Below are 52,103 nucleotides of genomic sequence, written 5' to 3'. Positions count from 1 at the left end.
GGTCCTTGGACTCCTCCACCGGCAGAACACAACTACACGACGGCTGGAGGAGGAGCGCCTCATCTTCCGCCTGGGAACCCTCCAACCACAAGGTATGAATTCAGATTTCTCCAGCTTCCTCATTTCCCCTCCCCCCACCTTGTCTCAGTCGGTTCCCTCAACTCAGCACCGCCCTCCTAACCTGCAATCCTCTTCCTGACCTCTCCGCCCCCACCCCACTCCGGCCTATCACCCTCACCTTGACCTCCTTCCACCTATCCCACCTCCATCGCCCCTCCCCCTAGTCCCTCCTCCCTACCTTTTATCTCAGCCTGCTTGGCTCTCTCTCTCTTATTCCTGATGAAGGGCTTATGCTCGAAACGTCGAATTCTCTATTCCTGAGATGCTGCCTGGCCTGCTGTGCTTTGACCAGCAACACATTTGCAGCTGTGATCTCCAGCATCTGCAGACCTCATTTTTTACTCTGTGGAGAGAGAGCAAGCTAATGTTTCGAGACAAGTTGCCTCTTCATCAGAGCTGGCATGAAGTGTGGAGGGGCCAGCATTTATGCAGTAGTGGTGGTGGGGAGTGGGGTGGTGTAGTGCTGGGAGAGAAAGGATGTTGATAGTGCAGATTAAGCCATCACATCAGCTCTGACGAAGAGTCATCTTGATTTGAAACGTTAGCGTGCTTTCTCTCTATGAATGCTGCCTGACTCGCTGTGATCTCCAGCACTTTTCGTTTTCACGACAGACCCAGCGTCTGCAGTAATTTGCTCTTCCTTGCAAAACGAGATCATTCGGAGGCAGGGATGTTTTCACTGTAACCGAAGGAGGAGGAGCTCGGTGGAGAGCCAGTTCGTCCCTCTTCATCTGGGAGCCTAATGTTCGAGTTATCCCACCTCAAACCAAACCCTCACCTGGGGCTTGGCTGAAACAGAATGAGATCACCTGTGGGGAACACAGACCCCCTGGTTTCCTCAATCTCTCCTTGTACTGACAGCCCTGCCATTGCAGGCATTAGCCTGGTGAACATCCATTGGACTGCGTTTGTGATGAGTAAGTCCCTCTGCCTATGAAGGGGACCCAAACTGCCCAGCTCGCTTCCTGTGCATACTCCCTGCTGTAACTCTAGTGGAGCATAAGGTCTAGTGATGTGAGAAGGAAAAGGTGTGGAACAAAGAAAAAATGTACAAAGTGTTTTCAGGGATGTTGAATAAAGTATTTGATATTTATTGTTAATAAAATATCCTAAACGCTTTGGATTGTGAACTAAAATTGTGAACAACTTAATAAATTGTTTATACATCTATCCCATCCAGTGGCAGCACCTCCATCTCCTGGGCTGGATCAAGGCAGTTGGATGTAGTGGAGGTGGACAGGAAGGACTCATATTCATCGTAACTCGTGTCTGCCTCTTTACTTTTGAAGCCCAAACTCAGTATAATTTTGTGGATGATCTCATCCAGAGCCTCTGCCGAGGGAACGTTTAGGTTTGAGCAGCTTGACATCCAGGCATCATGCTCCTCTGCGCTCTTCAGCAGCAGGTTGTTGGTCTCCGAGGAAACAAAGTCCTTCATGTCGATGCCCTTGACCAGCTCCTTGAAGTAGTGGGAGACTGAGATGCTGCCTTCCTTCGGGATCTGGGGCAGTGCCTCCTGCTGGGAGAACCTGGCCACCTCTCCCCGAAGCTGCTTGTCCTCCTTAAGGAAGTGCACGGGGTTCAAATGGGAGTCCAGTAACCGCTTCATCTGCAGGTAGAGCTGGGTCGGACCGTGGAGAGCAGCTAAGATCTCCTGCAGCTTCTCAATCTTCTGGACCCTCTCGCTCTCCACTTTCATCTTCAACATATTAATCTTAGACTTCAGTTCGGTCAGGAGACTCGCCCCGACAGCGTCGATCATTGTCTTTGTGTCTTTGCAGGCGGACACTATGTCAGTTATTAACTTCTCAATCTCCTGTTGGGACAGGGAAAGGAAATGATTGGAGAATAGACCCATACAGTGAAAGTGAGCAGCTAGAGACTGTGGATACACAGTGATTGGCTGGACTCTCAATTGCAAACTAATGACCATTTCCAGCAAGCAAGAATCAAACAATTGTCCCCTGAAATGGAATGGCCTTACCTTCGCTGAATCTCCCACTGGCAAATAACATGGGCGTTGCCATTGATCAGAAACTGAACTGGATAATCCAGCCACTACATCAGCAGGTCAGACGTCAGAAATCCACAAGAGGTAAGTGGCATGTAACTCTCTCCTCCGCTCCCCCCCACTCTCCCAAACCCTTTCCACCATCTACAAGGCAACAAGTCATGAGTATGATGGAATACTAGGCGAAAGTGGGGACTGCAGAGCCTGGAGATTAGAGTCGAGAGTGTGGTGCTGGAAAAGCACAGCAGGCCAGCTCTTCCTGATGAAGAGCTTTTGCCCGAAACGTCGATTCTCCTCAGATGCCGCCTGACCTGCTGTGCTTTTCCAGCACCACGCTCTCGTCTCTGATGGAATACTCTTCACTTGCCTGAATGAGTTCAGCTCCAACAACATTCAAAAAGCTTCGACACCATCCATGACAGAGCAGCCTGGAGAAAGTGAGGGCTGCAAATGCTGGAGATCAGAGTTGAGAGCGTGGTGCTGGGAAAGCACAGCAGGTCAGGCAGCATCCAATGAGCAGGAGAATCGACATTTCAGGTATAAAATCTGATTGAAGATTTGTAGCTCGGGTGTCCGTTGTTGTGGTTCTGCTCGCCGAGCTGGAAGTTTTTGCTGCAAACGTTTAGTTCCCTGACTAGGGAACATCATCAGTGCTGTTGGAGCCTCGTGTGGAGCGCTGCTTTGATGTTTCTTCCGGTATTTATATTGGTTTGTTCTTGCCGCTTCCGGGTGTCAGTTTCAGCTGCAGTTATTTGGATGTGGGGTCCAGGTCGATGTGTCTGTTGATGGATGTTCTTGCCGTTTCCGGGTGTCAGTTTCAGCTGTAGTGGTTTGTATATGGTGTCCAGGTCAATGTGTCTGTTGATGGAGTCTGGGGATGAATGCCATGCTTCTAGGAATTCTCTGGCTGTTCTCTGTCTGGCTTGTCCTATGATAGTGGTGTTTTCCCAGTCAAATTCATGTTGCTGGTTGTCTGAGTGTATGGCTACTACAGATAGCTGGTCGTGTCGTTTTGTGGCTAGCTGATGTTCATGGATGCGGATTGTTAGCTGTCTTCCTGTTTGTCCTATATAGTGTTTTGTGCAGTCCTTGCATGGTATTTTGTAAACTACGTTAGTTTGACTCATGCTGGGTATTGGGTATCTAGTATTCACTCACTAGAAAAAAGGACCCAATACCCAGCATGAGCCAAACTAACGTAGTTTACAAAATACCATGCAAGGACTGCACAAAACACTATATAGGACAAACAGGAAGACAGCTAACAATCCGCATCCATGAACATCAGCTAGCCACAAAACGACACGACCAGCTATCTGTAGTAGCCATACACTCAGACAACCAGCAACATGAATTTGACTGGGAAAACACCACTATCATAGGACAAGCCAGACAGAGAACAGCCAGAGAATTCCTAGAAGCATGGCATTCATCCCCAAACTCCATCAACAGACACATGGACCTGGACACCATATACAAACCACTACAGCTGAAACTGACACCCGGAAACGGCAAGAACATCCATCAACAGACACATCAACTTGGACCCCACATCCAAATAACTGCAGCTGAAACTGACACCCGGAAGCGGCAAGAACAAACCAATATAAATACCGGAAGAAACATCAAAGCAGCGCTTCACACGAGGCTCCAACAGCACTGATGATGTTCCCTAGCCAGGGAACGAAACGTTTGCAGCAAAAACTTCCAGCTCGTCGAGCAGAACCACAACAATTTCAGGTATAAGCCCTTCATAACAAAGCAGCCTGCTTGCTTAACACTACACCACCAACTTGACCATTTCCTTCACCACTGACCCTCAGTAGCAGCAGTGTGTACCATCTACAAGATTCACAGCAACAATTCACCCAGACTTCTTCAATACCTTCCAATGCCCCAATGTCAAAGATGCGTGGCAACAGCACCGTCTGCAAATTCCTTGCCAACTCACACACCGTCCCAATTCCTTTCATGGGATACAGGCATTGCTAGCTGGGCCAGCATTCATTACCCATCCCCCATTGCAATGGAGAAGGTGATGGTGAGCTACCTCTAGAGCTGCTGCAATATATATGCTGCAGGTACATGCACGGTGCCACTCAGGAGAGAATTCCAAGATCTTGACCCCATGGCAATGAAGGGACAGCAATAGATTTCCCAATCAGGATGGTGAGTAGGTCATTGGGAACTTGCAGCTGGTGGTGTGCCAGCATATCCAATGCTCTTGTCCTCCTGGATGGTAGTGGTCGTGGGTTTGGATGGTGCTGTTTCAGGGGCTATGGTGATTGGTAACCCCTGGGATTTTGATATTGAGGGAATTCTGTGATGATGATATCATTAAATGTCAAGGGGCAACTGTTAGATTCTCTCTTGTTGGAGATGGTCATTGCATGCACTTACTTACTTACCACTGCTGTGGAAGCATCACTGGTCTCAGAGGTCTGCTTTCTCCCACAGATGCTGCCAGGCCTGCTGAGTTTCTCCAGCAATTTCCGTTTTTGAGGGAAAAGCATAATTTAATTGTACAAAGGGCTTTATGATCGAAAATGGGAGCGATCCCTTGGGATTGTTCTTCCATTCAGTTAGATCATTGTTGAGTTTAATCTTAACTTCAGTTTCCCACCTCACTTATAGAATCTTTCACCCAGTAACAATTTATTAACCCCTGTTTGAAATTTTCAATTGGCCACCGGTATTTCAGGGTGGGAGCTCTGGATTTCCACTCCCCTTTGTGTGTAATCCTCATGTCCTTTAGGGAAGGAAACTGCCATCCTTACCCAGTTCAGGCTACACGTGACTCCAGACCCAAAGCAATGTGGTTGACTCTTAGTTGCCTTCTGGGCAATTAGGGATGGGCAATAAATGCTGATTTGGCCAGTGATGTCCTTATTTCCCATGAATGAACAATAATATAGTGTTTCCTGACATCAGCTGTGTGGAGTTTGCACATTCTCCCCGTGTTTGTGTGGGCTTCCTTCGGGTGCTCCGGTTTCCTCCCACAGTCCAAAAATGTGCAGGTTAGGTGAATTGGCCATGCTAAATTGCCCGTAGTGTTAGGTGAAGGGGTAAATATAGGGGAATGGGTCTGGGTGGGTTACTCTTCTGCCAGTCAGTGTGGGCTTGTTAGGCCGAAGGGCCTGTTTCCACACTGTAAATAATCTAATCTGATTTCTGAATGATGCTGCTTGCTTGTTAAAGAAGCGAGAATGGCAGAGGAGATTTAACGTGATGTGCAAATGAAACAGGGGTGATGTGAGAAAAGAAATGAAGGATTAGGGTGTGGAATGCACTGTTCTCGAGAGGTACTGGGGACAGGTTCAAACTGAAACATTCAACAGGGCATTGGACTGTCGGTTGAACAGTAATGGTCTGCGTGGAAATGCAGAAAAGGCAGGAGATTGGCACTCGATAATAGAGCTAGTGCAGGCACGATGGGCCCAATGGCCTTCTCCAGCATTGTAATGATGCTGTGAATTTTAAGGCCCTACCCCACCATCCCTGCACTCATCACAGGAGTTCACTTCTCGATGTTCGACTCCATCAAAGCCCTCCATCATCTTGAACCCTGCATTTAGATCGGCCTTTCATTGGCGCCACACTCCTTATTCGGATGGTGTTGGATGAGGGAGAGCTCCGTGTTCTTCACAAATCCTAGAGTTTTCAGCATCTGCCCAAGCGGACAGGCGTCTGATTTCTCTGTTTAGTAGCAACACAGAGGTGGTTTGATGCAGACTTTGGTATTTAGCTGTATTGGTGAGTTCACCAGCAACAGGAGCCCTGAGGACATTCCGTGGGTGGGTTTAGTCATGACTCATGAACCGTATCCCATGACAAAAGATTTCCCCCCTCAAGATGCTGGAAAGAGCACTGAAAGGTGAGTCAATGTTATTAAATGGTTGAGTATCTGAATGCCGTTCAACCGTGTCCTGTGATTACCCTGCAATTAAGCACATTGTGCGATTAATTGCTCTCCATTGAAATGAATGGGGCTGCTCTCCCACATCACTGACTTGTGTAATTTAAATCAGTATTGAGTGAGTCAGAGCTTCCCTCATGGCCTAGTGCCAAGCCACCTGTATGAGAGAGTGCATAGCTTAGCCCTGGGCAGGGACTGCACATCTCTTCCTCGTTCTGTTGTCATTGGGGCTGTGATGAAGCGGGTGTGACACTGTGATGTTCACTTGGACTGCCATTCCAGGTGATCCTGTACAAGGGAGTGTGGTCCCCACCATCTGGGATCTTGTATGACCAGGTCAGCACTGCAGGACTGGGAGAATCCGAGAGGATTTCACCGTAATATCAACAGTCAGTTTGATGATTCTGTTTGATTTCTACGTGGTACATTTTAGCTTGAAGTATTTTATTTGTTCTTCCTTTAAAATTCAAGAGCGACGCAGACGCTTAGTGTGCAGGTTCATAATGGGGTGTCTGTGCAAGGGTCTCACTGTGGTGTCTCAGTGTGTGGTCTCACTGTCGTGCCTCAGTGTGGAGTCTCACTAGTGTGCCTCAGTGTGGGGTCTCACTGTGGTCCCTCAGTGTCGGGTCTCACTGTCGTGCCTCAGTGTGGGGTCTCACTGTGGTCCCTCAGTATGGGGTCTCACTGTGGTCCCTCAGTTTGGCGTCTCACTGTGGTCCCTCAGTGTGGTGTCTCACTGTGGAGCCGCAGTGTAACGTGTCAGTGTGGTGCCTCAGTGTGGGGTCTCGGTGTGGTTCCCTCAGTGTGGGGTCTCGGAGTGGTGCCTCAGTGTGGGGTCTCACTGTGGTCCCTCAGAGTGTGGTCTCACTGTGGTTCCTCAGTGTGTGGTCTCATTGTGATGCCTCAGTGTGGGAACTCACTGTGATGCCTCAATGTGGGGACTCACTGTGTTGCCTCAGTGAGGGGTCTCACTGCGGTGCCTCAGTGTGGGGTCTCACTGCGGTGCCTCAGTGTGGGGTCTCACTGCAGTACCTCAGTGTGGGGTCTCACTCTGGTGCCTCAGTGTGAGTTCTCACTGTGGAACCTCAGTGTGGGGTCTCACTGGAGTCCCTCAGTGTAGGGTCTCAGTGTGGGCCCTCAGTGTGGGGTCTCACTGTGGTGCCTCAGTGTAGGGTCTCACTCTGGTGCCTCAGTGTGAAGTCTCACTGTGGAACCTCAGTGTGGGGTCTCACTCTGGTGCCTCAGTGTGAGGTCTCACTGTGGAACCTCAGTGTGTGGTCTCACTGTGATGCCTCAGTGTGGGGTCTCACTGCGGTGCCTCAGTGTGGGGTCTCACTGCGGTGCCTCAGTGTGGGGTCTCACTGCAGTGCCTCAGTGTGAGGTCTCACTGTGGAACCTCAGTGTGGGGGTCTCACTGGAGTCCCTCAGTGTGGGGTCTCACTGCGGTGCCTCAGTGTGGGGTCTCACTGCAGTGCCTCAGTGTGAGGTCTCACTGTGGAACCTCAGTGTGGGGGTCTCACTGGAGTCCCTCAGTGTAGGGCCTCAGTGTGGGCCCTCAGTGTGGGGTTTCACTGTGGTCCCTCAGGGTGGGGTGTCACTGTGGTGCCTCTGTGTGGGGTCAAAATGTGGTGCTTCAGTGTGGGGTCTCACTGCGGTGCCTCTGTGTGGGGTCTCACTGCAGTGCCTCTGTGTGGGGTCACAATGTGGTGTCTGTGTGTGGGGTCTCACTGTCGTGCCTCAGTGTGGGATCTCACTGTGGTGCCTCAGTGTGGGGTCTCAGTGTAGGGTCTCACTGTGGTGCCTCAGTGTGGGGTCTCAGTGTAGGGTCTCACTGCAGTGCCTCAGTGTGGGATCTCACTGTGGTGTCTCAGTGTAGGGTCTCATTGTCGTGCCTCAGTGTGGGATCTCACTGTCGTGCCTCAGTGTGGGGTCCCACTGTGGTCCATCAGTGTCGGGTGTCGGTGTGGTGCCTCAGTGTGGAGTCTCACTGTGGTGTCTCAGTGTAGGGTCTTATTGTGATGCGTCAGTGTGGGGTCTCACTGTGGTGCCTCAGTGTGGGGTCTCACTGTGGTGCCTCAGTGTGGGGACTCACTGCGGTGCCTCCGTTTGGGGTGTCACTATGGTCCCAAAGTGTGGGGTCTCACTCTGGACCCTCAGTGTGGGCTCTCACTGTGGGCCCTCAGTGTGGGGTCTCACTGTGGTCCCTGAGTGTGGGGACTCACTGCAGTGCCTCAGTGTGAAGTCTCACTGTGGTGCCTCAGTGTGGGGTCTCACTGCGGTGCCTCAGTGTGGGGTCTCACTGTGGTCCCTCAGTGTGGGGTCTCACTGTGGTCCTTCTGTGTGGGATATCACTGTGGTGCCTCAGTGTGGGGTCTCACTGTGGTGCCTCAGTGTGGGGTCTCACAGTGGGTCCTCAGTGTGGGGTCTCAGTATGGGGTCTCACTGTGGTGCCTCAGTTTGGGGTCTCACTGTGGGCCCTCAGTGTGGGGTCTCACTGTGGTCCCTCAGTGTCGGGTGTCAGTGTGTTGCCACAGTGTGGGGTCTCACTGTGGTGCCTCAGTGTGGGGTCTGATTGTGATGCCACTGAGACCACATATTTAGACACCATAGTGAGACCCTACAATGAGGGACCACAGTGAGACCCCACACTGAGACACTGCAGTGAGACCCCACACTGAGGCACCACAGTGAGACCTCACACTGAGTAATCACAGTGAGATCACACAGTGAAACCCAACACTGAGGCACCACAGAGAGACCCCACACTGAGTCATAACAGTGAGAACCCACACTGAGGCACCACAGTGAGACCCCACACTGAGGCACCACAGTGAGACCCCACACTGAGGCACCACAGAGAGACCCCACACTGAGTCATAACAGTGAGAACCCAAACTGAGGCACCACTGTGAGACTCCACACTGAGGGCCAAAGTGCGATCCCACACTGTGGCACCACACTGACACCCGACACTGAGGGACCACAGTGAGACCCTACACTAAGTCACGACAGTGAGACCTCACAGTGAAGGACCACACTGAAGCACAACACAGAGACCCCATACTGAGGCACCACACCGAGACTTTACCCTGACGCACCACAGTGAGAACTCACACTGTGGGACTAAAGTGAAACCCCACACGGAGGGACCGCAGTAAGTCCCCACAATGAGGAACCACAGTGAGACCCCACATTGAGGGACCACAGTGAGACCCCACAGTGTGAGACCACAGTGAGACCCCACACTGAGGCACGACAGTGAGACCCCACACTGAGGGACCACAGTGAGACCCCACATTGAGGCACCACAGTGAGACCTCACACTGAGGGACCACAGTGAGACCTCACACTGAGACACCACAATGAGACCCCACACAGAGTGACGACAGTGAGACCTCACACTGAGACACGACAGTGAGACACCACACTGAGCGACCACAGTGAGACCCCACACGGTGGGATCACCGTGAGCCCCCACACTGAGGGACCACAGTGAGACCCCACACTGAGAGACCACAGTGAGACCCCACACTGAGACACCATAGTGTAACCCCACACTGAGGCACAATAGTGAGACCACACATTGTGGCACCATAGTGAGACCCCACACTGAGGCACGACAGTGAGACCCCACACTGAGTGACCACATTGAGACCTCACATTGAGGCACCACACCGAGACATTACACTGAGGCTCTACAGTGAGACCCCACACTGCGGGACCACAGTTAAACGCAACACTGATGCACCACAGTGAGACACAGCACTGATGCACCAAAGTGAGACCCCACACTGTTGCACCACAGTGAGACCCCACATAATGTGGGACCACAGTGAGACTCCAACTGAGGGATCACAGCAAGACCCCACACTGAGGGACCACAGTGAGACCTCACACGGAGGGATCACAGTGAGCCCCCACACTGAGGGACCACAGTGAGACCTCACACTGAGGCATGACAGTGAGACCCCACACTGAGCCACCACAGTGAGACTTCACACTGAGTCATCACAGTGAGACCCCACACTGAGGGACCACAGTGAGACTCCACACTGAGGGACCACATTGGGACACATCACTGAGGGACCATAATGAGACCACACACTGAGGCACCACAGTGAGACCACACACTGAAGCACCACACTGAGGGACCACAGTGAGATCACACACTTCGGCACCACACTGACACCCACACTGAGGGACCACAGTGAGACCTCACACTGAGACACCGCAGTGAGAACACACAGTGAGACCCCACACTGAGGCACCACAGTGAGACCCCACACTGAGGCACCATAGTGAGACCCCACACTGAGGCAACACAGTGAGACCCCACACCGAGGCAACACAGTGAGACCCCACACTGAGGCACCACAATGAGACCCCACACTGAGGCACCAGAGTGAGACCCCACACTGAGGCACCACAGTGAGTCTCCACACTGAGGGACCACATTGCGACCCCACACTGAGGCACCATAGTGAGACCCCACACTGAGGCAACACAGTGAGACCCCACACCGAGGGGCCACAGTGAGACCCAACACTGAGGCAACACAGTGAAAACCCACACTGAGGCACCACAGTGAGACCCCACACTGAGGCACCACAGTGAGACCCCACACTGAGGCACCACAGTGAGTCTCCACACTGAGGGACCACATTGCGACCCCACACTGAGGCACCAGAGTGAGACCCCACACTGAGGCACCATAGTGAGACCCCACACTGAGGCAACACAGTGAGACCCCACACCAAGGGGCCACAGTGAGACCCCACACTGAGGCAACACAGTGAAAACCCACACTGAGGCACCACAGAGAGACCCCACACTGAGGCACCACAGTGAGTCTCCAAACTGAGGGACCACATTGCGACCCCACACTGAGGCACCACAGTGACACCCCACACTGAGGCACCACAGTGAAACCCCACACTGAGACACCACACTGAGACACCACAGTGAGACTCCACATTGAGGCATCACAGTGAGACTCCACACTGAGACACCACAGTGAGACCCCTACTGAGGGACCACAGTGAGACACGACACTGAGGCACCACACAGACACCCGACACAGAGGGACCACAGTGAGACCACACGCTGAGACACCAAAGTGTGACCCCACACTGAGAGACCATAGTGAGACCGCACACTGAGGGACCACATTGAGACACAACACTGAGGGACCACAGTGAGACCATGCACTGAGGGACCACAGCGAGACCCTACACTGGAGCACCACAGTGAGACCACACACGGAGGCACCACTCCGAGACTCCACAGTGAGCCCCCACACCAAGACGTTACACTGAGGCTCCACAGTGAGCCCCCACACTGAGGCATCACAGTGAGACCCATCACTGGGGAGCCACAGTGAGACCCAACACTGAGGCACGACAGTGAGGGACCATAATGAGACAACACACTGAGACACCACAGTGAGACCCCACACTGAGGTACCACAGTGAGACTCTACACTGAGGGTCCACAGTGCGACACCACAGTGAGACCCCACACTGAGGCACCGCAGTGAGACCCCACACTGAGGCACCGCAGTGAGAACACACAGTGAGACCCCGCACTGAGGGACCACAGTGAGACCTCACACTGAGACACCGCAGTGAGAACACACAGTGAGACCCCACACTGAGGCACCACAGTGAGACCCCACACTGAGGCACCATAGTGAGACCCCACACTGAGGCAACACAGTGAGACCCCACACCGAGGGGCCACAGTGAGACCCCACACTGAGGCACCACAATGAGACCCCACACTGAGGCACTACAGTGAGTCTCCACACTGAGGGACCACATTGCGACCCCACACTGAGGCACCATAGTGAGACCCCACACTGAGGCAACACAGTGTGAGCCCACACCGAGGCACCACAGTGAGACCCCACACTGAGGCACCACAGTGAGACCCCACACTGAGACACCATAGTGAGACTCCACATTGAGGCATCACAGTGAGACTCCACACTGAGACACCACAGTGAGACTCCTACTGAGGGACCACAGTGAGACACGACACTGAGGCACCACACAGACACCCGACACAGAGGGACCACAGTGAGACCACACGCTGAGACACCAAAGTGTGACCCCACACTGAGAGACCATAGTGAGACCGCACACTGAGGGACCACATTGAGACACAACACTGAGGGACCACAGTGAGACCATGCACTGAGGGACCACAGCGAGACCCTACACTGGAGCACCACAGTGAGACCACACACGGAGGCACCACTCCGAGACTCCACACTGAGGCACCACACCAAGACGTTACACTGAGGCTCCACAGTGAGCCCCCACACTGAGGCACCACAGTGAGACCCATCACTGGGTAGCCACAGTGAGACCCAACACTGAGGCACGACAGTGAGGGACCATAATGAGACAACACACTGAGACACCACAGTGAGACCCCGCACTGAGGGACCACAGTGAGACCTCACACTGAGACACCGCAGTGAGAACACACAGTGAGACCCCACACTGAGGCACCACAGTGAGACCCCACACTGAGGCACCATAGTGAGACCCCACACTGAGGCAACACAGTGAGACCCCACACCGAGGGGCCACAGTGAGACCCCACACTGAGGCACCACAATGAGACCCCACACTGAGGCACTACAGTGAGTCTCCACACTGAGGGACCACATTGCGACCCCACACTGAGGCACCATAGTGAGACCCCACACTGAGGCAACACAGTGTGAGCCCACACCGAGGCACCACAGTGAGACCCCACACCGAGGCACCACAGTGAGACCCCACACTGAGGCACCACAGTGAGACCCCACACTGAGGCACCACAGTGAAAACCCACACTGAGGCACCACAGTGACACCCCACACTGAGGCACCACAGTGAAACCCCACACTGAGACACCATAGTGAGACTCCACATTGAGGCATCACAGTGAGACTCCACACTGAGACACCACAGTGAGACTCCTACTGAGGGACCACAGTGAGACACGACACTGAGGCACCACACAGACACCCGACACAGAGGGACCACAGTGAGACCACACGCTGAGACACCAAAGTGTGACCCCACACTGAGAGACCATAGTGAGACCGCACACTGAGGGACCACATTGAGACACAACACTGAGGGACCACAGTGAGACCATGCACTGAGGGACCACAGCGAGACCCTACACTGGAGCACCACAGTGAGACCACACACGGAGGCACCACTCCGAGACTCCACACTGAGGCACCACACCAAGACGTTACACTGAGGCTCCACAGTGAGCCCCCACACTGAGGCATCACAGTGAGACCCATCACTGGGGAGCCACAGTGAGACCCAACACTGAGGCACGACAGTGAGGGACCATAATGAGACAACACACTGAGACACCACAGTGAGACCCCACACTGAGGTACCACAGTGAGACTCTACACTGAGGGTCCACAGTGCGATACCACAGTGAGACCCCGCACTGAGGCACCGCAGTGAGACCCCACACTGAGGCACCGCAGTGACACCCCACACTGAGTCAACACAGTGCAACACCACAGTGAGACCCCGCAATGAGACACCACAGTGAGATCCAACACTGAGGCACCGCAGTGAGACCCCACACTGAGTCAACACAGCAAGACCACACATTGAGGCACACAGTGAGACCTCACACTGAGGGACCACAGTGAGACCCCACACTGAGGGACCACATTGGGACACATCACTGAGGGACCACAATGAGACCACACACTGTAGCACCACAGTGAGACCACACACTGAAGCACCACAGTGAGACATTACACTGAGGCTCCACAGTGAGACCCCACACTGAGATGTTACACTGAGGCTCCACAGTGTGACCCCACACTGAGGGGCTACAGTGAAACCCCACTCTGAGGGATCACAGTGAGACCCCACACTGAGGCACTTCAGTGAGTCTCCACACTGAAGGACCACAGAGAGATACAACACTGAGGGACCACAGTGAAACCCCACACTGTGGCACCACAGTGAGACTCCACACTGAGGCACCACAGTGAGACCCCACACTGAGGGACCACAGCGAGACCCCACACTGAGGCACCACAGCGAGACCCTACACTGAGCGACCACTGTCGTGCCTCAGTGTGGGGTCGCACTGTTGTCCCTCAGTGTGGAGCCTTACTGTGGTCCCTCAGTGTGGGGTCTCACTGTGGCGTCTCAGAGTGGGGTCACACTGTGGTGCCTCAGTGTGGGGTATTACTATGGTGCCACTATGTGTGGTCTCACTGTCGTGGCTCAGTGTGTGGTCTCACTGTGGTGCCTCAGCGTGGGGTCTCACTGTGGTCCCTCAGTGTGGGGTCTCACTGTCGTGGCCTCAGTGTGGGGTCTCACTGTGGTGTTTCAGTGAGTGGTCTCACTGTCGTGCCACAGTGTGGGGTCTCACTGTGGTGCCTCAGTGTGGGGTATCATTATGTTGCCATAATTGTGGTCTCACTGTGGTGTCTCAGTGTGGGGTCTCACTGTGTTCCATAAGTGTTGAGTCTCCCTGTGGCTTCTCAGTGTGGGGTAACACTGTGGCCGACTGTGTGGGGTTTCACTGTGGTTCCTCAGTGTGGGGTCTCACTATGGTGTCTCAGTGTGTGGTCTCACTGTGGTTCCTCAGTGCGGGATCTCATTGTGGTCCCACCATTTAGGCTCTCGCTGTGGTCGCTCAGTGTGAGGTCTCACTGTGGTCCCTCTGTCTGGGATCTCACTATGGTGCTTCAGTGCGTAGTCTCACTGTGGTTGCTCAGTGTGGACCCTCACTGTGGTACTTCATTGTGGTGTCTCACTGTGGTCCCTCAGTGTGTGGTCTCACTGTGGACCCTGAGTGTGTGGTCTCACTGTGATGGCTCAGTGTGAGGTCTCACTGTGGTGTCTCAGTGTGGGGTCTCACTGTGTTCCATAAGTGTGGGGACTCCCTGTGACGTCTCAGTGTGGGGTAACACTGGCTGTCAGTGTGGGGTTACACTGTGGTCCCTCAGTGCAGGGTCTCATTGTGGTCCCGCCATTTGGGCTATCACTGTGGCCCCTCTGTGTGGGGTCTCACTGTGGGGCCTCATTGTGGGATCTCACTGTTGTCCATCAGTGTTGGGTCTCACTGTGGTGCCTTAGTTTGGGGTCTCACTGTGGTCCCTCAGTTGACGTCTCAGTGTGGTCCCTTAGTGTTGTGTCTCACTGTGGTCCCTCACTGTCGGGTTTCACTGTCGTGTCTCAGTGTGGGGTCTCACTGTGTTCCCTCAGTGTGGTGTTTCAATGTGATGTCGCAGTGTGGAGTCTCATTGTGGTCCCTCACTGTCGGGTTTCACTGTCGTGCCTCAGTGTGGGGTCTCACTGTGTTCCCTCAGTGTCGGGTGCAGTCTGGTACCTCAATGTTGGGTGTCACTGTGGTCCCTCAGTGTGGAGTCTCACTGTGGTGCCTCAGTGAGGGGTATCACTGCAGTGTCTCAATGTGGAGTCTGACTGTGGTGCCTCTGTGTGGGGTCTCACTGTGGTGTCCCAGTGTGGGGTCTCACTGTGGTCCCTCACTGTCGGGTTTCATTGTCGTGCCTCAATGTGGGGTCTCACTGTGGTGCCTCAGTGAGGGGACTCACTGCGGTGCCTCAATGTGGGGTCTCACTGTGGTGCCTCAATGTGGGGTCTCACTGTGGTGCCTCAATGTGGGGTCTCACTGTGGTCCCTCAGTTGGCATCTCAGTGTGGTCCCTTAGTGTTGTGTCTCACTTTGGTGTCTCAGTGTTGGGTCTCACTGTGGTGCCTCAGTGTGGTGTCTCAATGTGATGTCTCAGTGTGGAGTCTCACTGTGGTCCCTCACTGTCGGGTTTCGTTGTCGTGCCTCAGTGTGGGGTCTCACTGTGATGCCTCAGTGAGGGGACTCACTGCGGTGCCTCAATGTGGGGTCTCACTGTGGTGCCTCAATGTGGGGTCTCACTGTGGTGCCTCTGTGTGGGGTCTCACTGTGGTCCCTCAGTGTGAGGTCTCACTGTGGTCCCTCAGTGCGGGGTCTCACTGTGGTCCCTCAGTGTGGGGTCTCACTGTGGACCCTCAGTGTGGGGTCTCACTGTGGACCCTCAGTGTGGGATCTCACTGTGGTCCCTCAGTTGGCATCTCAGTGTGGTCCCTTAGTGTTGTGTCTCACTTTGGTGTCTCAGTGTTGGGTCTCACTGTGGTGCCTCAGTGTGGTGTCTCAATGTGATGTCTCAGTGTGGTGTCTCACTGTGGTCCCTCACTGTCAGGTTTCGTTGTCGTGCCTCAGTGTGGGGTCTCACTGTGGTGCCTCAGTGAGGGGACTCACTGCGGTGCCTCAATGTGGGGTCTCACTGTGGTGCCTCTGTGTGGGGTCTCACTGTGGTCCCTCAGTGTGAGGTCTCACTGTGGTCCCTCAGTGCGGGGTCTCACTGTGGTCCCTCAGTGTGAGGTCTCACTGTGGTCCCTCAGTGTGGGGTCTCACTGTGGACCCTCAGTGTGGGATCTCACTGTGGACCCTCAGTGTGGGGTCTCACTGTGGACCCTCAGTGTGGGATCTCACTGTGGTCCCTCAGTTGGCATCTCAGTGTGGTCCCTTAGTGTTGTGTCTCACTTTGGTGTCTCAGTGTTGGGTCTCACTGTGGTGCCTCAGTGTGGTGTCTCAATGTGGTGCCTCAGTGTGGTGTCTCACTGTGGTCCCTCACTGTCAGGTTTCGTTGTCGTGCCTCAGTGTGGGGTCTCACTGTGGTGCCTCAGTGAGGGGACTCACTGCGGTGCCTCAATGTAGGGTCTCACTGTGGTGCCTCTGTGTGGGGTCTCACTGTGGTCCCTCAGTGTGAGGTTTCACTGTGAGGTTTCACTGTGGTCCCTCAGTGTGGGATCTCACTGTGTTCCCTCAGTGTGGGGTCTCACTGTGGACCCTCAGTGTGGTGTCTCACTGTGGACCCTCAGTGTGGGATTTCACTGTGGTCCCTCAGAGTCGGGTCTCACTGTGGTCCGCCACTTTTGGTCTCACTGTGGTCCCTCAGTGTGGGGTCTCACTGCGGTCTCTCAGTGTGGGGTCGCACTGTTGTCCCTCAGTGTGGGGTCTCACTGTGGACCCTCAGTGTGGGGTCTCACTGTGGTGTCACTGTGTGTGGTCTCACTGTGGACCCTCAGTGTGGGGTCTCACTGTGGTGCCACAATGTGGAGTCTCACTGTGGCCCCTCAATGTGAGCTCTCACTGTGGCCCCTCTGTATGAGGTCTCACTGTGGACCCACAGTATGGGGACTCACTGTGGTGCGTCAGTATGGGGTCTCACTGTGGTCCCGTTGTGTGCGGACTCACTGTGGTGCCTCAGTGTAGGATCTCACTGTGGGCCTCAGTGTGAGGCCTCACTGTGGACCCGTTGTGTGGGGTCTCACTGTGGTGTCTCATAATGAGGTCTCACTGTGGTCCCGCTGTGTGGGGTCTCACTGTGGTCCCTCATTGTGGGGTCTCATTGTCGTGCCTCAGTGTGGGGTCTCACTGTTGTCCGTCAGTGCCAGGTGTTGGTGTGGTGCCTCAGCGTTGGGTCTCGCTGTGGTGCCTCCATATGGAGTCTCATTGTGGTGCTTCAGTGTGGGATCTCACTGTGGTCCCTCAGAGTCGGGTCTCACTGTGGTCCGTCACTGTGGGGTCTCAATGTGGTTCCTCAGTGTGGGGTCTCACTGCGGTCCCTCAGTGTGGGGTCGTACTGTTGTCCCTCAGTGTGGGGTCTCAATGTGGTTCCTCAGTGTGGGGTCTCACTGTGGTCCCTCAGTGTGTGGTCTCACTGTGGTGCCTCTGTGTGGGTCTCACTGTGGACCCTCAGTGTGGGGTGTCATTGTTGTCACTCAGTGGGGGCCCTACTGTGGTCCCTCAGTGTGGGGTCTCACTGTGGTGTCTCAGTGTGGGGTCTCACTGTGGCGTCTCAGAGTGGGATCACACTGTGGCCCCTCAGTGTGGAGTCTCACTGTGGTTCCTCCGTGTGGGGTCTCACTGTGGTCCCTCAGTGTGAGGACTCACTGTAGTCCCTCTATTCGGGGTCTCACTATGGTGCCTCAGTGTGGGGCCTCACTGTAGTACGTCATTGTGGTGTCTCACTGTGGTCCCTCAGTTTCGGGTGTTGGTATGGTGCCTCAGTGTGGGGTCTCACTTTGGTGACTCAGTGTGGGGTCTCACTGTGGTCCCTCAGTGTGTGGTCTGACTGTGTACCCTGACTGTGGGGTCTCAATGTGGTCCCTCAGTGTGGGGTCTCACTGTGGTGTCTCAGTGTGGGGGCTCACTGTGGTGCCTCAGTGTGAGTCTCACTGTGGACCATCAGTGTGGGGTCTCATTGTTGTCACTCAATGTGGGGTCTTACTGTGGTCCATCAGTGTGGGTGCTCACTGTGGTTCCTCAGTGTGAGTCTCACTGTGGTGCCTCAGTGTGAGTCTCACTGGACCCTTAGTGTGGGGTCTCATTGTTGTCACTCAATGAGGCATCTTACAGTGGTACCTCAGTGTGGGATCTCACTGTGGTCCCTCAGTTGGCATCTCAGTGTGGTCCCTTAGTGTTGTGTCTCACTTTGGTGTCTCAGTGTTGGGTCTCACTGTGGTGCCTCAGTGTGGTGTCTCAATGTGGTGCCTCAGTGTGGTGTCTCACTGTGGTCCCTCACTGTCAGGTTTCGTTGTCGTGCCTCAGTGTGGGGTCTCACTGTGGTGCCTCAGTGAGGGGACTCACTGCGGTGCCTCAATGTAGGGTCTCACTGTGGTGCCTCTGTGTGGGGTCTCACTGTGGTCCCTCAGTGTGAGGTTTCACTGTGAGGTTTCACTGTGGTCCCTCAGTGTGGGATCTCACTGTGTTCCCTCAGTGTGGGGTCTCACTGTGGACCCTCAGTGTGGTGTCTCACTGTGGACCCTCAGTGTGGGATTTCACTGTGGTCCCTCAGAGTCGGGTCTCACTGTGGTCCGCCACTTTTGGTCTCACTGTGGTCCCTCAGTGTGGGGTCTCACTGCGGTCTCTCAGTGTGGGGTCGCACTGTTGTCCCTCAGTGTGGGGTCTCACTGTGGACCCTCAGTGTGGGGTCTCACTGTGGTGTCACTGTGTGTGGTCTCACTGTGGACCCTCAGTGTGGGGTCTCACTGTGGTGCCACAATGTGGAGTCTCACTGTGGCCCCTCAATGTGAGCTCTCACTGTGGCCCCTCTGTATGAGGTCTCACTGTGGACCCACAGTATGGGGACTCACTGTGGTGCGTCAGTATGGGGTCTCACTGTGGTCCCGTTGTGTGCGGACTCACTGTGGTGCCTCAGTGTAGGATCTCACTTGGGCCTCAGTGTGAGGCCTCACTGTGGACCCGTTGTGTGGGGTCTCACTGTGGTGTCTCATTATGAGGTCTCACTGTGGTCCCGCTGTGTGGGGTCTCACTGTGGTCCCTCATTGTGGGGTCTCATTGTCGTGCCTCAGTGTGGGGTCTCACTGTTGTCCGTCAGTGCCAGGTGTTGGTGTGGTGCCTCAGCGTTGGGTCTCGCTGTGGTGCCTCCATATGGAGTCTCATTGTGGTGCTTCAGTGTGGGATCTCACTGTGGTCCCTCAGAGTCGGGTCTCACTGTGGTCCGTCACTGTGGGGTCTCAATGTGGTTCCTCAGTGTGGGGTCTCACTGCGGTCCCTCAGTGTGGGGTCGTACTGTTGTCCCTCAGTGTGGGGTCTCAATGTGGTTCCTCAGTGTGGGGTCTCACTGTGGTCCCTCAGTGTGTGGTCTCACTGTGGTGCCTCTGTGTGGGTCTCACTGTGGACCCTCAGTGTGGGGTGTCATTGTTGTCACTCAGTGGGGGCCCTACTGTGGTCCCTCAGTGTGGGGTCTCACTGTGGTGTCTCAGTGTGGGGTCTCACTGTGGCGTCTCAGAGTGGGATCACACTGTGGCCCCTCAGTGTGGGGTCTCACTGTGGTTCCTCCGTGTGGGGTCTCACTGTGGTCCCTCAGTGTGAGGACTCACTGTAGTCCCTCTATTCGGGGTCTCACTATGGTGCCTCAGTGTGGGGCCTCACTGTAGTACGTCATTGTGGTGTCTCACTGTGGTCCCTCAGTTTCGGGTGTTGGTATGGTGCCTCAGTGTGGGGTCTCACTTTGGTGACTCAGTGTGGGGTCTCACTGTGGTCCCTCAGTGTGTGGTCTGACTGTGTACCCTGACTGTGGGGTCTCAATGTGGTCCCTCAGTGTGGGGTCTCACTGTGGTGTCTCAGTGTGGGGGCTCACTGTGGTGCCTCAGTGTGAGTCTCACTGTGGACCATCAGTGTGGGGTCTCATTGTTGTCACTCAATGTGGGGTCTTACTGTGGTCCATCAGTGTGGGTGCTCACTGTGGTTCCTCAGTGTGAGTCTCACTGTGGTGCCTCAGTGTGAGTCTCACTGGACCCTTAGTGTGGGGTCTCATTGTTGTCACTCAATGAGGCATCTTACAGTGGTACCTCAGTGTGGGATCTCACTGTGGACCCCCAGTGTGGGGTCTCACTGTGGTGACAGAGTGTGTGGTCTCACTGTGGACCCTCAATGTGGGTTCTCACTGTGGCCCCTCTGTGTGAGGTCTCACGTGGCCACTCTGTGTGAGGTCTCACTGTGGACCCTCAGTGCGTGGTCTCACTGTGATCCCTCAGTGCGGGGTCTCACTTTGGTCCCTCAGTGCGGGGTCTCACTGTGGTCCCTCAGTGTGGGGTCTCACTGTGGTGTCTCAGTATGAGGTCTCACTGTGGTCCCGCTGTGTGGGGTTTCACTGTGGTGCATCAGTGTGGGGACTCACTGTGGAGCCTCAGTGTAATGTCTCGGTGTGGTGCCTTAGTGTGGTGTCTGTGTAGTCGCTCATTGTTGGGTGTCAGTGTGATCCCTCAGTATGGGGTCTCGGAGTGGTCCCTCCCTGTGTGGTCTCACTGTGGTCCCTCAGTGTGAGGTCTCACTGTGGTGCCACAGTGTGGGGCCTCACTGTAGACCCTCAGTGTGAGGTCTCACTGTGGTCCCGTTGTGTGTGGCCTCACTGTGGTGTCTCAGTGTGAGGTCTCAATGTGGTCCCTCAGAGTGGGATCTCAGTGTGGTGCCTCAGTGTGAGGTCTCACTGCCGTGCCACAGTGTGGAGTCTCACAGTGGTGTCTCAGTGTGGGGTCTCACTGTGGTCCCTCATTGTGGGATCTTACTGTCTGCTTCAGTGTGGGGTCTCACTGTGGTCCCTGAGTGTCTGGTGTCGTTGTGGTCCCTCAGTGTGGTGTCTCACTGTGGTCCCTCAGCGGGTGGTCTCACTGTGGTGCCTCAGTGTGGGATTCACTGTGGTGCCTCAGTGTGGGGGTCTCATGTGGTGCCTCAGTGTGGGGTTTCACTGTGGTGCCTCGGTGTGGAGTCTCACTGTGGACCCTCAGTGTGGGGTCTCACTGTGGTGCCACAGTGTGGGGTCTCACTGTGGCCCGTCAGTGTGAGGTCTCACTGTGGACCCTCAGTGTGGGGTCTCATTGTCGTGCCTCAGTGTGGGGTCTCACTGTTGTCCCTCAGTGTCAGGTGTCAGTGTGGTGCCTCAGTGTTGGATCTCGCTGTGGTGCCTCCATATGGAGTCCCACTGTGGTGCTTCAGTGTGGGGTCTCACTGTGGTCCCTCAGAGTCGGGTCTCACTGTGGTCCGTCACTGTGGAGTCTCAATGTGGAGTCTCAATGTGGTCCCTCAGTGTGGGGTCTCACTGTGGTCCCTCAGCATTGGGGTCTCACTGCAGTCCCTCAGTGTGGGGTCTCACTGTTGTCCGTCAGTGTGGGGCCTCACTGTGGCCCCTCAGTGTGTGGTCTCACTGTGGTCCCTCTGTGTGTGAGGGACCAGAGTGAGACCACACACGGAGGGACCACAGTGCGACCCCACACTGAGGCACCAAAATGAGACCCTGCACTGTAGACCGTCAGTGTGGGGTCTCATTGTTGTCACTCAGTATGGGGCCTTACTATGGTCCCTCAGTGTGGGGTCTCACTGTTGTGTCTCAGTGTGGGGTCTCTCTGTGGCGTCTCAGAGTGAGGTCACACTGTGGCCCCTCAGTGTGGGGTCTCACTCTGTTGTCTCAGTGTGTGGTCTCACTATCGTCCCTCAGTGTGGGGTCTCACTGTGGTCTCTCCGTGTGGGCTCTCACTGTGGTCCCTCAGTGTGAGGTCTCACTGTGGTCCCTCTATTCGGGGTCTCAATATGGTGCCTCTGTGTGGGGTCTCACTGTGGCCTCTCAGTTTCGGGTGTTGAGGTGTGGTGCCTCAGTGTGGGGTCTCACTTTGGTGACTCAGTGTGGGGTCTCAGTGTGGTCCCTCAGGGTTGGGTCTCACTATGGTCCGTCACTGTGGGGACTCAATGTAGTCCCTCAGTATGGGGTCTCACTGTGGTGTCTCAGTGTGGGGGCTCACTGTTGTGTCTCAGTGTGGGGTCTCACAGCGGTGCCTCAGTGTGAGTCTCACTGTGGACCCACAGTGTGGGGTCTCAATGTTGTCACTCAATGAGGGGTCTTACAGTGGTCCCTCAGTGTGGGGTCTCACTGTGGTGTCTCAGTGTGTGGTCTCACTGTGGTCCCTCAGTGTGGGGTCTAACTGTCGTGCCTCAGCGTGGGTTCTCACTGTGGTCCCTCAGTGTCGAGTGTCGGTGTGGTGCCTCAGTGTGGAGTCTCACTGTGGTCCCTCAGAATCGGGTCTCACTGTGGTCCCTCACTGTTGTCCCTCAGTGTGGGGTCTCACTATGGTGACTCAGTGTGGGGTCTCACTGTGGTGACTCAGTGTGGAATCTCACTGCGGTCCCTCAGTGTGGGGTCTCACTGTGGACCCTCAGTGTGGGGTCTTATTGTTGTCGCTCAGTGTGTGTTCTTACTGTGGTCCCTCAGTGTCGAGTGTCGGTGTGGTGCCTCAGTGTGGAGTCTCACTGTGGTCCCTCAGAATCGGGTCTCACTGTGGTCCCTCACTGTTGTCCCTCAGTGTGGGGTCTCACTATGGTGACTCAGTGTGGGGTCTCACAGTGGTGTCACAGTGTGGGGTCTCACTGTGGTCCCTCAGTGTGGGGTGTCACTGTGGTCCCTCAGTGTGAAGTCTCACTGTGGTGCCTCAGCGTGAGGTCTCACTGTGGTGCCTCAATATGTGGTCTCATTGTGGTCTCTCAGTGTGGGGTGTCACTGTGGACCCTCAGTGTGCGGTCTCATTGTGATGCCTCATTATGGGGTCTTACTGTTGTGCCCTAGTGTGGGGTCTCACTGTGGCGTCTCAGTGTGAGGTCTCACTGTGTTCCCACTGTGTGGGATCTCATTGTGGTGCCTCAGTGTGAGGTCTCACTGTGTTTCTGCTATGTGGGGTCTCACTGTGGTGTCTCAGTGTGAGGTCTCACGGTGGTCCCATAGTGTGGGGTCTCACTGTGTTGTCTCAGTGTGAGGTCTCACTGTGGTCCCTCAGTCGGTCTCTCATTGTGGTGTCTTAGTGTGGTGTCTCACTGTGGGGTTTCACTGTTGTGCCTCAGTGTATGGTCTCACTGTGTTCCCTCAGTGTCGGGTGTCAGTGTAGTGCGTCAGTGTTGGGTCTCACTGTGATGCCTCAGTGTGGGGTCTCACTGTGGTCCCTCAGTGCGAGGTCTCAATGTGGTGCCTCAGTGTGGGGTCTCAATGTGGTGTCTCAGTGTGGGGTCTCACTGTGGTCCCTCAGTGTCGGGTGGCGGTGTGGTGCCTCAATGTAGGGTTTCACTTTTGTGCCTCAGTGTCGGGTGTTGGTGTGGTGCCTCAGTACGGGGTCTAGCTGTGGTGTCTCACTGTGAACCCTCAGTGTGTGGTCTCACTGTGGTCCCTCAGAGTGGGGTCTCACTGTTGTCCCTCAGAGTCGGGTCTCAGTGTGGTGTCTCAGTGTGGGGCCTCACTGTGATGTCTAATTGTGGGGTCTCACTGTGGTCCCTCAGTGTGGGGTCTCATTGTTGTCGCTCAGTGTGGGGTCTCATTGTGGCCCCTCAGTGTGGGGTCTCACTGTGTCGTCACAGTGTAGGGTCTCATTTTGGTGCCTCAGTGTGTGGTCTCACTGTGGTCCCTCAGTGTGAGGTCTCACTGTGGTCCCTCAGTGTGGGGTCTCACTGTGGTCCCGCAGTCCGGGGTCTTACTGTGGTCCCTCAGTGTGGGGTCTCACTGTGGTATCTCTGTGTGATGTCTCGCTGTGGTGACTCAGTGTGGGGTCTCACTGTGGTGCCTCAGGGTGGGATCTCACTGTGGTCCATCAGTGTGGGGTCTCACAGTGGTCCCTCAGTGCGGGGTCTCACTGTGGTCCCTCAGTGTGGGGTCTCACTGTGGTCCCTCAGTGCGATGTCTCACTGTGGTCCCTCAGTGTGGGGTCTCACTGTGGTGCCACAATGTGGAGTCTCACTGTGGTGCCTCAGAATGGGGTCTTACTGTGGTCCCTCAGTGTCAGACCTCACTGAAGTCCCTCAGTGTGTTTTCCCACTGTGGAGCCTCAGTGTGACGTCACGGTGTGGTGCCTCAGTTTGATGTCTCCCTGTGATGCCTCAGAGTGGGGTCTCACTGGGGTACCTCAGTGTATGGTCTCACTGCAGTGTCTCAGTATGGGGTCTCACTGTGGTCCCTCATTGTGGGGTCTCACTGTGGTGTCTCAGTGTGAGATCTCACTGTGGTGCCCCAGTGTGGGGTCACAGTGTGGGGTCTCACTGTGGTGTCTCAGTGTGAGATCTGACTGTGGTGCCCCAGTGTGGGGTCACAGTGTGGGGTCTCACTGTGGTGTCTCAGTGTGAGATCTCACTGTCGTGCCTCAGTGTGGGGTCTCACTGTGGTGCCTCAGTGTGGGGTCTCACTGTTGAGGCTCAGTGTCGGGCCTCACTGTGGTGTCTCAGTGTGAGATCTCACTGTGGTGCCTCAGTGTGGGGTCTCACTGTGGTGCCTGAGTGTGAGGTCTCACTGTGGTCCTGTTATGTGGGGTCTCACTGTGGTCCCGTTGTGAGGGGTCTCACTGTGGTGTCTCAGTGTGAGTTCTCACTGTGGTCCTTCAGTGCGGCATCTCACTCTCGTGCCTCAGTGTAACGTCTCGGTGTGGTGCCTCAGTGTGGTGTCTCACTGTGGTCCCTCATTTTGGGGTCTCACTGTCATGCCTCAATGTGGCGTCTCACTGTGGTGTCACAGTGTGAGGGCTCACTGTGGTCCCACTGTGTGGGGTTTCACTGTGCTGCCTCAGTGTGAGGTCTCACTGTGGTGTCTCATTGTGGGACTCACTGTGGTGCCTCAGTGTGGGGTCTCACTGTGGTCCCCAGTGTGGGGTCTCACTATGGTGCCACAATATGTGGTTTCACTGTCGTGCCTCAGTGTGGGGTCTCACTTTGGTCCGTCAGTTTGGAGTCTCACTGTGGTGACTCAGTGTGGGGTCTCACCATGGTGCCTCAGTGTGGGGTCTCACCACAGTCCCTCATTATGGGGTCTCACTGTGGTGCCACAGTGCGGGGTCTCACTGTGGTGCCTCAGTGTGGGGTCTCACTGACTTGCCTCAGTGTGGGATCTCACTGTGGTGCCACAGTGCGGGGTCTCACTGTGGTGCCTCAGTGTGGGGTCTCACTGTTGTCCCTCAGTGTGGGGTCTGTCTGTGGACCATCAGTGTGTGGTCTCATTGAGGTGCCTCATTATGGGTTCTTACTGTGGTCCCTCAGTGTCGGGTCTCACTGTGGTGCCTCAGTGTGGAGTCTCACTGTGGTGCCTCAGTGTGGGGTCTCACTGTGGTGTCTCAGTTGGTGTCTCATTGTGGTCCCTCAGTGTGGGGTCTCACCTGGCCCCTCAGTGCGGGGTCTCAATGTGGCGCCTCAGTGTGGGGTCTCACTGTAGTCTGTCAGTGTGGGGTCTCACTGTTCTGCCTCAGTGTGGGATCTCACTGTGGTCCCTCAGTGTCGGGTGTCGGTGTGGTGCCTCAATGTGGGGTCTCACTTCGGTGCCTCAGTGTGGAGTCTAGCTGTGGTGTCTCACTGTGATCCCTCAGTGTGTAGTCTCTCTGTATTCCCTGAGAGTGGGGTCTCACTGTGGTTCCTCACTATTGTCCCTCAGTGTGGGATCTCACTATGGTCCCTCAGTGTGGGGTCTCACTATGGTCCCTCAGTGTGAGATCTCTCTGTGATCCTTCAGTGTGTAGACTCATTGTGGCGCCTCAGTGTGGGGTCTCATGATGGTGCCTTATTGTGGGGTATCACTGTGGTCCCTCAATGTGGTTTCTCAATGTGGTGCCTCTGTGTGAGGTCTCACTGTGGTCCATCAGTGTGGGGTCTCACAGTCGTCCCTCAGTGTGGGATCTCACTTTGGTCCATCAGTGTGTGGTCTCATTGTGGTGTCTCAGTGTGAGGTGTCAATGTGGCGTCTCAGTGTGGTCTCTCATTGTGGGGTGTCTCTAGGAACCCTCATAGTGGGTCTAACTGAGGTGGTCATTGTGGGGTCACACTGTGGTGACTCCTTGTGGGGTCTCACTGCGGTCCCTCAATGTGGGGTCGCACTGTGGTCCCTCAGTGTGAGTTCTGACTGTGGTGCCTCAGTGTGGGGTCTTCCTGTGGTCCCACATTGTGCGGTCTCTCTGTAGTCCCTCAGTGTGGGGTCTCACTGTACTCCCTCTGTGTTGGGTGTACCTGTGGTCCCTCAGTGTAAGATCTCACTGTGGTCCCTCAGTATGGTTTCTTACTTTGGTGCCTCAGTGTGGGGTCTCACTGTGGCGTGTCAGTGTGGGGTCTCACTGTGGTGCCTAAGTGTGGGGTCTCTCTGTGGTCCCTCTGTGTGGGTTCTGACTTTGGTGCCTCAGTGTGGGATCTCACTGTTGTCCCTCATTGTGCGATCTCTCTGTGGTCCCTCAGTGTGGGGTCTCACTGTGGTCCCTCAGTGTGGTGTCTCACTGTGTTGCCTCAGTGTGGGCTCTCGGTGAGTGGTTTGGGTCAGGGGTCTTGTTGCAGCGTTTGTAAAAACAATGACTGCAGATGCTGGAAACCAGATTCTGCATTAATGGTGCTGGAAGAGCACAGCAGTTCAGGCAGCATTCAAAGTGTAGCGAAATCGACGTTTCGGGCTAAAGCCCTTCATCAGGAATAAAGGCAGTGTCCCTGAAGTGTGAAGAGATATGAGGAGGGTCCATTTTAACAGTTTCCTCACTTCCCCTTCCCCCACCTCACCCTTGTTCCAAACTACCAGCTCAGCACTGTCCCCATGACTTGTCCGGACTTGTCCGGACTTTTCCTACCTGCCTATCTTCATTTCCACCTATCCATTCCACCCTCTCCTCCCTGACCTATCACCTTCATCCCCTCCCCCACTCACCTATTGTACTCTATGCTACTTTGTCCCCACCCCCACCCTCCTCTAGCTTATCACTCCACGCTTCAGGCTCACTGCCTTTATTCCTGATGAAGGGCTTTTGCCCGAAACATCGATTTCGCTGCATTTTGGATGTTTGGTGCAGCGTTTCATTAGGGGAACTGGTGTGGGGTCTTGATGTGGGATATGAGTGAGGGGTCTGTTCTGTATCTTAGCATGGATTTCTATGTGGCGTCTTGGTACAGTGCTCAGTGCTTGCTTAGTGGGGTGTCAGTCCGAGGTCTATGTACTAACATTGGAATGTGGTGAAGGTACTGTTATGGTTGTACTTTTCCGTTAAAGATGTAGGTACAGGGATGGACTGTTGTGACTCATATGGACTATGAGTACTGGTTGTGTGCTGTCGGTACAGTTATGTAGTGTAGATATAGGAGTAGGAATTGTGTCTTCCATTGGCATATGCACAGAATTTCTTCATAATGTATGTTTAAATAGCATTGGAGTGGGGTGGGGTGAATTACTTTTGACCTCAGTCTTCGGTTTGTGTGGACCTCAGTATTGGGTCAGAATGGACCTCAGTATTGGGTCTGTATGGGGGGTCAGTATAGGATCATTTTGGAAATCACTATGGGCATCAATATAGCTTCGTACAGGATCAGAACTAAGTTCAGTATAGGATCAGTATGGACATTAGAATAGGGGTCAGTGTGGGATGTGTTTATGGTCCATGTTTTGCTTAGTCTTGGGCCAGTATTGACCGTTCCAACAGTCTCCATACCTCTCACTGGATCTAATTCATATCAGGAAAACTTTCCTCTCCTGAGTAACCACTGATCATTGGGAATACCTGGAGATGGATGAGTGAGGGATTGTCAAACTGTGGGCCTTCAGAGCTGAGTCTGTCCTGTCTTCCTCACCTGGCACGTGTGGTTTTCAGCAGTTCAGCAGCAGTCAGTGATGTTCTCGGAGCCCTGAGACACTATACAGGAACCTGAGAACCTTCCAAATACTGAAGTTCCTACTCTCATATGGGACATGTTCTGACTGAGCTACCCCCCTCGACCTGCTAAGCTGCCTGCTCATTGTTAGGTGTCTCTGATAGCCAATGGGAGTGGGGAAGTGATTCAGACCTGATCAGCAAGGGGCCACATCCCTGTCTTTGGCTCAGTCAGATTTGAGATAGAGTAGTAAACACTAGATATTTCTGCAGATGAGAATGGTTGATCAGATTGGGGCAGGTACCTGGATGGTTCCTGATGCGTTCTCACTCCTCATGTGGAGAGACTTCATATCTTCAGTGAAACATTTCTTCCTTTGTTGATAAACATCGGAGAGCTTAGCGACATTGTGAGACTTGTGGTCTCCAAACAGCTTGCAGATGCTGCATATGGGCATATCATCGTGTAAGCACATCTGTGAAAACAGCACAACTTGGGATAGTGAAGGAACATTGTCAGACGCTGTGTGGTGCATCTCACCTTCTGGTTCACCAACACAACCCTGAGACTCACTTAGACTCTTACATTAGAGAAGAAATTGCACATTGTGATGTCAGGAACATGATTCATGAGACCTCTGATTCATTTGCAGTGTCTGAGTATATCTGATTAGATTAGATTCCCTACAGTGTGGGAACAGGCCCTTCGGCCCAACAAGTCCACACCGACCCTCCAAAGAGTAACCCATCCGGACCCATTTCCCATTTTTACCCCTGATTAACGTGCCTAACACTGTGGGCAATTTAGCATGGCTATGCTAAATTCAGCAATGGAGGACAACGGGATTAATTAAGAAAGGGAAAACAGAGCACATGTGTAAGTTTCTGAGGAACACACAACTTTTACAGTCAGATTTTTATAGGTTTGTGAGGAGAAAGGTGTTGCTGAAGATGAATGTAGCTCTCTTACAGACAGAAATGGGAGACTTGATACTTGGGAACAAAGAAATGGCTGATCAGCTACATTCACGCTTTGATTCGGTGTTCACAAAGGAGGGCACAAATACAGGAAATGTTGGGAGCACAGCATTTAGTGAGAGGGAGGAAGTGAAGGAAATCAGTATTAGTTGGGAAATGGAGTTGAGGAAATCTGTGGGACTGAAGGCTGATAAATCCCCAAGGCCTGACAAGCTACATCTCAGGAAGAGGCCCTAGAAATAGTGGGACGTGTCGATGGTCAACTCCCAAGATTCCATAGAACAACAGTTGCTACAGATTGGAGGATAGCAAATGCTCGCTTTTAAATAGGGGAGGCAGAGAAAATCAGAAATTATAGACCAGTTCACCTGAAGTTGGTATTCTCAGTTGTATTTTGTGTCTCCTAGATTATCCAGTTGTGGAGGGACTGTTGTTGGGAATCAGAGGAGGCAGGAAGTTTCTGGTGTGAAACCTTCATTGCTTGTGTGTGAGGGTGATGGGTTCCCATTCTCTCCTCACCTTCGTTTATGTTTGTTTAGCCTCAGCACGGGCAAGAAGTGGAAAGTTTGTGGAATTTGCCTGCAAAGCCTCTGGTCACTTTAAGGGTTGGGGAGACAGGAGGAAATGTTGCTCCTCTAAAAAATGGCATGGACCCGGGGGGGGGTATATTGGGGTGGGGTGGTTTCTCGTCAGTGTCGCCCCCTTTTCAGCTGGTGCTTGAAGTCTGCGTCCTCACCGAAACAAATTATCCAAGTAAAAAAATTTGGAGCCAACTGAAGTAACCATGAGGGAAATGGACTTAGGGGAAAAAGAAAATGTGTGTAGATTAGATTAGATTAGATTAGATTTACAGTGTGGAAACAGGCCCTTCGGCCCAACAAGTCCACACCGACCCGCCGAAGCGAATCCCACCCATACATTTACCCCTTAACTAACACTACGGGCAATTTAGCATGGCCAATTCACCTGACCCACACATCTTTGGTCTGTGGGAGGAAACCGGAGCACCCGGAGGAAACCCACGCTGACACAGGGAGAACGTGCAAACTCCACACAGTCAGTCGCCTGAGTCGGGAATTGAACCCGGGTCTCAGGCGCTGTGAGGCAGCAGTGCTAACCACTGTGCCACCGTGCCGCCCACAGCTTCTTTAAAATGGAACTGCAACACTCACCAGATTCATGAGTTCCTCTTCATGCTTGTCACACATTTGAGTTTTCTGGCTCAGTTCCTTGTTGCAGATAATCTCCAACTCCTGCTTAAACTTGTCCAGCACATTTTCTGCAAAAATGTTTCGTTTTAAAATCCCGATCCCTTTTCCACGCAGGTAGGTGAGCTGAGAAGGGATGTTAATTAAGCAAACAACAAATGCATTAGAGCAATTGTCCTCATGTTTATGTGAGTTTCAAGCTTGTCCTGGCTAAATTCAAGCCATATCACTTCGGTAAGTTACCCGTTCATTAGCATGTTATTGTTTGTGGGAGCTTGCTCTGTGCAAATTGGTTGCCATGCTACCAAAATTTGAAATGAGGCGGTGCGTCGAAAGTATTTAGAGTTATGGAGATGTACAGACCCTTCAGTCCAACTCATCCACGCCGACCAGATATCCCAACCCAATTTAGTCCCATTTGTCAGCACTTGGCCCATATCTCTCTAAACCCTTCCCAATTCATATACCCATCCAGATGCCTTTTAAATGCTGTAATTGTACCAGCCTCCACCACTTCCTCTGACAGCTCATTCCATACACGCACCACCCTTTGAATGAAAAGGTTGTCCCTTAGGTCTCTTTTATATCTTACCCCTCTCACCCTAAACCCATGCCCTTTAGATCTGGACTCCTCAGTGCTTGGGAGCCTCCTGTGAAGCGCTTCTATGATCTTTCCTCTGACATTTGTAGTGGTTTGAATCTGGAGGAAATGCTGGAGGAAAGATCATAGAAGTGCTTCACAGGAGGCTCCCAAGCACTGAGGATGTCATCTAGACAGGGGACGAAACATCTACAACACAAATTCCCAGCTCGGCAAACAGAACCACAACAACAAGCACCCAAGCTACAAATCTTCGTACAAACTTTGAACTAGATCTGGACTCCCCTACCCCAGGGAAAATACTTTGCCTATTTACCCTATCCATGCCCCTTATGATTTTAAGAACCATTATAATGTCATCCCTCAGCCTCCGACGCTTTACAGACAACAGCCCCAGCCTATTTAGCCTCTCCCTGTAGTCAAATACTCTAACTCTGGCAACCACATCCTTCCGATAGGAAGGAGACCAGAATTGCACGCAATATTCCAACAGTGGCCTAACCAATATCCTGTACAGCTGCAACATGACCTCCCAACTCCTGTACTCAATACTCTGACCAATAAAGGAAAGCATACCAAACGCCTTCTTCACTATCCTATCTACCTGTGATTCCACTTTCAAGGAGCTATGAACCTTCAGTCCAAGGTCTCGTTGTTCAACAACACTCCCTAGGACCTTACCATTAAGGTATAATTCCTACCCTGATTTGGCTTTCTAAAATACAGCATCTCATATTTATCTAAATTAAAATCCATCTGCCACTCTTTGGCCCATTTACCCATCTGATCAAGATTCCATTGTACTCTGAGGTAACCTTCTTCACTGTCCACTACATCGCTAATTTTGGTGTCATCTACAAACTTACAAACTATACCTCCTATGTTTACATTCAAATTATTTGTATAAATGATGAAAAGCAGTGGACCCAGCACCGATCCTTGTGGTACACCACTGGTCACAGGCATCCAGTCTGAAAAGCATCACCACCCTCAATCTTCTACCTTTGAGCCAGTTCTGTATCCACATGGCTAGTTCTCCCTGTATTCCGTGAGATCTAACCTTGCTAACTTCTACCATGAGGAACCTTGTCGAACACCTTCCTGAAGTCCATATAGATCATGTCTACCGCTCTGCCTCATCAGTCCTCTTCATCACTTCTTCAAAACATTCAGTCAAGTTTGTGAGACATGATTTCCTATGTACAAAGCCATGTTGACTATCCCGAATCAGTCCTTGCCTATTCAAATACATATAAATCCTGTCCCTCATTTTCCCTCCAACAACTTGCCCACCACTGATGTCAGGCTCACCTGTCTTTAGCTCCCTGCCTTTTCCTTACCACCTTCCTTAAACAATGGCACTACCTCCAGTCTTCCGGCACCTTACCTGTGACTATCGATGATACAAATATTTTAGCAGGGGCCCAGCAATCACTTCCCTAGCTTCCTGATCAGGTCCTCGGGATTTATTCACCTTTTTGCATTTTAAGACATCCAGCACCACGTCCTCTGTAATCTGGACATTTTTCAAGATGTCACCATCTGTTTCCTCACATTCTATATCCTCCATGTCCTTCTTACAATAACATTGATGCAAAATACTCATTTAGTATCTGCCTCATCTCCTGCAGCTCCACACAAACGCTGCCTTGCTGATCTTTGAGGGTGTCCTATTCTCTCCGTAGTTGCCCTTTTGTCCTTAATGTATTCTAAAATCCATTTGGATTCTCCTTAACCGTACTTGCCAAAGATATCTCATGTCCCTTTTCTGCCCTCCTGATTTCTCACTTAAGTATACACCCTTGTGTTGCTTTAAAGCATTTTGGATCATTATGTTGTTGTTAACAGCATTATATAAATACAACTGTTCTCACCATTTGAAATCCTTCTCATGAGTGACTGGTGTATGTCTGTTGGTTTTGTTCAGAGCAAGCTACATTACATAAGGCTTTGCATTATGTTATTGCGGTGAGCTGTGTTCTAAGGTTGAACTAGTCAGTTCACAAGTCAAGCGTGTGGTGCTGGAAAAGCAGAGCAGGTCAGGCAGCATCCGGGGAGCAGGAGAATCGATGTTTTGGGCAAACACCCTTCATCAGGAATGGGGCTCAGGACAGATGAGACTTGAACATGGGTCTCCTGGCCTAGAGACACTACTTATCCCTGCTGTGATCACGGTAAGTTGACTCATTCTGAGGTCAATTACAGGCTAATTCAGCAACCCTCTCTTGTTCCATATGCAATGCTTTCTCTGTTGAACTGGCAATTAGTTGCATTTCTTGTTTTCTGCTTAACCTCAGAAAAGCCTCTTTTCAAAACAATATTCTTTTCAATCTGTAACAAGTTTTGATAGATTTATCAGCTCCAGGTTTACTCCAAAGGCAGGTCCAGGTCCAAATGAGCTCCACTGTGGGTGGGGCAAGGAGACAGATTCCAAATCCATCTCGGCCAGAATGGGGATCAATCTGATCCACGCTGGTCATCCAACCAATTGACATGCACCACCCCCACCCAACTCCAACTCCTACTCCCCCACTAAGGATCCCCCAGTGGTTAGCACTGCTGCCTCACAGCGCAAAGGCCCCAAGTTCGATTCCAGGTGATTGTCCATGTGGATTTTGCACGTTCTCTGTGTGAGTTTCCTTCTGGTGCTCACGAGTTCGAAGGGCCGAATGGCTTCCTCCTGTGCCTATTTTCTATGTTAATGGTTCCTCCCATTCCACAGTTCAAAGATGTGCAGGTTAGGTGGATTAGCCATGCTGAATTGTCCATAATGTCTAGGGATGTGAAGGCTAGGTGGTTTAGTCATATTATGGGGATAGAGTAGGGGTCTGGGTTTGGGTGGGATTCTCGTCAGAGGGTTAGTGCAGACTTAATAGGCTGAATGGCACTGTAGGGACTCTATGAAATGCATTTATGAGCGCACAGTGACTTGATCTTTCCAAGTGCTTTCAGTTTAATAAGACAAAGCATTAAAGCTTACATGTGAACCACAGTGTCAGAACTGAGCAGGTGAAATAATGTGGATTTTGAAAGCTGGAGGAAAGCTAGGGTAAGAAACAGTATGGACTATTTGGAATTGTATCTACAACTTTGTATTACTGGGTGAGTCAGAGTGGCTTTGAAGTTTCCAATCCCTGCCACAATGGCGATGGAAAATGAGACAAGATAGAATTGGGATGACTACTAGTCTTAATGACAAAATTGTGAAATAAATACAGAGTTGAACAGAATACCAGAACAAACAAGGTTAGCAATTCTGTCAATGCTAGGGAAATGTGCTGCAAACTTTATTGTACTGTAGTTCTCATTGAGAAGCAGGAAATCTAAATTGGAGAAATATTAAAAGCCAATTTTACTTGTAAATGATATGTGTTTAACATCACAGATCAGGAAGAAAGGGAAAATGTTGATCAATACATGACTGCACTGTGACATCAAGCTGAATCTGAATTCCGACCAACCCTGAAATATCAGAAATTGGATTGTTTTTGGAAAAGAGATCCTGCCATTTACTGAGGGAAAGCTATCCCTGTGCAGAAGCTCTGAGGATATTAGTCATCAAATAGAGAATATTAAAGGCTTCGTCCGGAGGCTCATTGAAGATGTTATTTAGTATGGTGACGAAACGTCTGAAAGTGAACCTTCCAGCTCAGCGAGCAAACTTACATTCAATATTAATGCAAGGACAGTCAATACCTTATACTGAGAGTAAACAAGCCCAACAGAATGGGAAAAGTAAAGCAATTCCATATGAGGCAGAATAAAGATCAAGGCTGGATGACAGGATTTAAATGTTGTGGAGGATGCCTTGTGAATAGAAAGGAAAGATATCCAGCGTAGGGAAAGCAGTGCTTTAACTGGAAGAAGCTAAATCACTTTGTTTTCAAGGAAGAGAAGCAAGTCTTTAAAAACGGCTGCTGGAAAGATAACAGATGATGCTGATGAATCACTCTATACCATACAGCAAGGTGGTATTGTTAGATCTGGATTGTGACTGTTATGGGTGATGACTGCAGAAGGAGAGTATGATGTGTCAGATAGAGACTGGTGATTCCTGTAACAGCGTGAGCATCCCAGACCTTACAACGTGGTGCAAAATGGTGACCCAGGAATGGAAACATGGAAGATAAGGTTGAGGTTTATCTGATGGAATAATAGTCACCCCAGGCGGACAAGTGAAACTGAGAGCCCAGTGCACTGGGAAGAATGAAGACCTCAGTTCCAGACAGTAGACGTTAAACAACATCCACTCACCTCAACTGAAGAAAGTTAAAGCTTGAACTAATAACCGCAAATGTCCCAGCATTTTGCAGGGCACCAAATAATTTATTATTGGACAAATCATAGAAGATAACAGAAATGTTTTTGCAGGTCTCGGATGCCTAGCTGATGAATATAGTATACAATCCAGCACAAGAATAGGACCCACTGGCCAGCAAACCTGTGCTGATTGTAATCTTTATTTAGACCGCTTATTGCCCTTACACTGTTCCTGTTCACCTCCCACTAACGTGTCTACCATGATACCCCTTAAATGTTGCTAACATGCCTGCTTCAAGCACCTCCATTGGCAGTGCATTCCAGATGCTGACTACCCTCTGGGTGAAAGATTTTCCCCATACTACCCCCTCTCACTTTGAACCTGTGCCTACCCTGGGAAAAAAAGCCTGTGACTGTCCACCCTACCTATGTCTCTCCGAATTTTGTAGAGTTCTGACAGATCGTCCCCTCACCCCCTGTCTTTTCAGTGAAAACAATTTGGCGTTTGTCCAACCTCCCTTCATAGCTAAAACCTCCTCCAGACCAAATAACATCCTGGTAAAACTTCTCTGGAATCTCTGCAAAGCATCTTTCTGGTCGTGAGGCGACCAGAATATTCCAAATTTGGCCTCACTAAAGTTTCATACAGCTATAACATAACTCGCCAACTGTTACATTCGGCCAATGAAGGGAAGGGTGCAGTATGACCACCTTATCCACCTGTGTTGCCCCTTTCAGGGATCTATGGACCTCTATGCCCAGATCCGTCTATAATCAATGCTCTTTAAGTCTTCTGCCATTTATTATAGTGGTTGAGTGCGAGAGCAATTCAATAATTGCCAAGGAGAGTCCCTCCTGCCCTCCAGTCCAATCTGAAGATGAAGACATCGGAGCTAGAAAAGAAGGGAGTAATTGCAAAAGTGACAACTCTTGCAGAATGGATTCGAACCATAGTAATGGACCGCAGTAAAGCTTTGAAGAGATCTCAACATGCTGTGCCAACTATTGAAAGAAATTTTGCTAAGCACGCCAAGGCAAAGGCCATTATTACTGGGGATGTGAAGGCTGGTCACTGTTGAGTGAAGTTGGATGGAAGGAACAGCTTTCTAACGACATACTGAATGCCAATCAGGTAATCGTGCAAGCTGCTCGGCATTTCTACTGCTCCAGAAGGGGATCAATGCAGAGCATGAGACAGTCAGCGATTTTGCTGGAGTGGACACTATCATGGCTGATCTCCTGACTAAATGGATGTGGAGATAAACTTGAGGAAACCATCACAGACCACAGACAGAATCTAATATAACTGCTGGAGAGAGCTTGATAAACCTGAGGCTGAACAAGAAAAAGATCCAACTGAAAAGATGCAAATAAGCAAACAATAACATCACAAGAAATTCAGAAGTTGATTGGTTAGTAGCTGCTATTAGCGAGTGTGTGTAAAGTGCTGAAATTTGGAAAAACTAATGTAAAATTTTTTGAACAATCTTAAATATCTACTGTTATAAAAGAAACTAATATTCCATCGTTCATTTATTCTTAAATGGTGTGTTTTATTGGATATTTAAGGTTTACTTATCCCATAAGTGGTAGTGAGATGAAATAGTAATTTAATTATAATGAATTAACTAATTAGTTAAGGCACAGTAAAAAAGGCATGGCAGATGGTGTGAATGTAGAAGTTCTTGGATGGTGATGTAATTCAGGGCAAATCCGTCCGGTGTAATGAAATAACTCCAAGGTCAGTATCCCATCACTAAGTCACCCTTGATTTACATTTGGAGAGCCTTTGACATTGATCCCGCTCCCTCAGAGTGAACAGGACCTCTGACACTCCTGTTTACATCTGTCAGCCAGGGCTCCCTGATTGGACCAGGTTAACAGCCCCAATCAGGGAACTCCTATTCTATGTGGTCCATCTGGCTGCCCTTGTTGCAATCGCTACAGTAAGAGTCTGTGACTCCTGGAACTTTGGTTCAGGATTTGAGTTGGAGATCAAGCTGCAGACACTGCAACACTTCAAGGAGCGGTGAACATTACCTGAACACTTTGCCTCAGGAGGCAGTCACACCTTTTAGGTCATCTGATTTGGTCAGTGGTCCGGTTCAGGAAGGTGTGATTGTGAGTGAGGAAAGTGTGGAGGCACATCAGGGAGAAGGAGGAGGAACTCAGCATTTGCAATTGTAAGGCAGAAGTGGGTACTGCAGATGCTGGAGATTAGAGTAGATTACTTACAGTGTGGAAACAGGCCCTTCAGCCCAACAAGTCCACACTGACCCTCTGAAGAGCAACCCACCCAGACTCATTCCCCTACACTTACCCCTTCACCTAACCCTACGGGCAATTTAGCATGGCCAATTCACCTAACCTGAACATTTTTGGACTGTGGGAGGAAACCGGAGCACCCGGAAGAAACCCACGCAGGCATGGGGAATATGTGCAAACTCCTCACAGACAGTTGCCTGAGGCGGGAATTGAACCCATGTCTCTGGTGCTGTGAGGCAGTAGTGCTAACCACTGTGCCACCGTGCCGGCCGAATAGTCAAGATTGGAGTAGTGCTGGAAAAGCACAGCAGATCAGGCAACATCTGAGGAGCAGGAAAATCGACGTTTCAGGCAAAAGTCCTTCATCAGAAATTATTTTCCTGCTCCTCGGATGCTGCCTGATCTGCTGTGCTTTTCCAGCACCACCCTAATCTTGATTTGCAATTGTAAAACTGGTTCAAGGCTGTGGATGAAAGGAGTGGTTGAGGGATGGATTACAAACTGACCACAGCACCATAGCACAGGAAGTTATTCAAGTGGTGCATTAATAGGAACATGGTGCTGTTAGGGAACAGTATAGTCAGGGAGATCAACACAGTTGTCTGCAGCTGAGAGCAAGAGTTGTCAGTACAGTGTCATTGGTTGGAACATCTACTTTGGGCTGGAGAGGAATTTGCAGTGGGAGGGGACTGTGGCCCATGGAGACTAATGACATAAATACAACTAGGAAAGAGGATTTGCTAAGTAAGAAAGAGCAGCTTGGGCTAAATTGAAAGGCAGAGGCCCAAAGATAATATGCTTGGATTACTCCATGAGCCGCATGCGAATTGAAATTGGTAAACTAGATTAATAAACTGACTGAGGGTTTCAAAGATTGGTGGGCAATAAAGCGATTTCAATTCATGGGACACTTGTACCAATACTGGGAAAAGTGGGAACTGTATTATTGGGACAGCATTGATCCGAACCACACTGGGATTATTACTCTGGTGAGTTGGAAAGCCAGTGTCATGCTGGTAAAGCCAAAGTGGGACAAAGAGCTTTAAGCTAAATGCTGGCGACGTGAGATCAAACTTGCAATGAATAAAGAAAACGAAGGAAAATAACTAAGTAGAAAAATGATGATCAGAGTGTGGTAGGACATGACAGAGCATTCAACCTAAGAGTGCATGAGTATTTAAGGGTACATAACATTTTAGATGTTAGCAGCAAGGAAAATATGGAGGAGTAGCTCTGTTAATCAACGATGACATTGGTAGTATAAAATTGATTCATTTATTTCTGACACTGAGCTATCGAATCAGTTTGGGTGGAGACAAGAAATAGTAAAGGTAAGAATTCACTCGTCATGTGGTTTGTATACCCTTTAACAATGATCTCGCTGTATAATGAGGTATAATAGAAGAAATAATGGAGGCTTATGAGAAAGGTACAGTGATGATTTTAGGTGATTTTAAACTATGATGGGTGAATGAATAATCTTGGCAAAGGTGACATGGGCAATGAGTTTTAGTATTTTCAGAATAGTTTCTTAATGCCTCATATTCTAGATCCAAACAGTGGGCAGGCTGTACTAGATTTGGCAACGTGCAATTAAAATTGTTGATCTCATTGTGAAAGTGCCCCAAGGAAACAGTGATCATAATTGAACTTAATATCGCATTTTACTTTGAGGAAGAGAAGAATGAATTGAAAACTAATATTTCAAACTTAAATACGGGCAATTATGAGGACATGGCAACAGACTGAAGTGCACCTGGAAAATTAACTTACAGGATAGGTCAGCGGAAATACAGTGGTAGATATTTAAGGAGATATTTCAGAATACTCAGAATAATGAGAAATACCACTACTGGCAAATGAATGAGGTTAAAGTTAGTATTAAATTGAGAGAAAAGATGTACAATTCCACAAGATGGTCGAAGATCAGAAGATCGGACAGAATAGTTTTGTATGTTAGCTCGCTGAGCTGGAAGGTTTGCTTTCAGACCTTTCGTCACTGATGTTACCTCATCAACCTGAGCTCCAAATCTTCTCAAAGATTTGACAGAATATCGAGGTCAGTAAAAATGACTTAAGATTAATAAGGAAAGCTAACTAGAAATGTGAAAACACATGTCAAGAGTTTCTTCAGGTATTTAGAAGCAAAAAGTAAGTAAATGAGTGTCTTCTGGAGAAAATGTGTTGGGGAATTAAATAGGAAAATAGGAAAAACCAGTGGATGAATTTTTGAGTCTGTCTTTACTGTAGAGAATAGAAATGGTACCTGAGAAACAATTATGAAGAAGGAGGTGAAAAGGAGGGAGGAGCTTCAAGCGATTACAATCACCAGGGTAAGGGCACTGCAAATATTATTAGGACTGAAAATTGACTAGTCCACAGGACTTGATTGACATCATTCTGGGTTGGTGAAATAAGTAGCTGCTGAAATTATAGTTTTTAATTATCATTGGTTCTAATTTTCCAAAAATTCCTGAGGTTCTGAAAAACTCCAGTAAGATTGGAAAACAGCAGATGTAATGTCTCTGATCAAGAAAGAGGTCAGACAAGAAGCAAGCAACTACATCCTGTTAGCTTCCCATCCATCATGAAGAAAAGACTGGAATTTATTATTAAGGTGGTTAGAGCAGGAGACTTAGAAAATCTCCGCGCCATCAGGCAGTGTTGATATGGTTTTGGGGAAGGGAAACAGTATTTTATTAACTTATTGGAGCCCTTTGAAACAGCAACGAGCAGTACAGATAAAGGGGAAAGTGAGGGCTACAGATGCTGGAGATCAGAGTCAGGAGTGTGTTGCTGGAAAAGTTTTTGCCCAAAACGGTCGATTCTCCTGCTCCTCGGATGCTGCCTGACCTGTTGTGCTTTTCCAGTGCCACTCTCTCGACAGATTAAGGACAGCCTGTTGTGCTGTATGTCAGATTTCCAAAAGGCTTTCGATGATATACCTTATTAAATGTTACTACACAAAAATACAGCTTGTAGCGCGAGGAGGCAAGAAAAGGAGACCAAAATTACATCACACTCTCGATATGGTCTCACCAATTAACCTGCACAACTGTAGCAACACATTCCAGTTTTTATATTCTATTCGCCTTGCACCAAATGCCATCATTCCCTCTGAGTGACTTATGAACTGCTGTACCTGCATGTTGTGGGCTTTATGTACCCGGACAGAGTTCCCATCATAGCATGTTCTGAAGGAATTGCCAAGGAAATTGAACTCTCCTCGCAGTTCCTAGAGAAAGAACATTATCCCTTCATTGAGCAAATTCCAGACGAATAGCCAACAACATGCACATGGTTCCTTCGAAGATCCAATCACTTTAAAGTGATCCGATTGGGCACTCAGTGGCTCCATGGTTAGTTCTGCTTCGGGGACCTGAGTTTGATTCCAGCCTTGGGAGACAATCGGTGCTGAGCATGCACGTTCTCCCCATGTCCGTGTGGGTTTCCTCCCATAGTCCAAAGATGTCCAGGTTAGGTGGATTGGCCATGCTGAATTGGCCAGGGATGTGCGGGCTGAGTAGATAAGCCTGTGGGCAACACAGGATTATGGGGATAGAGTATGGGAGTGGGTCCGCGTGGGATATTCTTTGGAGGGTCAGTGTGGACTCAATGGGATAAATGGCCTACTTCCATACTGTCGGGATTCTATGATTATGTATGCAATGTGCATGTAGAGACTGAAAAACGTAGAAAGACTGATGTCATGAATGATAATTTTCTTTGTCAACACTGGCTTTTACCTGCAAATGACAATTTTTGCGATTTTTTTTAAAAGATTGTTTTATGAAGAGGACAATGGGTTAGAGAAATGCATTTGGAAGTACAGTTTGCCTTATCATAGTCATGTCACCTTTTGTTGTAAACGTTTTCAGTTTAAGAGAAGCAATTAAAACCCACACATAAACCAACCTTCATCAGATAACAGTCAAACTCTAATTGACGTCGTAAGCTCAAAGATGAAGCCTTTTAACCTTAAAACTGAATGGTGTTATTTTGAGTGTTACATAGTTAATAGGCTGAAACAGTCAACTTGATCAACAGCCCCATTACCTTTCTGCTCCCTCTGCTGTAGGTGCTCTGTTAGAACCGTACACAAATATATTAGATGGACAGCAGCAATTTTCCAAGGTTACATCAGCACCTATTCCTATGGCTACAACCTCCTCCAAAGAGAAGGAGAGGGAGGCACATAAACCCAATGGATAATGTTCTTGCCCCTTTTGAATGCCTATGAGTCATAGAGTCATAGAAATATACAGCACGGAAACAGACCCTTCAGTCCAACCCATCCATGCCAACCAGAAATCTCAACCTAACCAAGTCATTTGCCAGCACTTGGCCCATATCCCTCCAAACCCTTCCTATATAACCTCCAGATGCCTATTAAATGTTATAATTGTACTAGTCTCCACCACTTCCTCTGGTTACTCATTCCAAACATGCACCACGCTTTGTTTGAAAAAGTTGCCCCTTAGGTCCTGTTTAAATCTTGCCCCTCTCACCCGAAAGCTACGCCTGTAGTTCTGGACTCCTCCACCCCAGGGAAAAGACCTTGACTATTTACCCTGCTTCCATAGGTTTCATGCCTTTTCTAAAGTATGGAGCCCAGAATTGGATAAAGTACTTCAGTTGAAACTGAATTAGTGTTTTATATAAGTTCATTATAACTTCCTTGACTGAGGGCTGTATGTCCCTATAAATAAAACCTATTCACTGATTACATCCAGATGCTCTCCTTCTGCACCCTCTTTGAAGTTGGTCTCTTCATTTTATAATGTCTCTTTCCCTGTCCTTTCCCCTCACTAATATTCTCCTCATCTTCACTGTTTGTTTGGAAAATATTTTAAATTTGTTTTGCTACCGACCCTCCTTCATAATTTTGAGTGCTGCAATAAAATCTCCTTAATCTCAACTGCTCAAACAAGAATCATTTCAGCTTCTGTGGCCTCTCGAAATAACTGAAGCCCTAGTTCCTTAGTACCATTTTCCTAACTCTTCTCTGCACCCTTGACTCTCTTCCTAAGGTGCAGTGCACAGACATGGACTCCAACTAAGGCCAAACCTGTGATTTCCAATGGGTGAGCACCGGTTTACTTTTGGCAAACTCAAGAATCCTGTCAGAACATTGGAATAAAATGAAGCGATTCACATAGTTAAGGCTGCTCTACCATTCTGGACTATGGCTGGTCATCTACCTTGATGCCATTTTCCAGTGCTGTCCCTCGCTGTGGTGATTATCTCGAAATCTGTTGATCCCTATCTTGAGATTGTTCATTTGAATAATTGGAGTATCTTTTGATCAGCTTTATCAGCTTACTCTGCCGCCTTCACTGATTTGTGTTTGCACAAATCTCTCTGTGCCTTTACAAATTTATCGTTTTAGTTCCTGTGACCTTTTAGCACTCAACCACTTCAAAATGTATCCCAAACACTCCTCTAAACATCATCCACAAAATGGCTGCCTGTTTCACCAGTCTCTGCCTGTCATTCTGAAGACAATCCGTATCTGCCTTGCCTTTCCTATATCCCCATTGTACTTCCACCCTGGATGCTAAGTGACAATTGTCTAATTATGTATATTAAGATATACCAGATAATAGAAACTTTTCTGACAACACTTAACTTGAAACAATGAGGGGGGCAGAGCCCCCAAGCTCTCATGATCATTTAAGAACAACAAGTTTTTCCTACTTTTCTACACATGGGACAAAAGAAGTGACCGTTCACGTGGGTGCAGTTCTGAGAGAAGAGGGTTGCCTCGATGCACTGTTTGCAGTAATTGTGGCCGCAGGGCAGTTCGAGCACGGGTGGGGTATACAGCTCCAGGCACACAGGGCATGACAGTTCCTTGGCCAGTGCTTCATGGGCGACGTTCATGACGGAGAGCAGTCAGATGCCAGCTAAGAAACGCATTGTCCTGGGATCCCTCGGAATCCTGCTGAGACACCCGGGGTACTGTCACAAAAATAAAAGAAAACAAACTCGACCCAAGAGCCCAAGCCCCCAGTTGATAAGGAGATGATGCCACAATACACATTCTGTATGGTTCGGATCGTGATCTCACAAAAGGGGTCCTCTTTGAAACCACGCAGCTGTTACAGTTCCATTCCACATTGTAGACGTCATAATTCAACAATACAAGCTCAGTCTATTAGAAATTTCACATTTTATGAGCAAAGTGCTGTCCATTTCGCTACCACCATGGCGGACAAGAGGACATTCAGCCCCTCAAATCCATACTGACTTTCCATGGAACAAAGTAGATGAGCAGGAGGCAGGAAGAACACAGCAAGGCAGGCAGCATCAGGAGGCTGGGGGAACACAGCAAGGCAGGCAGCATCAGGAGGTTGGGGGAACACAGCAAGGCAGGCAGCATCAGGAGGCTAGGAGAACACAGCAAGGCAGGCAGCATCAGGAGGCTGGGGGAACACAGCAAGGCAGGCAGCATCAGGAGGCTGGGGGAACACAGCAAGGCAGGCAGCATCAGGAGGCTGGGAAACACAGCAAGGCAGGCAGCATCAGGAGGCTGGGGGAACACAGCAAGGCAGGCAGCATCAGGAGGCTGGGGGAACACAGCAAGGCAGGCAGCATCAGGAGGCTGGGGGAACACAGCAAGGCAGGCAGCATCAGGAGGCTGGGGGAACACAGCAAGGCAGGCAGCATCAGGAGGGAGAGTGACACAGCAAGGCAGACAGCATCAGGAGGCTGGGGGAACACAGCAAGGCAGGCAGCATCAGGAGGCTGGGGAAACACAGCAATGCAGGCAGCATCAGGAGGGAGAGTGACACAGCAAGGCAGGCAGCATCAGGAGGCTGGGGGAACACAGCAAGGCAGGCAGCATCAGGAGGCTGAGGGAACACAGCAATGCAGGCAGCATCAGGAGGGAGAGTGACACAGCAAGGCAGGCAGCATCAGGAGGCTGGGGAACACAGCAAGGCAGGCAGCATCAGGAGGCTGAGGAAACACAGCAAGGCAGGCAGCATCAGGAGGCTGGGGGAACACAGCAAGGCAGGCAGCATCAGGAGGCTGGGGGAACGCAGCAAGGCAGGCAGCATCAGGAGGCTGAGGGAACATAGCAAGGCAGGCAGCATCAGGAGGCTGGGGGAACACAGCAAGGCAGGCAGCATCAGGAGGCTGAGGGAACACAGCAGGCAGGCAGCATCAGGAGGCTGAGGGAACACAGCAAGGCAGTCAGCATCAGGAGGCTAGGAGAACACAGCAAGGCAGGCAGCATCAGGAGGCTGGGGAACACAGCAAGGCAGGCAGCATCAGGAGGTTGGGGGAACACATCAATGCAGGCAGCATCAGGAGGCTGGGGAACACAGCAAGGCAGGCAGCATCAGGAGGCTGGGGGAACACAGCAAGGCAGGCAGCATCAGGAGGTTGGGGGAACACATCAATGCAGGCAGCATCAGGAGGCTGGAAGAACACAGCAAGGCAGGCAGCATCAGGAGGCTGGAAGAACACAGCAAGGCAGGCAGCATCAGGAGGTGCAAAAGTTGATGTTTCACTGCTTATGGATGCAGTGCCAATCAGGCCGGTTGCTTTGTCGTGGATGGTGTCAAGCTTCTCGAGTGTTGTTGGGACTGCACTCACCCAAGCCAGTGGGGAGTATTCCATCACACTCGTGACTTGGCTCTGTAGTTGGTGCACAGGCTTTGGGGAGTCAGGAGGTGTGTTACATGCCTCAATATTCCTGCTTATCTGATCTGCTCTTGCAACCACTTTGTTTATATGGGGAGTCCTGTTGAGCTTCCAATCAATGGTAACTCCCAGGATGTTGATAGTGGGAAATTCAATGATGGAAACACCATTGAATGTCAAGGGTTGGTGGTTAGATTGTCTCTAATTGGTTGCCTAGCATTTGTGTTGGTGTGAATGTTACTTGATGTTTGACAGCTCAAGCCTGTATATTGTCCAGATCTTGGTGCAATTGGACATCGACTGCTTCAGTATCTGAGGAGTTGCGAATGGTGATGAACACTGTGCAATCATTGGCGAACATCCCTACTTCTGACCTTATGATATAGGGAAAGTCATTGGTGAGGCAGCTGAAGATGGTTGGGCCTAGGACACTAACCTGAGGGACTCCTGCAGTGATGTCCTGAAACTGAGATGACTGACCTCCAAAAACCACAACCATCTTCCTTTGTGCCAGGTATATATCCAACCACTAGAGAGTTTATCCTTTGATACCCATCGATTCCAGTTTTGTCAGGGCTTCTTGATGCCACAGTCGGTTGAATGCAGCCTTGATGGCAAGGGCTGTCGCTCTCATCCCATTTGGAACTGTCTGAAACAGAAAGATACAGTAGTGGTCAAGTAGTTTGCAGCCCGGATACAGTAATTAGGTTACAGCTATTGCTCTTTTTGATATCTGTTAATGACACGCACTTGAACCGTCCTGAAGAAGAGGTTACACCTGAAACGTCGACCTCTCCACCTCCGACACTGCCTGGCTTGCTGTGTTCTTCCGGCCTCCTGCCTTGTCTCCCAATGACCCATACTTTGGCAAACAAGGCATAACTTCAAAGTTTGCAAATGACACAAAACCTGCCAACATGAGAAAGTTAGTCGCAGACTTCAGGAGGGTACAAACAGACGGCTAAAATGGGTAGACACATGGCCAATGAAATTTCATGCAGAGAACGTGTGAAGTTATGTACTTTGGAAAGGAAGTAAGGAAAAATAACGTGGTCTCACTTATATAATTTTAAAGGGTGTAGGAACAAGAGAACTCCAGTTTCTGGTGAGAAACCTTTGAAGGTGGAGAGTGGGTTGAGAACGCTGTCAAACTACCTAATGGATCCTTGGCTATGTAAATAGAGGTACAGGGTATAACATTAAAAAAGTTCTGGTGAACTTTTATAAATCACTGGTTAGGTGCCAGCTGGAGATCTGTGCCCGATTGTAGGCACCAGACGTAAAGGAAGAACATCAAGATCTTGGACAGAGTACAAAGAATGATTCCAGGAATGAGGTACTGTGGGTTTTGAGAATAGTTTGAGATTATTCTCCTTTAGGGTGGAGAAAGTTCAGAAGGGATCAGTAGAGATTTCCAAATCGTGAGACATTTTGATAGAACAGATGATGAAAAACGGAGTAACACACGGGGGGGGGGGGGTGGGGGGGGTTGAGAAGAAATTGCTTAATGCCACAAATGATTCCGATGTGAAATGCACTGCCGAAAAGGAATTGGATAAGTCCTTGAAAAAAAAGAGACACTTGGGGGCTTTTGGGTGGGAGCAAGGGAGTAGCAGTTTGCATGGGGCATATTTTAATCAAAAGTGATCATGGGTTTTGATGCTATTTTCTAGTTTCTACCTTAAATTTTAAGAAGTAGTAAATGTTTTCCTTTCAAGGTTACCTGAATGCCTCAGCAGGTGAATGTCTGGTCAAAATCAGAAAAAAAAACAGTAATTCAGATCAAAACAGTTGGGAAACATAGAGCATTTTACAATTATAACTGTAGTAAATTGCAAAATATGTGGTTGTAGCATTCCATTGATAGATTGCAATGTGGTTATTCCTGGACAATATTCTTTTCGACCTGTGATTAAATTAAAGTGCAGCCACTGTTCTGAGTTTCAACTTGAAAAGGTCTTTTGCAACAACTAAAACAGAAGCCCTGAACAAAAGTCAGACTCTGTAATGTAGAGAATATTGAGAAGATATCTTTATGCCAGACAGAAAGCCTTCTTCAGCTTGCTGAACAATTCTGCCATTACCTGTTCCTAATTGATGCCAAATGGTTTGGTAGTAATAGCGTTGGATCTGGTTGGCTAGGCCAGTCAGCAGGTGAGGGGTAAGTTTTGGTTTCACATCTCATCCAGAATTGGAAACTTCCTCCACAGGTCAGGTCATAAAGAGACTGAGAAGGAGGAGGTGGTGACGTTGGCTTAAGCGGTGGCAGAGTGGAAGCTAGTTTGCTCGGAACAGCAGGCAAAGATCAGGGGGACCAAAACAGGGACTCTCTGGACTTAAGGTGGATTCCAACCTCTTTTCAGGAATGGGACTCATTGCATATGCCTGTTGTATTCTTGATGGGGTTGATAATCTTGGGAGCACTTTTAAAAGAGTCAAAAGAACCTTTAGGGTTACAAACGCAAGGCTGTCATTAGAATTGTTAAAAATCACACAACACCAGGTTATAGTCCAACAGGTTTAGTTGAAGCACACTAGCTTCCAATTAAACCTGTTGGACTATAACCTGGTGTTGTGTGATTTTTAACTTTGTACACCCCAGTCCAACACCGGCATCTCCAAATCATTAGAATTTTTGGCTTGAATGCGCAGAGACTTATATATCTACAGCACCTTCACTACCTCAGGGAGTCCAGAAACACTTCCCAATTGATCATGTACATTTGAAGTGTTGTACAGTTGTAGGAAACACAGCAAGTGTAATTGAGCATTCAATTCCTTCGTCTAAATCATGAATGTATATTGTAAACAGCTGGGGTCCCAGCACTGAACCCTGTGGCACCCGACTCGTCACTGCCTGTCATTCTGACAAGGGCCTGGTTATTCCAACTCTGCTTCCTGTCTTCCAACCAGCTCTGTATCCAAGTCAATATATTAGTAGGGTCACTGGACTCAAAATATTAACTCTGTTTTCTCTCCACAGATATTGCCAGACCCGCTGGGTTTCTCCAGCAATTTTTGCTTTTATGACAAACACGTAGCTCTCTGGTTTTTCCAACCATCTTTCTGCTCTCTGGGTTGTTGAATTTAATTATCAATCAAAACTATGTTCTTTTATTTGTATATGAAAGGGAACAATTCCAGAGTAGTAATGTCACCAAATTAACATTCCGGCGATATGGAACAGGGTGTTGTGGATGTGAGAGCTCCTGACTCACCGTGTGGGAAGTTGACAGGGTATTTGACGCACATACACCATTGCAGCAGCCTCAATGCTGTTCAACATTATAGCATAGCACCACCTCATCGTGTAGTCCCAGCTGTGGCCAGGATTGGGACTACAAGGATAGGAACAGGGGCAGACATTCAGTCCATCAAACCTGCTCCACCATTTAATACAATCAGAACTAATTGAACACTTCAAATGCCTTTTACCCACACTATCCCATTGCCCTTTACACCACCGATAATCTGACATCTATCAATTTCTACTTTAAACATATTTAAAGACTGAGTTTCCACAGGAATAGACAAATCCAAAGATTCACAACTATTTGAGTAACCTGATTTTTCTCCTCCATCCTATGTGACAACTCCATTATATTCAGTTGTGTACTCTCGTTCTAGACTGCTCAACCAGGGGAAATATCATACTTTCCTCCGCTGTGTTAATTATTTAAAGGTTTCAATGAGATCATCTCTCATTCTTCAAAACTGAGAATACAAGCCCAGTTATAACTTTACAGTTATACAAAATGCAGAAAAAATTCTTCCCTATCGAATGTTTAACTCAACTTCCTAATCTCTGTTCCAATCCATTGAGCTGTGAGATCTGTTCATTTTACGATTCACACAACTGACAGCTTAGACTTTCTCAGCTTTGAATAGCCAAGATAGATTACTAACCAAACACTACTGGTCTGGAAATTTCACAAACAGCACTCTTTCACTGAGGCAATATATTTCCTTAACTGCTCTGAATAATCTCCTCTTTCTAGGAGAGCTAGACTTGCATCTGACTTCAATCAAGTCCTCTTGGAACTGTCCAAATCTGGGTTTTTCTAAACTAAAATCGACTCTCAAAGATTCTAAACCCAAAGCAAGCAATGACTTTCAATACTTACTCTCTTCTGTCATAAGTCACCAACTTCAAGAGGTGCGTACTGATTAAAATCAGAGAAGACAAGCCTAGTTAACTTTTAAGACCCTTCACAAAAATAAACCAACACCCATGTGCAAGTAGTTTAAAATCCAAACTCTTTTTAGAGAGTTATGTTCATATATATAACTCAAACATCTTTCATCTTACAATGCATTCAGTTGTTTATCAACATCATGCAGGTTGCATTGATGCTTGGGGCGTCAGGAAGAGATGGAAATGAATCATCCAATCAGCATTTCTGGCTGAAGATTATGGTAAATGCTTCAGATTCAACATTCCTTGATCTTCTGAGCTCAGGGGGATGAACATTACATTCTATGACCTTTCCACCCTTCCTTTCAGTGGTGTCCAAGATGGAACACTATACAATCACCAATTGAGTGGTGGGGATTAGTAGGGGGAATCATCTGGAGGTTGTTTAATTCAGACACATAGGTGAAAGTGGGTACTGCAGATGCTAGAAATTAGAGTCAAAATTAGAGTAGTGCTGGAAAAGCACAGCACCTGATGAAGGGCTTTTGCCTGAAATGTTGATTTTCCTGCTCCTCAGATGCTTCCTGACCTGTTGTGCTTTTCCAGCACTACTCTAATCTTAATTCAGACACTTGTTGACATGAGGCTATGAGAGATGGGCCAATGGGCTGAGGAGTGGTGGATGGAGTTTAATTTAGGTAAATGAGAGGTGTTGCATTTTGGGAAAGCAAATCTTAGCAGGACTTATACACTTAATGGTAAGGTCGTAAGGAGTGTTGCTGAACAAAGAGATCTTGGAGGTTCATAGCTCCTTGAAAGTGGAGTCGCAGTTAGATAGGACAGTGAAGAAGACGTTTGGTATGCTTTCCTTTATTGGTCAGAGTATTGAGTACAAGAGTTGGGAGGTCATGTTGCAACTGTACAGGACATTGGTTAGGCCATTGTTGGAATATTGCGTGCAATTCTGGTCTCCCTGCTATCGGAAGGATGTTGTGAAACTTGAAAGGGTTCAAAAAAGATTTCCAAGGATTGGAGAATTTGAGCTATAGGGAGAGGCTGAACTGGCTGGGGCTTTTTTGCCTGGAGAGTCAAAGGCTGAGGGATTACCCTGCAGAGGTTCATAAAATCATGAGGGGCATGGATAGGATAAATAGACAAAGTCCTTTCCCTGGGGTGGGGGAGTCCAGAACTAGAGGGCATAGGCTGAGAGGGGAAAGATATAAAAGAGGCCTAAGGGGCAACATTTTCATGCAGAGGGTGGAATGTGTATGGAATGAACTGCTAGAGGAAGTGATGGAGGCTGTTACAATTGCAACATTTAAGAGGCATCTGGATGGGTATATGAATGGGAAGGGTTTAGAGGGGTATGGGCCGGGTGCTGGCAGGTAGGACTAGATTAGGTTGGGATATCTGGTAGGCATGGATGGATTGGACCGAAGGATCTGTTTCCATGCTGTACAACTCTATGACTGTGACTATGACTCTGTGACTCTATGACTCTGTGACTAAGGCTTCATGAAGTTCAGTGCCATTCTTCAGAAATCCCAGGATAATTTACTCCCGATTACAAACCACTCCAGACATGCAAAATGACTGCTGCATATCTCATATTAAAAAAGTAACTGAGTGCCCAAAAGTAAGTACTTCTTGGATATAAGTGCCCTTGGGAAAGGTGCACCAACCTTTTTATGAAAATCCTTGAGAATCTAAAGCCCACAAGAGGGTTTAATGTTTACTGTATCAAAAGAAACAACAACATCATTGCACATAAAGGAGGGAGTTACCCTCCAACAAAATTAACATAAGGCTGTTGCTCATCTACGACACAACACACACTCATTACCCTCTACCCCCAACACAACAAACACTCATTACCCCCTACCCCCAACACGACAAACACACATTACCCCCCCCCCCCCAACACGACAAACACTCATTACCCCCCTCCCCCCAACACAACAAACACTCATTACCCCCTCCCCCCAACACGACAAACACTCATTACCCCCTCCCCAATACAACAAACACTCATTACCCCCCTCCCCCAACAAAACAAACACTCATTAACCCCTCCCCCAACACGACAAACACTCATTACCCCCCTCCCCAATACAACAAACACTCATTACCCCCCTCCCCCCAAGACGACAAACACTCATTACCCCCCTCCCTACCACAAAAAACACTCATTACCCCCCTCACCCCCAACACATCAAATACTCATTACCCCCTCCCCCAACACGACACTCATTACCCCCTTCCCAACACAACAAACACTCATTACCCCTCACCCAATACAACAAACACTCATTACCCCCCTCCCCCAACACGACAAACACTCAGTACCCCCTCCCCCCAACACGACAAACACTCATTGCCCCCCTCCCCCAACACAATAAACACTCATTATCCCCTCTCCACATCACAACAAACACTCATTACCCCCTCCCCAACACAGCAAAGACTCATTACCCCCTCCCCCCAATACACCACACTCATTACCCCCCTCCCCCCAACACTACAAACACTCATTATCCCCTCCCCCAACAGGACACTCATTACCCCCCTCCCCCAACACAACAAACACTCATTACCCCTCACCCAATACAACAAACACTCATTACACCCTCCCCCAAAACGACAAACACTCATTACCCCCTCCCCCAACACGACAAACACTCATTGCCCCCCTCCCCCCAACACAATAAACACTCATTATCCCCTCTCCACATCACAACAAACACTCATTACCCCCCTACCC

At 49.8% G+C, this 52,103-nt stretch overlaps 1 protein-coding gene across 1 annotated transcript; it reads right to left on the bottom strand.

The window, feature by feature from the left end:
* Window positions 1–1,279: 1,279 nt before the first annotated feature.
* On the bottom strand, window positions 1,280–43,440 carry LOC132836646 (tripartite motif-containing protein 54-like). The gene is made up of 4 exons (XM_060856036.1): window positions 43,255–43,440; window positions 30,396–30,557; window positions 28,551–28,721; window positions 1,280–1,936 (listed from the first exon to the last, which is right to left on the bottom strand). The coding sequence occupies exons 1-4, from the start codon at window positions 43,438–43,440 to the stop codon at window positions 1,280–1,282; spliced, it is 1,176 nt and encodes a 391-aa protein (XP_060712019.1).
* Between the last annotated feature and the right edge of the window lie 8,663 nt (window positions 43,441–52,103).

Source organism: Hemiscyllium ocellatum, chromosome 47, assembly GCF_020745735.1.
Source record: "Hemiscyllium ocellatum isolate sHemOce1 chromosome 47, sHemOce1.pat.X.cur, whole genome shotgun sequence".
Classification (NCBI taxonomy): domain Eukaryota; kingdom Metazoa; phylum Chordata; class Chondrichthyes; order Orectolobiformes; family Hemiscylliidae; genus Hemiscyllium; species Hemiscyllium ocellatum.
This window is presented reverse-complemented; position numbering and strand designations above follow the sequence as displayed.

Coding starts and splice junctions, on each gene's coding strand:
- LOC132836646 (XM_060856036.1), bottom strand. CDS start 43,440: ATGAACGTCGCCCATGAAGCACTGGCCAAGGAACTGTCATGCCCTGTG. Junction 28,722..30,395: donor AAGAGGAACTCATGAATCTG/GTGAGTGTTGCA, acceptor CTGTTTTCACAG/ATGTGCTTACACGATGATAT. Junction 1,937..28,550: donor ACGCATCAGGAACCATCCAG/GTACCTGCCCCA, acceptor CTGTCCCAACAG/GAGATTGAGAAGTTAATAAC.